The sequence below is a fragment of the Pyrgilauda ruficollis genome, unplaced genomic scaffold (assembly GCF_017590135.1).
Source record: "Pyrgilauda ruficollis isolate IOZ18807 unplaced genomic scaffold, ASM1759013v1 scaffold35, whole genome shotgun sequence".
Taxonomy (NCBI): domain Eukaryota; kingdom Metazoa; phylum Chordata; class Aves; order Passeriformes; family Passeridae; genus Pyrgilauda; species Pyrgilauda ruficollis.
Window position 1 is genome coordinate 4,665,790 of NW_024524934.1, and position 68,678 is coordinate 4,734,467.

Genomic DNA, 68,678 nt, shown 5'->3' on the forward strand with positions numbered 1-68,678 from the left:
GACCAGCTGGAATGCCTGCCCCCCAGGAAAGTCTGGCCAAGCCTGAGCTGCAAGCAGGAAAGCCTGATGCCCCCATGCCTTTCTCTCTGGATTTGGGATCATTGAGGTGCCACAATCAGCTGCAGGATCATCATGCTGCCAAAGCCTGTGAGATGTCAGTGAGGAGAGAAATGAACTACACCCTTTCCTTGACTCGCTGCAAGGAGGGGGAAATGGAAATGCATGCATTGAAGATGGCCTGTGGTAGCAGCAATTGTATTTCTTGCTCTGCAGAGAATGAATTAATTTAGACAGTGAAGTTATTAAACTTGTCTTGGAGAGCAGAAAGCAGCTGTAAGCACCTTTCCTTCTCAGAGGTTGTGCCCCATGCCTGTGAGAAGGCTGGAGTCTTGCATGTGGCCTGGGAAATTCCAGCCCTTCCCCTGCCTCTTAGGGACTGGCAGCTTCCACCTTAGTCAAATGTGGGAATGAAGCCATAGCTGGGCAAAGGGAAAAAAAAAAAAAAGGCAGAAAGAAAACTGTACAGGCCACAAGCCCTCAGGAAAAGGGCTGCATTTCAAGATAAACCCATTTAGCTCTAAACACAAACAGCGTGTTTGTAAAACGGCACAGAATCTCAGCTGCTGGAAAGAAAACAGCAATGAGGGGCAACACTGAAGTCTGTCTTGAAGGGTTTGTCTTTTTTTTTTTTTAAATATGCTTTTGTCCCTTCAGTCTCCTGCCTTTTCACAATGTCCTGAAAATATCTTCTTCTGCCTTATCCTCCCTGACATAATTTTGCCACAAATGAATTTCATGTTCTTTCCTATAAGTATTTTCTTCAATTCCAGCTTGCAAATGATTGATTTGTTAAACTTCAGTTCCCTGCTGCCCGAACCAGATTCTCACCCAGAGGCTGCTTTATACTGCTCCAGCAGTGTCAAACTGCTGAACTGCCAGTGTGGTATAAAAGAGACCTGGACTTTGAAAGGAATGTTCTTTCATGTCTCTAGAATATTTTCTATATTCTGTAGAAGTACCAAATGTTTTTGTAAAATAATAATACTTAAAAAAGCAAATTCACCCATTTAATGTTCCTACCCACCAAGTATACCATATGGTATTTTAAATGTCATCTTTCAAGGGCCTTCTATTTGAAAAGCTGAGAAGATTTATGGCATAAATATTTTCCCTGTGAGGTTTGGAAACCAATGTGTTGGACACTATATTTTTTTAACAGTTATGGTATATTAGATCATGGTCTTTGGTGGTTAGGTATGACATCAGGCCACCACAAAGCCATACCAGGGAATCACATGGAGCAAAACATGTCCATTTAATGGCTTTCAACCTTCAAGGGAATTCCAAAAAGCCAGGCTCGTGTATGTGGAATGATCGGTTGTTATTCTGACAAAGCTAACCTGGGGTGACTTGCAAGCATGCATACTTGCAAGAAGTTTTGAGGACTAGATAAGGAGAAAAGAATTGCTATGTGTATATTCCAATTTCAGAGAAACATCAGCAAGGCTGCCAGGACAGCCAGTGCCCCCCCTTTCTCTCCTGTAAATACCAGATTATTCACCTATGATCTGCAGTTCTTGGTACCAGCTGTCCTAAATGAGAAATGCATTCCAAATTACTAACAGACCCACCTTGGAATCTTGGTGTATCTGACCTACTGCTTTCATAATGTTCCTATTCATCCCTTCATTTATCTCTTGGTTTATTTGGTTGGATTTTTTTTTTTTTTTCCATAATGCAGCTCCTGCATTCCTCGGACCTTTCAGCCAACACCATGAGGAAGCACACAAGAAAAATAACTTTTCTTGGAAGACAGATCTGTGAGAGCAAGGGCCAAAATGCTGATGGGCAGCTGGAACACAGTGATGCCTCAGGCTGGCTGCAGGTGATTTAGGTGGGGAGGGGAGACCCAGACCTGGGTGAATATCTTCTACCTTGTGGGCTGGCTGGTGGAGCAGCCCTGACTTGCCATGGGTGCAGAGGGATTAGCTCGTGTCCTGTGCTGCCTCCATCCTCCTATGGCTTGTGCCATTACTCTTCTCTCACCCAGAGCAGCTGGGAAGCCTGGTTTTGCCCTACCTCTGCAGCAGTCAGTGATTGCCAGGGAGGAATGGCCCCTCCAGGATAGGAAACATAGCTTGGGGAAAAGCAGATCTCAACCCTTGTGACAGACAAGCAACCATCTACAGGGATTTGTATTGTCTGCTGAGGAGGCCATTGCCTCCATGGAGCTCAGATCCTGGGGGTGGAGAGGGGGAGGATTTTTGGTTGTTTTGGTGTTGGTTTTTTTTTTGGTTTTTTTTTTGGTTTGTTGTTGTTGTTCTTTTTTGTTTGTTTGTTTGTTCATTTTTGTTTTGGGGGGTTTTTTTAATTTTTTTTTCCCCAGAGCAAATGCCTTCAGCTTTATTGGGAATTTGCTGATTCTGTTTCTGACCTGTAAAAGCACTTGTCTGCCTAGAAGGTTTTCTCCTTTTCCTAAGTATCCTAATTGTACTAATGAGAAATATTGCTTCTACTGGTAGGCTTTTTTCTTGGTTAGGATGTGCTCCATCCTGTCCCCAGTAGATAGCAAAGTGTGATTCCTACTGCAGGCCTTGTACTTTGAAGGACAGAGAGAGCATGTGACAGATTCTGTATCCCTGCTAGGTCTGGGAGAGCTATAGCTACAAGCAGTTTCATACTGAGGTGTGTGCATGCCTGCATATGTGAGAGGAGATATCTCAGATTGCAAAGGCAATCCTCCTATTGCCATTTCTTAACTTTAAAGTCCTCCATTTTGTAAGCCAAATGACGTTCTATTAGCAAAGACTTGCATTTAGGCATGCACTAAAATGCCTCCAAATGTGCAGATTTATTGACACAATGAGTGCAATTTTTCCCCCCTGAAATGGAAAGGGTAAGAGGAACTGCAGATTCGAATGCATTTCGTAGACCTGTGTTACTCTGTTCTCTGACTATTTTCTTCTTTTCCATCCTTGTAATTTTTGTATAGCTGTTATGACCTTCTATTCTTAATGGGGCTTTCCTTTGCAACATGCAGCTGAGATGTATAAATGTTTTTTTCAGAAATGATTCCATGTGATCCATCAGGCTATTCAGACTTAGCCTGTCTGCCTTGTACTTCCAATACTGACATCAATGCGATTGCAAACTATGTACAGCTTGAAGACTCCTGTCAGAAATGTTTAGGGAACATAAATAAGGAACACATGAATAAGGAACACTGTCAGATTTATTGTTCTTTTCAGCCTCTTACAATCTCCAGATTCAGTGAGAGAATGCGTTTGTGGATTCCATTACATGAAACTGTAGCAACTTTTAAGTTGAACCTAAACAAAATAGGAGGAAGTCAAAATCCAATTTGTCATTGTCCTTGCTAAAAGATATGTACAAAAGCAGTGATAGCAAAAGTCACCACAGTGTTTCTTATCAGCCCTTGCACAGGGAGATGAAGAGAAGACATTTATGATAATATTAAAAGTTATTCCTTTTTTAGATCCAACATGTTCAAAATGTAATAGAATAGTATATCAGTTCTGACTGCACATGGGAAAAACCCTAAGAGCTAATCCATTGTTTTGCTCACAGGGAAATGCTGCTCTCCCCTTTGGATTTCATAACAGCTTGACACTAACTTACATATTGCCCTTTAACATTGGCATTAGTGTGCTCAGGGATTATTTTGTTGTTGTTACTTCTAGCTGGTTACGCTTTGCTGGGGGATTTGGAGGATTTCTGTGATATCAAAAGCTCTGACATAGGTCTCAGTACCTGCACTGCTCCCCATCCCCACAGCCTGGGGGAGAGCAGCTGAACCTGCCCTGCCCTCCTGCTGCTTTCCTGAGTGAGTAGTCATGGGGGACAACTGAGGCTGTAGGAGGTGTGAGGCTTGGAAAAACAGAGGGATCCCATTTTCTTTGCAGTATGACAAAGAAATACAGCAGGCCAAGCTCCTAGGTATGTCCTGTGTGCTGCACCAAACACTGACCTCCTGTAGCTTGAATCCAGATTTTCAAAGCACTGTTCCTCAGAACAGTGACTCAGGGTGGGAAGGGGCAGGAGGTGGATTTCAGAAACACCTCAAAGCTGTGCTGTGTGTTTATCTCCTCCAAGATAAGCCCCCAGCTTGTGGAGAGGAGAGGGGAGCCCTGTGAGAAACAAGTATCTTTAAACCCTCCAACAAGAGCCAGATATTCCATGTTTGCTTAGTGTGTCAGTGGGCTGGGCATGCCTGTACTTCCAAACCCTGGAGGACAGGAAAATGCTACTTCCCTGCCCTGGATTGTTGCAGAACACACTTTTTAGTGGTTGTCAGATATTTATCAGAGAGCAATAAGGAAATTTCTGACTTCCAGGGAAACATTTAGTGCACCTTTTCTTAAACTGCCAGATAATAAGGATGACCATAATTTTCAAAGGAAACCCTTTGCTAGGCACTGAAAAAAGAGGTGGTTTCCAGAGGCTGGCAGCATTGCACAGCTGCCCACGAAGTTGCAGGGAACTTGTGCAGGGGGCAGCAATGCCAAGCAGCCCAGCAGGAAGACAGCTTTGTGTTCTGTCTGCAGGTGTTGTTGAGAGCCCCATTGTCCTGGGAGCCACAACAGAACCTTTGGAAATTAATGGAGTGGTAAGGCTCCTTGTCAGTCCAGATAGCAATCCTCCATCGCCTGTGTTCTGTGACAGAGAATAAATACTCTGGGCTGAATATGATACAAAATAAGCTCTTAAAAGTTCTACAGTTCCTAGTTTCAGGCCCTTAGCAAGGGCTTGCTTCAAGCTGTAAAAAAGGAGTTTAAACATTCCCTAGTTAACCTATTTTCTTTGAGCCTTCTCATGTCTCCAGCTGCTGTATTCATGCGCTTCCCCAGCTGGAAGGGAGCCAGGCACAGGGTGAGGGAGTCTGTAAGTTTAGGGATTATTTCTTACAGCATTTGGAGTGCAGAGTGAAAGCACCAGGGAAAAGCAGTAGTGGCCCTTCCCTGGATTGTTTTGCCCCCTTTTTGAATGGTTTTACCCCAAAAGCTGATGATTACTAGCATATGGGCTGCCATGCTGGTGTTTTTCCATTCCTGGAGGAGGGCTGTGGCCTAGTTCACCACAACCATCTATAAAAGCAACGGATGGATGTGGAGTCCTTGAACTCTGCATTATCTAAGGTGTGACTCTTGTATCTAGTTTTATTGGTGTGCTACAATATATGTTATATATTGCATATAATCATAAACAGAGTTTATGATTATAAACGGAGTTAGATAAATACAGCTGAGGCAACTGATAATGGCCAGGTGTATGAACCCCCACAATTGTTCATTGCAATTTGAAGGAGGAAGTGTTGTCTTTTTTCTAATGTTAACAATTTTCTCTGGAAAAACAACCAGCTTTTCTAAGAGCATAAATGTGACTTTCACTGTACAAAATCTGTGTCTCTCCTACTTTGTGTATTAAACTGTGTGTAAAAGACCACTCATTTCTATACTGCACAAATATGTTTAGCCTCATTGAAGCTGGTTGAAGGAAGGACTTCACTAGTTATTTTTCAGGCACAAAAAATAGCTAGTGGGTTCACAAAATATACAGAGTACACAAGACCCTTCCTCCGCTCCCTCCCTTGCTTGTGAGCAAGCTGGGCTTGATGTTGCAGAAAAACATGTTTTCACCCTGTAAGCAACTGTGGTGCTGTTCGCATGGGCATGGTTTAGAGAAGCAAGGATCTATCAGATGGCTTTTTTTTTCAGAGACTCCCTCTAAATGGACTTCAGTTTTCAATTAAAAAGAAATATTCCTCTTAATCTTTGTAATGGAAGGGATCACATAATGTAGCTAATGGTGGACTAGTTAATGGTGGACAGAGTGAAAGTATTCATAAGGCTGAAGGGCAAATCAAAAGCTCTCCTAGAGGCAGCACAGTGAGATTTTTCTATCACATTATCAGGGCTTGATGGGAAATTTGTCTAATGTAAGATCCAGACTGGAAGAGGTGGAAACAATAAACTAAATTAGGAAACTTTGGGAATCACATGAGGTAACTCCTGTTGGAGTAGCAGTGAAGCTCCTGAGAAAGACTTGTTTCAAAGGCACGTGGAGATAGTGGAGCACCTTGCTTGTGCATGGCAATCTCCCACCATCACCACCAATGGATTCTGTAACAAGGACTCAGAGAAACAAAGCAGTCACATTTAAACATTTTACTGGCAGATCACATGGTGTTTAATTATTCTGTGTTCCTGCTTTCAGCAGCTGGGGAGGACAAATACAATAGACCCATCCTTCACCTTTCAAGCATCTTGCTCAATAGCATTTTTCTCTGTTTTCCTCAGTGCCAGTGGTCTTGGAGGAGTCTGCCCCAGAGAATAGGTCTGGGTGGGAGAAGAAGTGTTAACTGTGTGGCAGGCTGTAGGATATTTTCTGAAGCCAAGGCTGTGATCATTTGCCCCATCACAGCTCCTGCCTTCTCCCTCTTGGCTCTGCTGTACATTGTTATGCTTCCATTAACCTGTAAGCTCACAAGCCAGCCTTTCTCTGGAGAATGTGAACAGATGGATTCTTCCAGTGTCTCCTCTGGCTTCTGCAAACCCCTGTGTTCAATGCTGTTGTGTCAGCAATATGAATCACATGAATTTTATTCAGAATTTTGGTAACAGGGAGGATGAGGCAATTTAAATAGCAAATGTTGGCTCCCTGCCTCATGGACCTAAGAATTAATTACAGTGGGACTGGTTTTGGTCTAAACAGATCCTCTTACAAAGTTGTTGGTTTTTTAGTATATATTTGATACAGGGAAAAATTAAAATCTGAGAAATTAGATTAAATAAATTTAAAGCACAATTAATTCAAAGCACAAGTCAGAAGTTGAAACAACCTCCTTCCCTTCCCACCCCAACAAGAGAATATCTGGATTTTTAGACTGGAAGGTTACTGGTGAGTGACAAAGGAGACTTTTGTTCTGCCCTTGGCCAGCTTCTTGCTTGCAGGCTGCCCCTCCTCAGGCCAGCCTCTGTCACCTTCCTTAAAAAGGGAGTGTACTGATATCAACCTACTTGGCAAAGTGCTTTGGGATCTATCTGTGAAAGATCCAGGGCTGAGTTGCCTTTGCAGTCTTTGAGTGTTTCACGTTGGTACACTCCTTCAGCTTAGGAAAGCACTGCGTGCTAAATTTGGACAGGTTTTAGTGTTTATTGTTTGTGATTCATTCCCAGGGAATTCCAGACTTCTTTAAAGAAGAAGTCTTCCAGACTTCTTCCCTTTTAAGAAGGGACTTCTTCCCTTGCTATGAGGGAATTCCAGACTTCCCTCATTTGTAGGTATTTGCTGACTGGGTCACTACACAGGCTGTTCTGGGGCTGTTTGCTGTGCTTGACACCACTTCGGCGTTCACAGCACCGAGTCACGCACCACGGAGCCTCTCACCATTAAGATATGGCAAACAGAGCTAAACACCCAGCCGGCAGCTCGGAGTGGTGGGGCCATGCTCTGTCGCTGTGTGAGTCAGGGCAGGCAGCGGTGGGACTTCTGGCTTGATAACAGAGCGGGACAGAGCCTCTCTGTTATCTGCTGTGCACGCACAGGTGCTCCTGGTGCAGACAGGGAACCCGGCACGTAAGCTCATGAGCTAAGCGCTGCATGTGAAAGGTAACTGTAATAAAAATATACTGAGAGCATCTGGTTTATGGTCTCTTCCTTGGTCCAATAATCTGCAAACTTGTGGCAGCTCTTTCCTTAGTAATTTGCCTTTCTCCAATAGATCCTATTTTAATAGTATTTGTAATCTATAATCTGAAAAAACCACAGAATTTTCAGAATATGCCTCATTATTTTGAAGCCTCCTGCAGGGAGCAGAAATGCAGTTGCAACCTGCTCATGCTTTCTCATAAACTGATTTCAAGCCTTGCGCATGAACACACTGTGATTTCTCCTGGTACCCAGAGTGACATCTTCCATGAAACCTCACAGCTGTCCCTTAATGGGAGATTAGTGCTTTAACAAGATGTCTTTTTATTACTGTTGTTGTTTGCTCACTAATGAAACATGCTTGTGCTGTGTGCTATCAATTACATCGCAAATCATGTAATGTAATGACTCAGTACTTTTCTTTTTTTTTTTTTAAAGAAAACATAGCTGCAAGTTTTATTCAGTCTGGTTATTTCATGGCTTCAGAATTTGTTGTCCAAGTTCCTCATTACTGCAGCTGTAGATAAAAACTTGAAAGTCTGAACCTCTTAAGGCTCAGGAATATGACAGAAAAGAGCCCCCAAAAGCTCACACGCAGTTTGGTTCTGTGGGAGAGGAGAAGGTGAGGAAGAGGAGGAGCAGATACAAAAGCTGGCGCAGGACATTTGCAACTAATGCTGCTGTCTCAGTGGGGGTGCTGGCAACATGTGGCTCTTGGGGCTCCTTGGAAAGTTTTTGCTGTTTAGCCTCAGAATCTGGATTCTTCCAGCCTTGTTTAGTCTTTCTGGGCTGTTTTAAAGGTCAGCTGAGGGAAAACATGAATTAGCTCTTCCAGACGGAGCTGCTGCTCCTCTCTCTGTTTGGCGATACAGGGGAAGTGTCTAAAGCATGGTGTTGTGAGAGAAATTAGCTGCTTCTGCTTTCTCCCCTTACCCTGTAGTGAATTTTGTTCCCTGAATGAACGAGACAGATTTAGTACTGATTTTACCCCTACAGTCACCAATAGGCAACCTAAAAATACCTCCAACCCCACACACATCCCCATGTAGTCCACAGCTTTTTCTGGAGCTGAGGCAAAACAGAGCTGATGTCATGGGCTATTTTTATACAGCAACATCTAAAATACTTTATTTTTGTAATTGTGAAAGAGAACACTAGACTTTTTGGTAAATAATTTCAATGTTATTCTTTCCATTTATGTAAATTGATGAATAGCTGAACTTATATGCAGCAAGTGGGGGATTTTTTTCTTGTTTTGGGGGGAGCTGGGCTGGTTTTAATTTTTTTTTTTAATTCTTTTCAACTTCTTAAGCACTAATTCCACCCCTATCTTCTTTCCCTGAATCTCCTCCAACAGCAAACACCAAGGTAACACCTGCCAGGGGTGGGTCAAAACAGTGGCCTTTGGTCTCCAAATAAGAGCAGGTGAGTAACTGCACTCTTACTGCCCAGGTGTGGCCAGGGAGTGCTGCAGCAGGGCTGGCACCTTCACTCACAGCTCCTGTAGAAAGATCCTGTGGTCCTGTCATCCTCCTGCTGTCCTGGCAGCTGTGGAAAGCCACCAAAACTTCCCAGGAGGAGTTCCTGAGATGGTGGCAAAGAGCAAGAACCCAGATGTCCAGATGAAACACGATGAATAGCTGTCATGAGCCATGTCAGATACAGGCTGGGTGTTTTTCCAGCTTCTGGTTTTCTTCTCCTTCGATGCTGCTGAAGGGTTTGGGCAGACAGTGTGTTCCCTGTCAACTCCCACTGTCGCTTTTTGCCTTAAGCGTAATATCAAAAGTGCTTGTACTTTTTCTTTTGTTTTTTTTTTTTTTTAAATATTAAGAGTATCCCAGTCTCTCCTGCTGTGTTTACACTTCTGCCAGCAAATCACTGCTTCTGTCATGTACCTGGCACCCACTTGCTGCTCACTAGCAAGCCAGGTGGGCACAGCACAGCCTTTGTCTCAGATTCATCCTTTGGAATAAAAAGCTTTTTTTGGCAATCCAAGTGATTGCTTGTCTGCAAAATTGGAAAATAGAAATTTGCTAAATGGAGCACAGGATGCTGATGAATGCAGAGCTGCTTCAAAAAAGAAATTAAAGCAGTGCAGGTTCTCTCCAATTTTTGTTTTCTAAAAGTCAAATCTAGGAAATTAGCATGTTTTGGGTTTTATTCAGGCCCTGCTTCAGTAGCATCTGTCTTACCTGGGGGAAACAGGTGTGACTGAAGCGGCAGGCAAAGGGCTTTTTTCCAAAAGGATTCAGGCGCCTAACATCAGTTTGAGATGTTTCTGTCCAAAAACATCCCCAAAACCTCTGTGCTGCCCTAGGGGACCTGAAAACCTGACTCCAAGACTCTAGCAATTATCGCAGAGCTCTGCATGAAATGGTGGTGGCAGCTTGTTAGCCACCCATTTCTGAAAAGGGAGACAAAACCATTGGTATTGCTTTACTGCTCAAGGACATTTGAATTGGTGGCTTTCACTTCCCGGGGAAACATCCTAAGCAGCCAACTAGAGCGTATCCTGACCTGGTCCTCTCTTTGTTACAACTCTTCCTGGTTCAGAGTAATTACATGTGTAATTATCAGGGTAGAGACAACCATGGGAGACTGACTCTGCCTGGGTGGTGGCTAAACACTCGCTGCAGACCACAGGTCTTACTCCAAGGATTGTGAGGTTTATTCATCTAACTCTAGCATTCAGTGAATTGTTCTGTTTAGAAAGGAACAAAGCTTACTGGATCTTCATAAAACCTTGTATTAATTCAGATTCAATGTTTGAGTCCTTTCTACGTACAGAGCGCACAGACTCTGAAGGTCCCTGAGATTTGGCTGAGCAATGTTTTGAGACAGCAGTGTTGTGCTGCAGACCAGCACTGGCAGTAAGCACCAGCCTCATGACAGAAAGGAAATACCCTTGTTGCCTGTCCATACTCAGGTGTGGGGTCAGACTGAGGTGTTTTCATAAACACAGTGTCATACTTTGTTACATCTGCATCATTTTAAGGAAAATAAAAGGCTGATCTTCTCGTTGCCATCTTCTCTGCTTCCAGCTTTCTGAATTACTTTCACTGATTTCATGGCAGGAAATGCTGATCCTGTGTTGCAAGATGTAACCCAACCTGGAATAGTAATTTAATTTTGAAACCACAAGGTAAAAAACATGTCATTAATGTCTTGCTACCTAAGGGGTCATGCTAATCAACTTCTAGCAGTTTCTTCTTCAAGTCTTAAGTAGTTATTAATTAATGTATGCTTTTCCACTGTTTTTTTTTTTAAGATATAATTTTTTCTGAACACTATTATTAAACCATCTGCCTCTGGAGTACAAATAATTTCTCCAAACCTGCACCATTCTTGCATATCTCTGGAAAGCAGTCACTGACAACAGCGGCTGAAAGCCTTGGTGGTCACCAGGACCAGCGTGCTGTACTTCCTTCAGACATCACTGGAGAGTCTGCCTACATTCCCCAGCTGCTCTGAGACAGGGAAGGGGAATCTGGGCTGGGAGAACTGGAAACAACCTGAAAGGGTTTAAATGCTTCTGTCCAGTGAGGCTGAAGGAAGAAAGAGATGAAGCAGTGACTGGCAAAGAGCAGAGCCATCTGCATCATGAGGAGCAAGAGGGGTCTGCGGACCCAAGGTCCATGTGATTTACTCAGTGTGTCACGTGTACGTGGCAAAACACTGTTTAGAAGATCTTGACCACATCTTGGCCACTAGAAAGGTGGCTTTAGCATTTTTAGTTCGACCTGCTAAGAAAATACAGTCTCTCAAGCAGGGCATTGTAACTAACCTGCAGAGCCAGGGCAAGCATAGGGCAAACTGTGCAATTTCACTCTGGATTTTCTGAGACAGTTACTCCTCTTTCGAGAGTTCGTCCTTTCAAATGGCCTCAAAATCTCCATCTTTCACGGGTACTTGCGACTGTGACCTGCCTCCTCTGTATCTGCTGGTTTGATGGAAATGAGCATAAACCTGCGTGGTGGGGCTGCCCTTATTTCTCTCTCACTTTGAGATTCAGCAGCAGTATTTTATGAAGAACCAACCTTTCTTTTTTCCAAGCCTAGATCTTCTGCTTTGGAGAAATTCCCTCTCCTCAGAGTGTTTATGTCCTCTCCCCAGGAAAAGATTACAAATTATGTTGGGAATGCATTTTTTAAAACACACAGCCTCTTATTATTCAGTGTTTTAAGTAAAATAGCACGTGAGCTTGTAAACTCCATCTGCCACTCTTCTCATGGAGGAGATGTTTTTTAAACAAGCTTTAATATCCTTTACTAAATAAAAGTTGTTTTCAACAGGAATACTCTGAGCATAATTGTGATATACATATGTGCCCTTTTTTTAAATTAGAAAAGAAAGAAAGAAAAACCCCAATAATTGCCATCTGCCACTTTCTTAGTAAACATTGCGATATGTCATGAACTCAATTACACAGATCACTGGGGTGTGGACAACTGGTTGCTGCGTTTTAAAAACAAGTGTTGAAATAAAACTTTGCTTTAGGTGCAGCAAATCCATTACTGAATGTCCATCAAAGAGAAGGGGCTCCTTTCAGCCAGCTCTGTGTGTTCTCTTACGTCAGTGGAAACTGCCCAGGTACAACCAGCTCATTTCTTATTGACTCCTGTAATTGCAGGCAGGGTTAACAAATGTCACCACTTACTGCAAAGGCTGCCCCAAATTCTGCATTCTGTGTTTGGTTGAGTTGAGGAACAATTTCACCAGATCTGCTTTTTGGCCAAATGTTCTCTGTGGCAGGGGAGGCCACATTCCTGCTGAGGAGATGCCGTGGTCTTGGTTTGCATTTATTTAGAAAATGTCCAGACTGAAAGGCTGAGGCACTGCTAGTACAGGGGAAAAAGAGGAGTCAAAAGAAAATGTGAGGAGAAAATTCTGTGATCCCCTTGAAATCTGAATTTGGAAGCTGCTGGGAGGGATGAGAAATGCAACTCAGAATTGGTGGAAAGGTGTTTAAATTAAGTGAGCAAAGGCACTAGACAGAGGTAGAGCCATGAAAACAAAAGGCACAAAAGTAGTAAAAATCATTTCATGAATGGGGTGATGGAGGTCCCTTATTCCTTCTCCCCAGCTCCTAAGAAATCATAGTTAATTTATTACAGAAATAGTGAAAGCTTGAAAGCTAAGAACTCCAAGGTTAAGATTTGCTTGTTTTAATTTGAGTCTTTTTAGACATAAACAGCTAGAGATAAATCTTAATTGCACAAGAGATGAGACCGTGTAGTGACCTACATCTGCTAATTGAACAAGAAGGACATCTTTTTAGGATGGGAAACAAGTTACAAGTCCAGAGGCAACCTATATTGCAAATATAAGAGGTGAGTCATGGTTATGTTTCCTAATTTATGGTTCACAGGGCATTGAATCGTCTTCTATGGAAAACCTACAGAAATCTGCCATCTTACACCAGATTCTGAAGAAATTGTATCCTTTTTCAAATTACTACTGGCATCAGTTTCAGCTGACACTTCAGGTGTCTTTAAATATCTATGTCATTGTCTTATTTTGTGTTCATAGAACATATGGGTCAGACTCCTGTCATCCTGCTTCAGTATTCATTGTAAATTGATACTAGGTCGGTGAAACAACTCCTGGGATGATTTAACACTTTCTTTCTTTCAATTTGGCATGTCTTCTTTCACCTTTCTACACAAACCAACCTGCTTTCTCTTAACGATACTTTGAACAACTGATGTTGGGGGAAGGAAGACTGTTTGTGAGAACTTTGATACGTAAAGCAAAACTCCTACTGACTTTATTGGAAGAAGGATCAGTCCAGAACCTGTCTTTTCTTTTTGTTGTTGTTTCTAAATTTTTTTTTGCGGGGGGGTGATGGGGAGGGGGGGGGGGGTGGTGGTGGTGGTTTATTGGTTTTTAGTTATTTTATTTCATTTTGTGATTATTTTTGGCCAAAATGCACCAACATGCTCTGAATATGTGTATCTTGCATTCAGTAAGGCACAAAAAGAGAGTTTTTAAGGTTCCCATGACCTGTTTATCGCTCAGGAGCTGCCTGTGTTTGATGTGGTGGGCACACTGTGCCCAGTTTGTCACACCTATTTGCTTCTCAGTGAAACCCACTGGTGCAAAGCTGCAGCCCATTGTGCTAAGCACACTGGCCTCTTGTGAGTAAATTACATGTACTCCCCTGGCTGAGTGAGACCTTGATGGACTTGTATCAAAGGGTTTTCTGAACTCACTTTTAGGAGCGTGATGTGAATTATATGGAGCAGGTGTGAGTGCCAGGGGAAGGTGGAGGTCAGTGTCACACTTCACAGCAGAAAGCCACCCACCATCAAGGCTGCTTTTCATGTGCTCAGCCAGTGTGAACCCTACTGAAAACAGAGGGCCCTTTGAGGCTACGTGCAAGCCTGAAGGAACAGAGCAGGCTTTCGAGGGAGGAAAATCAAAGACATTGGAAAAGTTCCTGCTTCAAATCAAGGCAATTTTTAATGACTCGTAAGTCAAGACTGGACTGAAGAAAGAAAAACATCATGATTTAGAAAAATCCTCTCCCTTGACTTCAAAGTAAGGAGGACACTTTCCAGATCAAATCACCTGCCTCAGTCACCTTGGCAGAACAGAAGAGGACTCTGCAAAGGGAGCTGGTTACAATTCCTGCACCGTGGTGCTGCCTTCTGTGAGGAGGGGCCGTGTGTTGTCCTGTCCTGAGAGATCATCCTTGAGGGTGACAAACAATTGCCTTGACTGGGAAACAGAGCCGTGCTGTGTGCTTTTCTCCCAAAGGGAACAGTACTGCTTGGATTTGACCTTTTTGTGCTGTTGGTGTTGTGTTAGAGCTGCCCAACCCCTGGAGTCTTTCCTTTGGAGGTAAAATGTCTGATGATGCCCTAAGGCTACCGTGCCTTTGGTAAACTGCCTTACAAGGGAAAGCCTCTGGCTTTACTTCCAACAAAATTCATGAGCTACTACAGCTGACAGAAGTTTTTGAAATATGGGGCAAAAGTGTGTAAGGGTTGATGAAACTTTATTTTAGCAAAGCAATTTTGGATGGCTCCCAGTGGTTTGAGAATGCTTATATTGTACCCATTCAATAATGTCTGCTGGGAAGTTATTCTTGTCACCATGTTCCGCAGGACACTGATAACTTAATTGCTGTTGTTCTCATAATGCTCCTGTGTATTCAGCGTTTGATGCTGCAGAAGCCACCTCAGCTTGTGGGAGAAATTCCTGTGCATTTCATGGAGACTTCATCTCTGGGATAAACCTGAATTATGAAGTAACTTTGGGTTACTTCAGAAGTATGAAGAGCTTTGGGTATCTACACTCTGTGACCTGCTCTGGGAAAGTATTTGGATTTTGCATCTTTTTTTTTTTTTTTTTTAACTGAATTGGCTCTTTCTTCCTTTGAGGAAAGGAAGCCCCAGGAAAATCCTGCCATAAAAGGTTCCTTTGCAGCAGTCCCACTAGATTAAAATGGAAATCCATCACCATGAAAATGTTGTGCCTCTGGGAGAAGTTTCACCTGTTAAATCTGAGTTTTTTCAGCATCTTTTGGTGTGCAAGGTCTTTGCATTCTGCCTTGAAGGGAATTAGGAAAGGGGAATGCCTACAGTGGTTACAACATAAGTTTTTGATTTCAGCAACTGGAATTGGGGGTGGCAGAAACAAACAGAAAAGTAGAAGTGTTAGGAAAAGAGTGACAAAAGGAGTCTGAAAGACTGCCATACAAAGCAGACTTCTATCTAAAGCCACATAATTTCTTCACTATGTTGGCATACATCTGAAAAGTTTTGTAGGTTTTCTTATATATTTCTGATTACTTAAAAAAATTGAGAGAGCTGGATCACCCGGATTAGTGTTACCCAATATCAGCCTGCATAATGTAACTCTAAGGCATAATTTGATCAAGACAGTTTGATCAAGGTTTCTTTAGAAGATGTTAAATGGTACAATGTGTAATAACAGTTGCTGCCTATGAAGGGGGAAGAACATTTTCTGCCAGTTCTGAAATCAAGGGTTACATAATTTGCAGAAGTGGCTTTGGTTGAGGCTTTGCACTCCAAAGCTGTAATCTTCTGAAGTCTCTCCTAGTAGAGCTGGGTTCTGTTGGTGCAAATTGTCACGCCTCATATGCAACAGGTAATGTTTGAACAAAGCCTTCTGGCTGGACTGAAACCTCTCATAATTAGCAGGTAATTAAAAAAAAAAAAATCCAGTTTCTCAAAGCCAGCATAAACCGCCACCAACCTTATTGCTTAAATAATGCAACAGAAGATCTCAAGTAATGCACTGACATCTGCAAATCAGAGTTAATTATTCTTTGCAATACACTTTCCAGAAATAATCTCCTTTATCACTTCTTGGTGAGAGCCATCAGCTGCCAGTAGAAAGAGCAGGGATAGACCACAATCAAGAATGACACACAGAGCAGAAGAATGGGGCAAGAAGTAGAGTTGGGTTAGCCAAAACTAAACATTTCACCTGTCTGTAGCCTTCATTTGGCACCTTGCTTTAACCTTCAACAAGAGTCAGTTGTGCCGTGCATCATCCTCTTACACTTTGCAGTATGGAAATACGCTGAAGAATATGCTTACTTCTCAGATAAAATCCTTCTAGCAGGGCTCATTTGAAAGAACACAATGTCACAATAGAGTCCAGATAAAGAAGTAGCAAAGAAAAAGGTAATAGAATAGCGAATTTATAACCATGAAGTAGGGGATACTTGACATCAGTAACAGTCTCAGGATACTAAGAATGATGATTCTAATTCTCCTGATGTTTTATTCAGGATAGGGCAGCAGAAAGGACTCTAGGCTGCTATAAGAAAGGTGAGAGCTGATGCTTTTCCAGGCTAGCATTTGCCAGCCAACACAACCTGCACATTTAAGAACAGAGGTGAGTACAAAGGATACTGAAAATAAGTGCCTGAGGGGGGGTTAGGCTCCTCATTTTTCCTCTCTCCTGGGAAGAAAATGTGTGATGTGCACCACCTTCATCACCAAATGTGTTTTGTATTTGTTTGCATTGTTTTCTATTAGCCCCATCTCTTTCACCAATCTCTTCTATGTGAATGCTTTTGGATGCACATTTATACTTCGATGGCAAGAGTACCAACAGGTGCAAGGACAGAGAAGCCTCTTCTTGGCCAACCTGCTGCATTCTGGAGTTCTTCAAACTTCGTGGTGGCCTGGTTACATCCCTAGTTTCTTTTCCCTGTAAGTGTTGAGTGACACAGTCCATGATGGAAGTCACAGATGTAGGCTGCTTTAACACTCTCTCCCTCTCAGCTCCACTCGTGGTTTATGGTCAGCTTAGTTAGGTTCCTTTGCCTCTTTTAATATAAAAAGTGGCAGGTGCTGGTGGCCTAGACTAAGGAAGTGTGATGTAGATTTAAATATGATTTACGTCTTCTAGCTATTCCTTGTGCTAGCAAAGGGTATTCCTTCTTGCATCAACATAAAAAATAGTTGAAAACTACAGCTATCCATCAGAAGCAAAGACTAGTAAAACTAAAACCAGTCATTCGGTGCTCTTTTGCTTTATCCTCCATACAGCTTATTTTTTTGAGTGGATATTTTACAGGTACTTCCTTAGATTCCTCCTCTGGACCAGACATCATGAGCTGCACACAGGTTAAATCCAGTTTCCAAAGTAGCTCCAGTGCAGTCCAGGCACGGACAAGAGGCACAGAGCATGGCAGTGCTTGGAACAAATATATATAGGACAGGAGCAAGGCCTTCTCTACCTGGTGTAAATGTGTCAACATGCACCTTGCTCATATTTTACCAGTGACTTAGTCAAAAGAAAGGGGTGGTGGTGGTGAACTCAAGCCAGTAAACTTAAAGCCTTCTTCTCAAGAATATGTAATGGAGTCCTCTTCACTCTTTCAGCCTTGTTTGAATTCAGCTGGGTTAAAGCAGTGAACAAACAATTCATAATTGTTTGCCAGGATTATGAGATCCATAACAACCACAGTGTAAAAGAAACAAGCTGAAATGCACAGTAACCTCCTCAACACTCAGCAATTATGCTGGTACATCATAGAGCATAACTGAAGTGCTGGTTAACAAAACAGTTAATGAAGTAATTCTAAAATATTTTTTCTACTTTTCTGCTGAGCAGCGTGTGAGAGGTTCCTAACCATCAGTGGCATAGAGGGGCCTTTACAGGAACGAGGATGAAAGAAGGGAAAATCTAGAGCAAAGAGTCCAGATATCTGAGCATAGAGTTTTCCCTTGAATGTAGACAGAGGTTTTATTTTTTCATTTTCTTTCCTAGAAATGAGAAAGTTTTAGGATGCAGTTACCTGAGGCATTTTCTGTGTCAGCAAATCTCATTTAAGTAGACTACTGAACTCTTGCTCCTGTGTCTGTGCTGACATGTCCCAGCTTCTCTCTCCATCAGTGCAGCCATCTGTGGTGCTGCATGCCGGATAACATCCCCTGGCAGAGCACGAGGAAGGCCCCTGACCTCCTTTGTGTGCAGCAGCAGATGCTGTATTGAAGAAGCTGACTGGTTTTCCTGGATACAGACACACAAAACCAATAGCTGATAGTGCAGTAACAGACCAGTCAAAGAAACAGAAAGTAGTTCTAGGAACTTGGAGTGGAAACCCTTAGTAGGGCAGGAACCTTTGATTTCTGCTTACAGATGCGTTATTAATTTTTGAAAGATCATTTTGCTTTCCAGAACACTATTCTTATCCTTTTTGCCACATTTATAGAAGTGAAAAATATCACACTGGGATATCTAAAACCTCTGCTTTCTGCCTTCCTGATAAGATCTCTGTGAACCACGTTGGTCCCTTCTCTTTTCCCTTTTTCAGGAGACAGAAATTGCAGACATGAATGAAAGCTTAGACATGTAAACATTCAGCAAAATTTCATTGCCCTTCAGGAAGAAAACCTGCCTTACTGTCCTCAGTTCCTAGTTTCTGTGCACAGACTAGCCTTTTACAACTTCAGTGCCTTGTCACGATACTGCGTCGATTAATCAAACCTGTTCATTAATAAATATTCTAATTGTTCTGAGGTATAAATTGGGACCGGGGGAGGACTGTAGATCATATCTTACATAATTGCCAAAGAATATGCAAAGCCTTTGGTGGCCTCCTGAATAAATGTAAGGTATATGTGCATTTTCCTTAGAATGACCTCCTCCTGAGCGAGGCAGAAAGCAATTTGTGCCCTGAGGAAAGGTACGTGACAGAGGTCTGTGTTCTTCGAAGGCAGCAGTAAGCAGTGCCAGCAATATCCGGCAGATCAAATGTTTCTAGGCTCTCGTGTTTCTTGTCTGTGAAATCAGATTCAACTGATGGCTCCCAGGGAACTTACAAACTAGCATTCCCAGCTAAAATACTGCTTTGAAAATTAAACAGCACTAAATGCATATTAGGTCTCCTTCATCACTACTGCTGGGCATCACAGAGGCAGTTGTTAATTACAGCTGCATTTATTAGTGGGCTCTTGGGCAATGAAACATTAATTCTCCAATGTCATTTGCTATGCTGGCCACAAAGTCAATGCTGAATTACTCACATGTCTGTCAATGTTTGGTTACTGTACCCGAAGAGATTCTCATGAGCTCAATCCCCTTGTTGTGAGTAAATAAAAAAGTAAAATAAAATTGTCTTTCAGCCAAAGCCTATAGTGGCATATGGAGGATCTCTTCCTTATGACTAGGAATAAAGGATGCACAAAGACAAGTATGTGTGTCTCCAGACTTGCTATACACCTCCAGCTAAAAAAAAAAGTGTCTATACATATATATATATATATATATGTGTGTGTGTGTGAGAGAGAGAGAGAGAGAGATCTATATATATATCATGCCTTGATATTTGAATTTTGTTTCCTCTTCAGCCTATGGCTGAATCAGCAGAGGAGTCAAAATGAGTTGCAGATGAATGTTATGGAGGTTAGAAGCAAAGGGAGCAAATGGCTCTGCCCAGTGATGCAGTGTAAGAACCAGAAAGAAAGTCAGAGTAGATTCAGGGCACTGGCATTAAAACACTGAAAACAGCAGGTTATAGTCACTTACAGGCTTTTGCTAGGCTTCTGGTATTATTATGTGAGTAACATGAAGACATGTTTTGACTACAGTTAATGTGTTGGTGATATTAATTGTGGTGTTAATTATGCAAAGAGCTCAACCTTCACATGTGATACACATCTGGTGTTATCTCAAAGGCAAATTTTTAATTTGTCACTGAAACCTCCATGATCCTGAGCATATTGAAAGAAGCTTGATTGATTGTGAAACCCAGAAGGCCCTGCGACAGAAAGCAGTATGATAAATTGAGTGATCTGAGAAATGTGCTTTTTTGGTTGTTGTTTCTGTTTTCATCAAGAGTGACATTTCAGCCTTAAATGGATAGCCTGACTAAAGCCCAGGCAATACTTATGCACTATCTAAGCTTTGACTTATTTGGAACACTGTCAGGGCAGTGTGTTTTTGGACTACTCACTCTGGTGTGGAATTTCAATCTTTAGGTTTATATTATCATGCCTTATTGCAAAAACCTGGTAAAAACTGAGCCTGAATATGTCTACACTCTCCAAATATGCCTCCCTGAACCTGACCTCTTTGCATGCCTTACCTGGCTGCATTTAAAGCTGCTGACACTTTTATGTAAAATTTAGTGTCATCTACCTGAAATAGAAGACCAAATCCAGCTGTGTTCTGCAGTAAATAAGAACAGCTACTGTAACTTATTTGTTCTGGTAGTTGTACAATACCCCCTGACCTTTTGACAAGTTTTCTTGTTGTTGGGCTTTTCCAATTAGCATCCTAGAATGGAAAATTTGTATCGAAACAAATGTTTAAGCACTAAGGATCAGTATCTCCTCTTTTATGCCTTGGCAGGGGAAGCTCTGTTGGACAATTTTGTTTTTCACCAATGGCATCACTATCAACACTGAAGCCTGTCAACAGAGTCAAATAAGTGGGATGTCAGAACCTGGCCTTGCACCACACATTCTTTTGGAACCTTTTGTATTTTCATTATATTAATGGTTCACTCCATGAAAATCAGAGAAAGCTTGTAATGCTGACATTGCAAACCACTGGATCAAACATCAGGATAACTTCCTGCTTAGCAAAAAGACTCCCATGGAGGGTAGAATCAAAAGGATTATCTGCTCTGCTAAATCCCATCCCTGCAATCACCTGACCAAACCAAGTTCATCTCATGCACCAGAGGCTACAAAACTTCTTCCAGCATCTAGTAGCAGCCGTGAGGTCTGTGGTGAAAGACAAAACAACATACACCAGCCCATTTACCTTTGCCTGCCTCTCTTTTCTAGGTCTTTTAAGATCCACCTAACATTTTGTTCGTACAAAATAAGTCGGAATGTGATCAGCTCTTGCCACATTGTGGCATATTACAAAAGGGCATTAGGTGCAATTCACCACTGTGAGGCATCTGGTCTTGCCTGTACACCATTTGCCAATGAGATCCCAGCTCAGTCTGGAAATGTGAGTGATGTTCTAATTTTGCACTTATGTCTTCATTAGCAGTGATTTTTTCTTAGAAATCCTTCCAAAACTACACCATCAAAATTTAATATAATCAGCAAGCCCCTGGCACAAAAACCAGATTGCATTTGCATTGGTCAAAATAAGAGTAATACAGACAAAAAGAGTCAAAGCACCTTCCACTATAAAGCTCTAGGAATAGGCGAGGAATTTTTCAGCTCAAAGATGCTTTAGGTTTTCTTTAAAGCAAGGGTTGTTACTTTAGGCTCTAGGATCCTCTGCCTGCTTATAGATGCTGCTGAACAGAGTGGGTTGCCTCTGAACGTGTAGAAGCAAAAGAGCTGAAGGTGAGAGAGGAGTTGCAGGGAGGATTCCAATCAGCAAGGAAGGCAAACAGCAACCTTAAAATACACCTTCAGTGAGCACCTTTCCCTGAGCAGGCCTTGCAGGTATCACATTTCCCCTACAGTGCCCTGCAGGCTGGAAAGGAGGGTGGGTGAAGGGAAGGCAGCTGTGGGTCTTGGGCAGCCCTCCAGGGGGGCTCTGGCAGAAGGGCACTGCCGGTGGGCAGTGCTGAACCATTGCAACCTGGCAGCACAGCTCTCCTCAGCCAGCACCACCCGCTGTGTGTGAAGCTCTGGTCTCCTCTGGTCTCCTCTGGCTGCAAGGAGGTTGCAGCCACTCTCTCCAACTTCCTCCCCAGACAGACAGACTGTCTGGGAGGCTACGTGCCAGGGTTCATGCTGTCCCAGGGGTTCAGCCCCTAGTTAGGAGGATTTGGTTACTAACACATTTGTAATTCTGATGCTGTTAGTACTTGCAGCTCTGTCGTGCGTTTTACAGAAGCTGCATTTGTTTGCTCCTACATGAACGAGTAGGAACAGAAGGGCTAAATTTTCTTTTGTAGTGAGAAGTGGAAACCAAGGCTTAAAACCTTTTCCCTGATGTCCTCACCCACTGTGCCGCTTCACCACAGAGGCTGACAGAAACAGAGAACTTGGGCCAACATGCATTTCTCCTCGTTTTGCAAACTGACCAAGTTCCCCTTTCAGATGCAAGGTAGTACGTGTGTGTGCACACTGTGAGACCAAACAGTTAGCTAATCCTCTGCTCTGGAATCTGTCTGACAAAGTGGTAGAGCGCTGGGACATTTTTCTTTTCAAAGTTGTTTAAGTAAACAAAATTAAATCTCTTCTTGGCCAGTTTTAAAAATCAAGTCATAAAAGCCTGGAATAGTTCTGTTGTATACATTTCCCTTGGAAAGTATCTGCTTCAGCTTTTCTCTTTGTTAATCAGGTCTGAGACCTCCATTAGAGAATAGTTTATTCCCAGCTTTAGTTAATATTTTTCAAGTATGCTGTATTTGTGTACATTACTTCCTGCCCTCTCAGCTCTCAGAGATTATCTAAGGACAAGACAGCTAATGGCTATCTGAAACCAGTCAACTTTTTTTTTCCTGATGTCAGAGTAAGGACAGGTAAAATAGCAGTAGAAAACAACTCCTTAAATTAGCTGTGGCCCTTTTCCCTATTGTAAGATTCTTTCTGATTTTTTGTGTTGTTTTCCTTGAGTTGTAAATTGTTTAAAAGTGGTTGCATTATTCAGTGCATATGACAAGAAAACCTATTTAAATTCTGATGTCATTGGGAAGTTTGTTCACATTATGCATTTATCTTGTGTTATCATTTTGGTGGTAACTGCTACCTGAATGCACAAATTCTGCTGTACTCATTCTGATACTTACCAAGCAAGCATAAGGTAAGGAAAATGTTTTTGAGATGATCTTTATCATCTTACCAGGACTTTAATTATTAGAGCAGGGTCATAGCAGCTGGTGTAGTCAAAAGCTAACATTGTGTAAGCTGGAAATATTACCATTGCATTTGTTGCTGCTTTGGGTCAGATGCCACCTTTCCTAGCAGTAGTAAGTTTGTTTTACTTCTTTCTCTTACACTACTGCCACAGGAAGCGAGGAATTAGGACATACTCATGTACAGCTCCATCTGCAAGCATTTTCAGAGTGCTCCCACTTTTAACTGCTTGTTTGTTTTCTTTCCTACAGGTGTATTTGTTTTCAGACCACTCCATTTGTTATTCTAGTCTCAGAATAATCTCTGCAGGGCTTTGTCAGCGCTGTTTTGGGGAGGACCTGAGGGAAGAGTGGGAGGATGGTCATTTTCAGGGTCAGTGCATCTTTGGGCATCCTTACACTGATTGTGATCTACACCTCTAATTAGGGCTTTGGACAAGGAGCCTGGCCTGCATTGAGTACACTTGTTTGCAAAACCCCCTGACCTAAGGCACTCCCATGCAGGCAGGTGCATGTTACTTTCATGCAGTTCAGCCTGAATTAATCCTTGAGCTGTCAGTGCAGGAGAATGAAATGCAGAAGGCAGAGCTCCTCCTGTTGGGCACAGCCCCGTGCAAATGTGGCCAGGCTGTTTCCAGACCCAGGGGGGCAAGAGGATGTTGCACTGTGTGCTCCCCTCAGTTCAAGTCTCTATCAGCTATGTGTGCTCTGCACAACTAAAGTGGAAATGTTTTCCGTTCTGTAAGAAGGAGACTTCTTAGATTGGGTCCAAGAGGGCATTGTAGCCCAGACATAGTGACCAAGTTCATCCTTTGAGTGAGAGAACACACTTCCCATCTTCATATGACTCTTTCACCCTGTTCTTAAGACTACTGAGTATCATGACAGCCCATTTTAGAGGGAACTGGAAGAGTGCATCTGGACAAATATTGACAATAAAGTACTTCACCTTTTTTTTTTCCCTTCTCCACTTAAGTTTTTTAATCATCTAGAGCTTACAACTCTATAAAATCAAATATTTCTCCTCCTGGTGGTATTAAATTGCATGCAAAGCTCTGTGGGCAGGTAGCCAGAACAATAACAAAGCCACCTTGAAAATATTTATCTCTGGAAATACCTTATACTTCTGTCTGTCTGAATTTTTCAGTGCATTTTAAACTGTCCATTAATTAAACCCCACAAATAAGGTTGCCTCATTTTTCCAGCTGTAGAAATCAAACACCAAATGGGTTACAAATAAAATTAGGAGACTTCTTTGTGTTTTGAGCACTACCCAAGGTCACTGGCGACAAGAGGGCTGTTCACAGAGGGTGATACTGCCTGAAGTGAATCTGGCCCTGTGACTCATCTCTCAGCATGAGGTTGGTCTAGAAAGAGATGCTGTGTCTTCTGATTCTTGGTTGTGCACCTCAGTGATGCTGCTGACTCTTTCCTTTCTTTAGAAAAAATGTTACTGAAGAGTTGGGCAGTGTTTCAACAAACAAGAAGAAAATCTTTGGTGTCCTGTTGGATCACACCTGCAGAATTTTATGAAGTATCAAGACCTGATCCAGCTCTGTTACAGTTACCCATAGTTCCACATGATTTTGGTTTTCTTTTCCAGCAATGGGATTCCCTTCCTGTAGGAATGTGCTGATTTTTTTTTTTTCTCTTTATGTCTACCTTGAGTTTTGCTCAGCACTGCCGAGGGAGGTATTTTTGAAAGATAGTTCTGTGACATATTTATATGATCAGCTTGAACTATGAGCTAGGAGAGCAAAACCTAAAGGGGATGACAGGAAGTCAAAGACTTGTTAATATAGTTTGAAAATTCCAGGAATTCAAATGGGAATCTCACAATGGTCGGAACTCATCTATGCTTGTGGTGGTGCCAAAAAATTCAAATTAGCCCATAAATCAACATCAAGAGCCAGATTTTGAATTTAATGGGATTGTGGTAGGGCTGAAGGAACCAGCAGACTTAAAAAAATGTTAACAACAAAGGTGTTGTTGAGGTGCCCTCAAAGACATTCTCTGAAGTAGATTGTACTGATAAAATGGACAGTTAGGGTAAGTAAACCAGTGCTGCAAAGGTACTGGGATAATCAAGTAAGTGGGTAAGGCTTGTTAGAACTGGCCTATACTAAAGAGGAACAAAAATACGTGGCCCTTACTGGCAGAACAGAATTGTTTCTGCCCTGAGGCAGCTGAATCTCTAGAAACACCTGTAACAGTTCTGCTAAACATAATTATAGCTGTCAGATGAAAAGAAGACAGGATAAGATCAGATAATTCCCCCATTCAGAACTGGAGTCCACTGAAATCAATTAGGCATTTCCAGGTTACTTCAGAGGATGCTGTGTCAGCGGGAGAAGGACCTCCTTAGGAACTGAAATATTTGTGGTTTTGCAGGTTTGTGGTATCGAAAAGCACTGCTACAGAGCGAGGAAATTATAAGTTTTGAGGAAATGTCCTGCTCTGTGATGCTGATGTGCCCTCTCCTGCCTGCTCAAGAATGCATCGAGAGGCAAACAAGGGGAGGGGAGGAGCTCAGTGTGAGGGTATGAGCAGATATGGCTTTAACTGTGAAGCTTGAAGTTACAGGTATTTCAACAAAACTCAGATATTTTGAACCTGAGTTTTCTTCAGTTCTAAATCAGAGAAAAAAAAATGCAAATGTATTGCAAATCAGATGAACCAGAGCTTAGGGTTGTATGTACAAGATAAACTTAAATGCCTATGTACTATCTGGACTGTGGCATGCATATGTGAGGGTTAAACAAGAATTAGTTTAATGAAGGAACAGGTTTCTCTATCAAACTTCCAGCAACTCCAAAACAATCTAAAAATAGGATATTTCAAAAAATAATAGCTTGACAATGTTCTTGCTAGGTAATGGCCTAAGCATATGAGAAACCTGATGTGGCTACCACGCATCACATTGTTGACATGGACTGTGAGAGTCTGGCATGTTATTTAAAAAATAATCGGAGGAGGGAGGGCTATTCTGAAAGAAATAAGTCTTGCTGGAAGCAAGTTTTCTGCATTTTAGCCAAACAACCTTTTTGAACATGTCAGTGAAGAGAACAAGGAGCAAAAGTTATTCCTCACTTTTACTTTATCTTCAGAGGAACAGTGAAACTGGTTTCATCCATGTCTTTAAAGATTATTGTCCCTGCCAGACTGTTCCAAATGTCTCCTACTGACAGTTTTAACAGATAATTACCTGCTTTGAGTCAACTTATAAAGAAAAACACAAACAATGATTTAGATTTCACAAGAACCCTGATAACATTCTTAGTCACAAGAAAGGATTCCTGGGAAGGAGTTCATAAAAAGCAATAAAATTCTTTTCTAAGTAACAGCATAGTTGATATTAACAGTAGTCCTTACTCTAAACTGCTACATGAGTGTGAATGCACATGTGTGTGTGTGCACGTGTCTGTGGGTGTGTGCAGAGAGAGAGTAGGAGAAAGTTTATATTTCTGAATGACAGTATTGTTTAAAACAAATAGGTGAGTTGATCTTTTAAGCAGTGCAGATTTAAATATTTTTTTTAAAATTAGATACAAGTCTAGGTAATTTTACTTACGACAAATCTTTTTAGAGTAGTCAGTGGGACTTTTCTATTTCATGGTGGGTTCAATCCTTCAGGCATTTTAATACATGCAAACTATTGGTTCAAAAATCAATGTATTTTACAGAGGGATATTCTCTAAATAGACTAAGCAGACTCTTTTAATTTTTCCTCCAAAATTTTAATTAAAAAAAAAAAATCTAACTGCAGTTTCTAAGTATCCACAGGTATCTTCTTGCAGCAGCCCTGCCAGCAAAGCCCGGCAGCGTGCGGCGGGGGCAGAGCGCAGCCGGCTGCCGGAGCAGGCTCGGTACGGCGGCGCTCCATCTGCCGGTGCGTGGGGAAAAGTCTCCCGCGCACCTCTGCCTCCCTCTGCCGCCCTGGGAGCCGGCTCCCGATGGTTCCTGATGCCTTAGATCAACCTGTGATGCTGCTTTCGTGCTGGGGAGTTGCGATATTGAGCCCGTGGTATCACCTTACTTCCTTCCTCTCCTACATGGCTGTCCAGGCATCTTCATCCGTCATCGAGGTTAGCGGCTGAGATCGTGTTTCAGCCTTTTGAGAGCTGAGATTAGGAAGCCAAGGATGTCTGAAAGGCCCACTTCTCCAGCCACAACTAGCTGTGACTGCCAATTCTTCTGATTGAGAAGAAATTGGTGGTCTAGAAAGGGGACAAGTAGGAAGAAATTTATTGCTAACATCAGAGGTATTAATTTATTATCTGCATTTGTAACATCTTGTCAGTGGCTTGGGTCAAAGGCCAAAAAGCCCCTTTGAAATGGGGAAAAGTGTCTGCATATATGACAAGTGCTGGGGTTTTCCATTCAGTTAAAACAGATCTTTAACTGCAGTGCCAGTCAATGTACATGGCCAGATTTGGCTAGAAAATCTCAAGTGAGAATTCCGCTCTTCAAGGGGACCAAAAGGGGTTGCTATTTGGATTTTGATGTTTTACTATGATGAAAAGCTGTATTCACTATGGAAAATTAAATATTTGTTTCAGAGCAATAGAACATATTCAGTCTTGTCTGTTTTTCTAAAGAGATGTGACTTAAGAAATCAGTTCATTTTGAACAGCATTACCTTTCCAAGTGGAAAATTATCCAGCCAAGGACTCCCCAGTGAAATTTATCATTATTTCTTCAGCTTCCGAAAACAATACCAGAAGTTAATAGCAACTTATGTAGATGTATTCTGATCTTTTGCAGGGCAGAGAAACTAAGCTGACCCTACTTTTCCACCTGTGAAACTAATTTCCTGTGGCTGAAGTCAGAGTTTACAGCTGGCTCCTTGCAGCGCTCTGCACACACGCAGCACAGGGAAGTTCCCAAACCTCCCAGCTGCTGTGAGGGAATAGGGGAACAGGGGAAGGAAAATGAGCTCATCTGGGATGAAGATCAGTCCCTGTATAAGCTTTCAGGTGCTCCCCAGGGACCGTTTCACTGGTGGGTTTGGATGTGCAAAGGAGGCCTGGAGTCTCTCAGGCGTTTGTGGTGGCTCAGGGCTGGCTGTCAGGCAGATCTTGTGAGCTGTGTCCCTGCCTCTGGAATACCACACAGGAGTGGAAACCTGGGATTTCTACACAAATTATGAAGGTTTATTTTTCAGCTTCTCTCCCCTCCCCTGCTGCTTTCCCTGCAGTTCCAAGCCTTCTCCTGATCCCTGCTCTGCAGAGGGTTATCAGAGCTGGTCATACCCAGCCTGCCAGCCCTCCCTCTGCCACCCTACTAGCAAGCCCTCTTCTCTGACACAGTCACCTGCCCTGATCCATCCCCACATTCTCTGCTGTGCCTGTCCTCCCCATGTTCAGGGTGCCACAGCAGTGGAAGTGGTCTTACCAGGCCCTTGCAAAAGGAGTACTTCTCTTTTTTTAACCATGAATAATTTATGGAACAGAGCTACATTATCTGATGAAACTCTGAGATTACGTCCTCCTTCTTTCTTCTTTTTCTTTCCTGTTTTACTTATCAGGACAGTGCTGCCCATTGTGGTTTCTCATCCCTGTGGCTTTTTCAGCCCTCACCACCTTTGCCTGACTTGCTCAAGCACGTGTGGTTTATTCTTCCCCTGAGCCACAGCCTAAGTCCTGCTGGGAGCCCCTTGCCATCATTGCTGCTGCTCCATACATTGCTGCCTACAGAGCTCACAATAATCCCTGCAGGGAGCTGATACACTCAGGACTTCTGTGGCAGCACCAGCCGTGTGGGAGGCCTTGCTGAGGACAGAGTTGGCTGCAATTCCCTCAATTCCCTGCTCCTATGAAGCTACAGCTTGGAAGAGTGAATTTTGACTGTTTCTGCTGCTTTATTCAATGGACTCTGTTTCTCCAGAATGACATCCTCCTAGTGTTGTGCTACTGGGAAATGTCACTGCCATGTATGATTATTTTTAAAATTTGCTTTAAAGTCAATACTTCAGCAATATTTTCCTATTTTCCTGAATTACCCACTTAGCCTTGTTTACATATGATGAATTTGTATTTAAATTTGTATCCAGATCACCTGCTGGATGATGGGTTGAGGATTAAGTTGAATAACTTATATGAATTATGGCCATTTTTAAGATGAGTCTCTGTCCCTTTATCACTTGTACACTGTCCAAGTGTGTTGGAGGTGTTTGATAGAAAATGCTCAGTTAATTTAGATGTTGCATGCCTGAGGTTTGACAACAATTTTTAGCCTCTTAGATGGAGTTTCAGTGGAAGCTGGCCTGTGGTTTTGGTGGATGTCTCTTGGAAAGAAAGCTGGTTTGTTCTCCTAGGGCTTAGAGGAGCAGCTCTGTGTTCCTGTTGTTCCTGCACTGCTGCAGAATGATCAGCCCTCCCGGGAGGAGAGAGCATCTGCAAAACCTTGAAGGATGGACCCGAGCAAATATTGCAAGAATCTGCAACTACAGAGATACTCACTCGACCTCTACATGAATGTGTTCCCTGTACTTCTACTGTAAATCCTTGAGGAAGGTGTTCTAGCAGGTTCTGGACACAAGTGTTTCAAAGCCAGTATTCCCCATGCATTCTTCCTCGTGTGGAACATGAAAAATCATCCATGTGCTGGTTGAAAGGTCACTGGGCACCAATGCAGCATTGTTTACAGACACATGCATGTTTCCATGCATGCCTCTGGCCTATCAGATAGTTTTTCTGACATCTGTCAGTAGGTTATCACAGGAGATGGGTGAGATAAAATGGTCACTAAAAGTAGTCTTCCTTTTTACTGTAAGTTTGATTACACCACTTACGGTCCTGCAGACTGTGATTACGGTCCTGCAGACCGTACCTCATTCTTGGGACATTGGTCTACAACAAAAATAAATTTAGGAGTGGGGATTTTATTTAAGGACATTTAAAAATGTTTGTTTTCTCAATGTTTAGCACACAAAAGTTAAAAAGAATAAACCAGAAAAACTGTTCCTAAATAATTCATTGTACGTTTCACATTCAAACTTAAATTATATGCTATTTTCTCACTGAGCCCTACTCCAACTATGGAATAATTCTGCCCTAAAAATGAATCACTACTGTATAATGAAGGGAACTGTTTTCTGTAGGGCCTGAATTACACAGCTGTGAAGTGGTGGGGTTACAAGAAGAGGAAGAGAGAGGACATTCTCTTGATCATGGAACAGGGACCTGACCCAGCAGCTGAGTTCTTTCTCCACTAGTGATCCCATGCTTAACCAGTGAAATCCAGAGCCCCCTAGGGAGCTGTTCCCTGTGTGTTTCTCATTGCCTGGCTTGATACCTACCTGCAGAAATGCCAAGTATTGTCAGCTGCAAAAGGCTTTGGAAGCACTCCCCTGAACCAGACATCCTGCAAAATCTATCTGAAAAAAAACCAACCAAAAACACTGGGTCATTGGCATCAGGCAGGACATGAGTTGATTTATCTGTCATGGCTCTTAATCTATAAATTGCAAATTTTATTATTAATTGCTTTACCACTCCAACCCTTTCCATCAAAGGACGCTGGCATAAAGTGATGTTTACGAGGTACTGTAGCCAGTACTGCTGAAGAAATGCCAGCGAGGAAGTGCGGGCACTAAATGTGGCCTAGGGATGCATATTTAAGAATGCATGCGGGATGATTGCTGGCTTTTACATCGGTAAGTGCCGTGCATCCCGTGCTTCGAAAGAAGCCACATCCAGCTTAAAGGGTCTGTTCCTTTATTACATAAAGAAAGCAAAGGCACAGAATAAAGATTCGCTCAGGATTTCTGACGTCTTCTAACTTTCGGTGGCTTTAATCTGCGGCCACAGTGTCGGCGGAGCTAGGAGGTTCAAAGGCAGGAGCGTCACGCAGCGTTGCCTGGATGTTGCCTCGGGATGACAGCTCGGGATGACAGCTCCTCCGCTGCGACGCGTGCTGTCACCTGCGCGCCGGCAGCTGCGGCACTCCCGAGCGGCACCCGCCCTGTGCGCTGCGCTTCTTTGTCCCTGTCCCTGTCCCGTCCTGCTCCGCCCGGGCTGTGTCCCCAGACCCGCCGAGGCAGCCGCGGAGGCGCCTCCGCCTGCACTCTCTGGAGCTCCGTGCCCTAAGGCTGTGAGCAGCGAGGTGAAAATACTGCTCTCATCAGAATTCAGAGTCTGCATTTTGCTCTTCTCCCTTGTTTACAGGCACTCAGCAGCATCAACTTAAATACCAGATTTAACACCATGGAATGTTATCACTTTATTTTCCCCTTTAAATCTGCCCATAGGTATATGCAGATTTGATCTGAGACGCTTCTTGCTAACGCGAGTTTCTTTGGGGATCCACGACATCCCCAGTCTTTCCCGCCCTCTTTGAGTCAAATCGCGATTCCGAATTTTGGTTCTCCGTTTGGTGGGAGGAGCCCGCGCCCCCCGGCTCCTCCCGCCGCGCCTGCGCGGGGCCGCCCTCCCGCTCCCGCTGCCCCGCTCCCGTTCCCGCCGCTCCCGCTCCCTCCCCCTCCCCTCCGGGAGCCGCTGGCGTCTGGCGCCGGGAGCCTCCCCGTTGCCGCCGCTGCTCCCGCATGGAGCCGCCCGTCTGAGGGACGGTCCGCGGCCGCCCCGCCCTCGCTCCAGGTGATGCCGGCCACCGGGGTGACGATGCCGCCGGCGAGGCGGCGGCGGCCACTGCTGATGGAGGAGGTGGTGATGATGGTGATGATGATGGGCTCCGCCGCCCGGCCCTGCCCCTGAGCGGCAGGGAAGCGCCAGCGGCCGGCTCCCCTCCTCCCCCGAGATCGCCCGGCTCCCCCCGGCCGCCGTCCTCGATGTCTCCACCGCGGCGCGGAGCTCCCTTCGCCGCCTCCCCGCCCTCTCGCTCCTCGCCGCCGCCGTCTCCCTCCCGCCCCGCGGTCCGGCGGCTGCCGGACCCCGCCCGGCGGCGGCACCATGAAGGTGGAAGCGGGGGACAACTCCATGATCAACCTGTCGGTGCAGCAAGTGCTGAGCCTGTGGGCTCACGGCACCGTCCTCCGCAGCCTCACGGGTAACGGGGCAGCGCGGGCCGGGCGGCTGCGGGGCTGCGCTCCGGGGCTGCAGCACAATGGAGGGGCGGCGGTGGCGGTGCTCTCCCTGTGTGCCGTGTGAGGGCTGGTGTTTGTGTGCCCGAGTCTCTCGGGGTGCCTGCATGCGTGTTCTGTGGGCAGGTATATTGGGGGTGTGTGTGTGTGTGTGCGCGCCTGCTGCGGGGTCTGTGTGAGGTGCTGCTGGGGCTGGGGTGTGTGCCCGGTGTCTGGGATGCCTGCCCGTGCAAAGGGCGTGAGCGTGTGGGATCTGCTCTCTCACGTTTTTATGTCCATAATAAATAAAAGAAGGCTAATGGCATAGGGGGTGGTGTGTATGCGAGTGAAGTGATGAGTACCTGTGCATGAGGGAAGGATTGTAGAAAGTGTGTGAGTGTATAAATATGTATGGAAGGCTGGAGTATGTTTGTGGAGGTGGTTGGTTTTTTATTTTATTTTTTCCCCTTGTGGATATATGCTCATTGGCATTTGACAGAGAGCTATAAAAAAACCAACTAGACAACCATAAAGTTGAATGTGGAGAATCAGAGACTTGCCCCACTACCCCTGAGTACACCTGTGGATAATGAGACCTGTGGGAGTGGATGAGGTGACAGCTGTTTTCTGACAAGTAGTTGTAATCTTAAGCATCTGGGATTCTTAAAGACTTAGCTGTTACAAAAAAATTCTGTGAACCAAAGCAGAGTCAGGTCCTTCACCCTCTCTTAGAAGAGGGGAGCTTTGGCTGGCTTTTGGTAAGAACTGGCTTTTTTCTGCTCAGTCTCAGGCTGAAAAATGGGTGTGGACTACTGTGAGATCCAAGGCATACAGTGGAGAGGGGTATCTTCTCTTATTCTGTCCTTGTGTAAAGAAAAGCATAAGCTTCCAGCTTTGACAAACAGGGATTGGGTGTCAATAGCAGAGATGTAACTGAGTTACATCGGTTGTAGGGATGTATTAGGAAGTGAGAGATAAAGGAAAATGTTGAGTAGAGGTAGGTTTTAAAGAGTTATGGAAATATTCTAATATTTATGCAAGAGTATTATGTCACCTTTTTGCACTCTATAGTAATGGTTAGTAGATATATTCTGTTTCTTTTTTAATCTTTTAAAGGTGGAAGAAGTGGGATGAAAATAGAAGTGGGATGAAAATGGAAGTGTAGCTGAAGGTGAAGCTGTAGCAAACAGAAAGTGATTATCTTTATTGTTCTTTTAACTTTCAGGATGCATCTTAGTGTAATAAAAAAGATTAACCTTTTCATATTTATCTGATCCGTGAACTTTGTAGTGTGTGTCTGATAATTAGAGTTTCCAGGTTTTAGTGTGGTGACACCCTAATTACAGCTCACTTCCCAGGTAGTTACTTTAACATACCTACTTTAAAAATTTGTACTCTTAAAGGAAAAAGTTGACAATGGATTTCACTTTGCTTTGTGCCAGACATCCTCTATAAAGTTTTTCTTATTAGATCATTATGTAGCATAGGCGTTTCTATGAAACTCAGTGTCGAGAGTTAAAACCAGCTCGTTTCTCAGTGCTTTTGCAATAAGATAAGGGTTTCCGTAAGGTATTTTTAATGTGGAATGTATTTTCTTTTTAACTTAAAAAATGTGAAAAATATTTTTTTATCCATTGTAGTGTTGTTGGAGGATGTGTCACTGCCAGTTGTAGCTGCAGTTTCTAATTTTGTGCTTAAATGATGGCTTCTCTTACAGCCATAACCTGTTGACCTGAATGTTCTCATGGACTGTCAACAGTCCAAAACTGGCACTGGACTTAAAAATCTTTTCCACATGTTAGAATATGTATTGATATGGTCATTGATATTAATAAAAAGCTGAACTAATTACATGAGCCCTTCTTATTCCTTATCAAAGTAAACTTTGTTCAAGACCAGAAATTCTGTTCTTTTCCTTGCCAATAAAATAGGTTCGTGAATGAGTTATCTTCTTTGACTACTTAATCCATTCCCTTTTGCACCTCTGTTAGGTATAAAAACTTCTCCAGAGTACTGGGAAAAGAAAATCATTAATATGCCATGTTCCATGAATATTCAAGACTGCCTCGTGTCTACATTTGGACTTAATGTTGTGGTCTGGACTGGACTTTCAAGTTGCACAAGTGAAGATTTAGCTCCTTTAGATAAACCATACTGATTATGTTTTCACAAAGATGTTGCAAAATGTTATCAGCTACCTTCTTAAAAATATGTTAATTTTCTGAATTTTTCAACGGGGTCCTGATATGAACTCCAGCTTAAACCAGGAATGCTTCATACCCTAATAGTTTAGTTTTGGTGGGTTCTTTTTCCTGTCAATGAGAAACTGAAAGATTATTTTAATACCTTATATGTGAATCAGGTTCAACATAAAAAAAGGAAATCCTGTCTTTCGTTCATGGCCTCAGATACCCAGGAGACCACAGACAAGTTCATTGCTGCCATGTACACATCACACCTGGTAACAGCTAAAGCTGCCAGCGTTGTTCCTTTGAGCTGAACATTGGCCCATCACCATGGGCTGCTTGCTTCCTGTCTTCCTGACCTCTCTGGGGAGGTGCAAGTAAGGCTTTAGGAGTCATGGGAGACGTGGCGTGGCTTCTACCTCACTCTTTGTTACATCCTCCAGTAAATACAAAGAACATCTCCTTTGTATGAGCTGGTTGTGTTTTAGAGTTAGTGCTAGATCAGGGTTTACTAGAACAAATCAGAGAGCAGCTGAATTTGAACTGAAAAAGGAGAAAAAAATCCCGTTATTAGTACACAGTAAAATAAAAATTGCTGTCACAATAAAGGACTTGGCAATATTTCTACTAATCGAAGCTCCTAAGCTCCATCCTCTGCTAATTTTTCCCAGACTGTCTGGATTTTCTTTGCCCCCTATGCTGTTACTTGGGAGGACTAGTCTGTAATTTGAGATATAAATGGTCCTCAGCAAAGTGCTTTTTTCCCACTTAATGCAGCAAAAATGTTAACATCTCCAAACAACTATTTGACTGTATTGTTGATAACTTTGAAAGTACCAGTTAATACAATGATTAAGGACAGGACCTGGTGCTGAAGAAAAAAATATAGCATGTAAAAAGCTGAGTTACATTTGCAGTTGTCATGTGCTGTCATTTCATCCGAGTGCTTTGAGTTTATAAGCTACAGGAATCTAACATTTCTGATTTTACTGGTTCTAAATATGATGTGTGCTACCTTCTTGACTTAAATCTGTATTTTTGTATTCTTAGTACAGGTGTTTGTTGCTTGACTTACCTCTGTAACTAATAGTAGTAGGCTGGGTACTGGGCTTAGAATGGAGAGGGAAAGAGAGAGACACTTTGTTTTGGAGTAATCACTTTTGATTTATGACATGTTGTAGGCCATCGTTATTCATCTGGCAAAACAAGCTTAGAACTTAGAGGAAAAGTGCTGAAGATGAAGGACTAAGGAGATATTCCATGTTTACTGAAGCGAAGAGGCAGTAGGACAGCATATTGATACATTATATAGATAATATTTTAAAATGTTGTAATTTATCTACTTGTGTAAGATGAAGCTGTTGATGGGATGCAACTTCAAGTCTTGATAAGATGGAAGTGGTATGAATGTTATTCTAAACAATGGCATGCTTTAATAAGTCTTTTCCTAATCTCTAATGTTGTTTACACTAATATATATATAATGTCTATCTGTAGTGCATAAGCATAATGTATGAATGATATCTGTCTGATATGTATAAATATCAAAATTAACAAAGTGCTCTAAAACTGGTGTGATTGGGCATTAATTACAAGGTATTTGAGTTTGCAGCTTTTCTGGTAGGAAAAAAATCGCCAGCTGAGGCAAACCAGAGGAAAGGTACATAAACACTATCTTAAATCTTCTTTTCAGTTTAAGCACTAACATTTTTCATGTTTAAAATTCTATCTCAGTTGTTCCTATTAGAAGAGCTGTGGCATCTTGGCTATATGCTGAATATCACTATGCTTGTAGACTACTGGTCCTTCCCCAGTTCCCGTATTTCTCTAGGAACTGTGGAGTTTTGATAGATGTATGTTGTGTTTTGGTGACTTCAGGTAATTTGGATGCGCTAAAAGTAAACGCTGAAATTTTCTTAGGGTCAGGTAAGGGAAGCTGCAAGCATTTTGTTGGTTGTTTTTTTTTTAATTTTGTACTATTCATATCTCTTTGAGGGCATGACTAATAAACTGAGGCTAAGTGAGTATTTTAATCTCTCTGACAGATATAGGTAAATCATTACCTCCGTAACAGCAGCCCATGTTGTCAAAAGAGCCAACTAATTAAAATAGCTGCACAAAGGCTGAAATTGGACTGTGCTTTTTTTGTCAGGGTAGCAATACATAAATTTATGCTGCTTAAAGGATCAGTCAGTGTATAGGACATAAATAGCTGAGACACTTCAGTCTCACTTCCTCTTCCTTAGAGATGTTGCAAATCAATTCAGCAATCAAACTACTCAGTCATTTTTGAACAAGTGAAGTCTTGGCCATCTGTGTTCAGAGGTCCACATTCTTTTCCTCTATTCTTTAGTAACACCTCTCAGTGTTATTCCCAACCCATTCTTTGTGCCTTTCAGTGTTACTCCAAGATACTGTTTTTGAGAGTCATCTCTTTTCATGGTTCAGTGGTTAGATGATACTGAATTTTACAGAACATGAATAATTCTCTGCCCTCACCATATCAGAGTGTCTGCGTTGTCCTCTAGGTGAGTGGAGCTTAAGGCCTCCTCTGATTTGCTTGAAGGGTTGTCTCTCTCCTTACCTTGTTTATCCCTGTTAAACAACTTACTTGGTTGGCTTCATCACTCACCCTGCAAGCAGAAGTAAATAAATGACTGTGTTGAACTAGCAGGCATAGAAAGAGTAAATAAAGGAGGATAAGAAAGGATAGCTTTTGGCCTTTTCAAGGGAAGGTGCTTGGAAGTGATTTGTCCTGTTTCAGCTCCTACATGATGTTTTAAGACATACATGATATTTTAATGAAGGGAGGTCATAGTTTAACAAAGGTCCAGCTGCTTTTGTGTCAAACAAGGAGTATTTCTGGATGTTCTCTAATTTCCTTTTCAATATGCCTGCTGCTTTTAAGGAGTAGGAGGAGAAAGTGTGTAACAAAGAAATGAAGTTTGTATTTCTTTAGCCAACGGGACATTTTGCTGCTGGCTCTATTCTCAAGCCTCCTGCCCTAAATATAAAGTGAGGGATGATGTTAATTTTCCTTGAACCTTATTTGGAATGTAAATAAGACCAAAGATAGTTGCTCACTGTGGAGCTATTTTGTTGTGTAAGAGTTTGTAAATATTTTTGGTTTCTTAGTTACAGGGGAGTAGTTAGCCTTCCCATAAGTTTTCATTTTCTTCTAAAAATACAGTCATCCTAGTGAGTTTTCCTAAGACTGGAAGCAATTTGTCTTTTCTACCTGATAAAGGTTGACAATGCCTACAAACCCCAATTTCCTAAAAGGTGATGATCCAGTGCCTAACAAATCCATAGAAATTACGGGGTATGAAAGTGTCAGATTCCCACAGACTTCCTTGGTTAATAAATCCTACTGCTGTCCTACTGTAGGTCTGGCAGGGCTGCTGTGTTCTATATTGTTAGATCTTTGGTTGATCCTTTTGTTTATGTGCTGCCACTTGAATAAAACAATGGAAACACCCAGGCTGTGCTAGTAATGGACCAGGCATGTTAGGACAGCAGGAGAGGTTCCCTTCCCACAGATTAGGTCAGCTAGTCTTTCTTAATTTTTGGTAAGGGGGTTTGTGGAGTGACTGCTTGACACTTCTGCCACTGTTCTGTCACAGTAGCTTCTGAGAATGATAAGACATTGATTTAGTGGAACAGTACCGTGGTCGTTATCCTTTTGCCAAGATTTTTGAGACCCATCTTGGGGCCATGGGTGAAGGGATGGAGGATCTGATGAGAGCTGCTCTGAGCCACCCTCAGGATGTGGACACATGTACCCAGGCACTCAAAAGGAAAAGCTGCACCTTGAACTACAATTGAAGCATTCATTGGATGTAGATCTGCCAGCCACTTTCCTTGCTGCTCTTTTAAAAGAGTCTTTTGGCTATCATGATTTAGGGGAGCTGTACATCCTTGGGCAGACATAGTGTTGCCATTTATGCCTGTGTGGAAGGGTTGAGCTACTCCCAAAGTACTGCTAAATAAAAAAAGCTTGAACTCTCTATCTGGGCTATCTATATACATATCCTACTGACAATGGACTCCCACAATAACTGTGGTTATTGTGTAGCAACTTCTTTTTTCTCAGCATCTTTTCAGAGTGTGTTTTGTGCTGCTGAGTATTTTTAAAGTTAGCTAATTGGGTTATATTTTTTCCTCAAATAGTTTATATGAGTCAAGCTACATTAATACAGGCTTGCTTCATAAGCAGTATCTTGCTTTTGTAAGGAAGCTGGGATTTTTTGTTTTGTTCTATTTTTGAGGGAACTGCAGCAAAATCTGAATTAATGACAGTGTTGCGGGATTATGGAATACGTACCCTAATTTGCTGAATTCTGTAATGATACATACCCACTGTAACTCACTTAAAACCAAAGGGATTTTTTCTTTTATTTACTTACTCTTTTGATTTGTAGAATGTTTTTAGAAAGTTGGCACCAAGTGAGAAAGGTTCTTGAGTTACTGTGTAGCTCCACTGATGGTTTCAGGGTTCCAGCTCTTTTCTTTGAAGAAATCATGTCTGCCATTCTTCAAAGAAATGTTTGTGCTCCAAACATTCTCATGATCTGACGCCCTTCTTAGTAATTCAGATAATAGTCACTACCTCTCTCTGGAGTTCTGTATTAAGCAATTAGATGCAAGGAGTTAGATGTGTTAAAATTTCTTGTTAAATTTATAGTGTTTTTATTTGCACCTTTGAAGCTGATTTGATGGAACACTTTATTACAGCTCTTGGGTGTAGATAAGCTAAAGTCTTTAATCTCAGTTTTCCCATCTGATGTTACCTGATGCTGTCTCTTATTTGTGAGGGTGGGGGGTTGGGAAACAACAAAAGATCCACACCTGCCCCAAAATAAAAACTTCAACAAACCCCAAACCAGTTCTTGACTTTTTCCTCCTTCAGTCTTTGTGTCAGAGGATATTTCATTCTACCGAAGCAGTTAAAATGCCTACTATGAAATTACAGTCAACACTATTTAAAGAAGTCATTAAAGGAATTATGGCTACTTGTAAAAATATACCTGAATTAAGATTTTTGCCAGAATCCTTCTTATAATTTTTAACATAATACAGCTAATCCTTTATGACAGACTGCTGAAATGAGGAAAGAGTCTTGAGCATGTGCTGATGATGTCTTTTAAGATGGAAATCAATACTGATTTTCTCTTACTGTTGATTGTTTGCAATGTTTTAAAGTTTCTTACTTATAAAGTTCTTGTCTTTAAAATATTAACCCTTTATTTACTGCTTTCTTTCAGAGATGTGGTACTGGGTTTTCCTCTGGGCTCTCTTCTCCTCTCTCTTTGTCCATGGTGCTGTGGGAGTATTAATGTTTGTGATGCTGCAGAGACATAGGCAGGGGAGGCTGATATCTGTCATTGTGGTCAGCATTGGATTTCTGGGTTCTATAACTGGAGCAATGATAACCAGTAAGTCTGCCTTTTGTTCTTGTTCGGGGGTTTTTTGTGTTGTTGTTGTTTTGGGGATTTTTTTGCTTTCTTATTTTACATCTAACTTCTTAAAAAAAAAAAAAAAAGAAAAAAAAAGAAAAAACAAACACACAAAAAAAAAACAACAAACCACCAGCTTTTTCTAGTTAATTGTTAATTGTTTCTTAAGGATTCTGCAATAGTTATAGAGTGGCTTCCCCCCACCTCCCAAAAAAAGAAAAATTAAGCTTTGCTGATGTTCTAGGTGAAATACTGTTAGGCAAGGACATCTGTTACAGAGTTTCTTATGGAATTAGATGAATGGCTACCACTCAAGATACAGTTTTTCATTTTTTATTTCTTGACATTGTATCTCAGATAGGTGCAACAATTTTTTCTGTTAAAGCCCAAAGGTCCGCAGAGCTGTAGTTAAAATCCACACTCATGTTTAAAACATTGCAGAAAGTAGGAGTGTGTTATATAGTGAAGTGTGGAAGGTTTGCACCTGACTCATATGACATGAGTGTTGTTGCCAACAATGTTTTGAGGAAATGCTGCTCATCTGTTCTCATCTAGGGTTATTGGTGTCAGATGTTGCTTTTCCATCTTTCCCAAGAAATTCCATTATCTACTTCACCACTGAAACATGGGCCATAAAACCTGTAGGACACTTTATTCATTCTTTGGTTTTATCATATCTAGCTCTGTTTATCAAACTTATAGATGGACTACAGTAGCATTCCCAAGCAAGTAGGAGCATGCTGAGTTTTCTCTTGTTGGGGAAAAAATAGTGAATGCTATTTTTTCAGGAAAGAAGCACGTGCTTGTCTGCAACAGTGCTGGTAGGGAATTCTCAGCGTTAAAATCCATGTGTTGAGTGGTGCCTATGTTAACTGAGTCATAGTTTCTGCCCCAAAATCTTCAGTGTTGCAGAAAAGGTTGCCTAACTTGAAAGGTCTCTGAGGCTAAGGAGCCATAAATCTAGCAACTACCATATAGTCTGAAGGCAAAACTTCCCACCTTTCATTTTGGTTTTCCTGTGTTCCAGGTTATCAGAATAGTGGTATCACTATCAGCTTCAGACACATTCATAGAGGATTTGTGTCAGATTATTTCTTATTGCTGCAGAAAGACCTTCCTGACTATTGTTTTTCAAGGCTAAATAAAAATGCAAATGTCATGAGAAGTTTCACTAAGACTTTCCTCGAAATGTTGTTTTAATTGCTACAGATTCTCAGCTTAGGATTTCCACCAGTTAACACAGTATGCTTCAGTATAGCTATTTTTTGTTGGGTTTTTTGGGGGAGGTTGGATTTTTTTTTTTTTTTCCTAAGATAAGTTGGAATTAGTTGAGTGCCTTATATTATATGTTATGCTGATTTTTGTCTTAGGATTAAAATGGCAGTGGCCTGTTACAAGGTCAGCCATGCAGGAGCATTTCTGAAGAACTGAGATAGGAAATGTGGTGTTGAAAGATCCAAGCAGAGACTTTCACGGCTTTGTGTGCTGGGGAGGTTTCAGGATCAGTGTCTCTCAAATGAAAGTACTTTGTGTCTTTTATCTTTGCATAAAAAGAGGAGCAACACAGTTGTATTTTTGGCATCCAGTTTTGCAGGTCAAAACATTTAGCACGTAAGCAGTCGTGTTTGTGTGCATATTCATCTGAGAACTTCTCCAAGCTTAGACTGTCGACTTGTTATGCTGTTCCCAAAGGTTTTGCAGAGAGCATTACAACTAGCTTAGGCAAATACTTTTATCTTGAAGTATTTTTTGTTTCTGGCCAGAACTCAGTTGTTTCGTACTGATAGAAATTCTGTGGGGAGCTTTTGAAGGCAAATTATGGTGATCAAATATTAAAGATGATTTTTAATAGCTATTATGCTGCAAACTAGAGATGGAAGTTAAAATATCTAAAAGCTATTTGAATATGCCTGGTCCAGTGCTTAAGAAATTGAAATAGCAAACTGACTTGAATTTCCACTTTGCATTTCCAGTCTTCTGCCTTGTTTGTGTATGACAATGAAGGCAGCATAGAATATTGCACAATTTTTAATTTAATAAGTTCAATTTTGCTCAGGGAGATCTTTCAAACTTTCTGATGTTCTGGAACCTTTTTAGCAGCATATAGAAAAGCAGGAGACTCCTCTGTTTCTTAGCTTTGAAAAGTCATGGAAATTAAGGATAATTTAAAAAGATATTGAAAATTACTAATCAGAAGGGAATACAGTAAAAAAGAAAAAAACAACAACCAAAATAATAAATAAAATAATAATATAAACAAAATAATAATAATAAAAACAAACAAGCCCACAAAGCAACAGCCCCAAAAAAAAACCCACCAAGCCAAACAAGAATATATAAATACCAGGCAGCTCAAGGCAAGAATTTTAGCTGTATTTGATCCAGAAGGGCCTGTCCTTCCTCCTCTTCCCCAGCACACTCCTTTTTGGTGACAAATTCTCATTTCCCTCGTTGGCAGCCTATTGTACATACTTTTGGCTCTATACCATCTGTGCTGGGTTATGCATTACAGGTTGTACTGCACACTGTTATTTATGTAATGATGCATAATTAGCAAACCATCAAATTTTTATTGTTTTATTCTGAATATTTCCCAGAATATCTCAGTGTTTTTTCAAAGACCAAAATTTCTCTTATTGATCCAGTAGTAACAGTTCTGGTATACTTTTTTGGCCAATTTGAATTCGCCTTGAGAGTTCAATCTGAAAAATAATTTTAATGTCTGTAGTGGGCTCAATCTAAAGGATCTCTTTCAGGTTTTGACAGCAGCTAGCCAAGGAACAAATGGAAAAGCTTATGAAAGGTAGCTGAGCGAAATACCATAAGGCTAGCCTTCTGGTGAGATATTCAGACAAAATATACTTTACAGAATATGTTTAAAAAAAAGTAAAAATAAATTAACCCAAAAGTTGCCTAACAGTATGATTAATAGTGTTTGTAAGTACCATTATGACACAATCACTAGTGAATCCTACTCTTCCTAAAGCTGTTGTGAAACTGAAGTGTTACTTTTTGAAGATGTCAGATGATTCAGATACTGACTGTACTTTCAGAAAATCTGTTGTGACTTAATGTATTTCTGTGTCACTAATGGATTTTGGATCACTATTCACAGCAGACTATTCCTGTTAGTGACGTGCAAAAACCAAAAAAAAAACCCAATTTTTGTAAACTCTTTCTTATTATTTAAAAAATATTTTGATGACTTTTCAGTTCTCTTTGGGCCTGAAAGAGCCTCTGTGCAATCACTGAAGTCATTTAATTATGACTAGATAGCATCTGATACAGTGCATACTGAAGGTCTACACTTAAATTTTGGGTTTGGTTTAGGTTGATCCTGGCCTCTTGATATTATATTTCAAATGTGAATTTGCACACAAATGTACAAGAAAAATGATCTGTTGAGTTTGGAATTTTTTTATGTGCTAAAATCTAATTGTATTGGTTAGAAATTTCCTCTCATGCACATTTATGGTAAACACTGAAATACTTTCATGTTTTGCTAGGTTTGCTAAACAATTGTTAACAATTCAGTGGTTTAAGTCGAAATAAACTCATTTAGTATGACCAGTTTATTCAGATGAAATGTTGAATGAAGCTGGTCAGTGTGTGTTTGCAATTGTTTTGTGGACACTCACAGCTTTATTGTTCTTGCCTTCTCCCTGCCTGTACAAGCAGTATTAAACCACTCTTCAGACCTGGTCAATTTTTAGAGGACTGTCTTGCTACCTTTTCAAACTGGTACAAGACAAAAAATGTTAAAAAAAAAAATTGAAGATGTGTACAGGGAAACAAGAAGATACGATTTTCTTAAACTGATGATGGAAAAGTTGATCTGATTCAGTTGGTAAAATCATTCCTGAAGGATATATATATAACTATAAAAATACAAGCAAGACTGGTAATTGTGTAATACCATGAAGTAATGCAATGTTTGGTAATGTTCTGTAAATAGCTGACACATGGAGTAGATAATTTGTCACATGTTTCAACCTTGGCTTTTTCTGTGATTTGATCATTGTTCTCCTTGTGATCCTTAGGTGCTGCAGTAGCTGGAATTTACAGAGTAGCAGGAAAGAATATGGCTCCCCTAGAAGCTCTTGTCTTTGGCGTTGGACAGACAGTACTGACATTAATTATCTCATTTTCAAGAATTCTCGCGACGCTTTGAAACTCATGTAGAAAGGGGGGAGAAAAACATCTTTAATCTGAAGAGAAGCTTCCTGACAGTGGATTCATCAGCTTATGAACTCCAATTCTAGTGCAAGGGGAAGGAAGCTATGTGGAAAGTGCACTACAAATCTCGGGGCTCAGTCAAATGAGCAGGCTGTCCTCTAGTGTTGGAACTGCTGCACTCCTGCACTGCGCCTTAACGTGCCTCTGTCACGGCAGATCCCTGTGTGCCAAGCAGAGATGGAGCACCTCCAGCAGCTGCCAGGCAGGTCCATGCTTGGTGGTGGGATCACTGTCCTTAACACCTTGGAATGAAACAGAGGGGCCATCCTGAAAGTTGCTCCGTGTGCCAAACTTGGGGTTTAATTCTGAGGGGGTGGCTGGGTAAGCTCTGGAATGTAGAGGAATTCTGTGAATGTGCACAATTCTCCTTGAATTCAGGTGAAATAGCAAGATAACTGACTTTTGTGCATTAGAAGAATCTCTCTGGATGCTGAATATTCCTGTTCAGCATTCAAAAAAACGGTTAGATCTGTTTCAAAATGTAGATTAATTTTGATGGGGTTTAAGAACCACAGCTTTAACAACCCTGGTGTAATGAGCACTATGTGAAGAATGGCTCGTGGCAGTTTTGTTCCTTGGCACATTTCTTTGTGATTTTAGCCTGTCAGAAATCAGGAGTTTAAGGTGACTGTATGAAGGCTATTAAGTACAAGCTGTTGTGTATGCACAAACAAATCTTAAACCGATGTTTTCCTTGAAATTACTTTGTCTTAAGCATACAGATGGCTACCAGCCCTTCTGCAAACCTCAGAAAAAGGGTATGCATTGCAAATAAACTCCCTATATTTAATTAAGCACTGGTAGGACCCTTACCCTACATGTATTCTGTAAGGAAAACACAAATACAACAAACTCTCAGAGAATACATCTATGAGGAAAATAGAAAGGGTTAACAATATGATATCTTCGTTTTCTAATGAACAAAAATATTAAGTGTAATAAAATGGTTACCATACTCCAAAAATTTGTAAGTGGGGCAGCACTAATGTATTTACTACCTTGTTTCTGAATACTTTGTATCTTTGGAAAGATTAAGATACCTGGAACTTTCAAATACTTAGCTTTCAGTGGTTTGTGCTTTTCTAGTTTAAAAGGGACTGAGTGGTGTTGTGCATGTGAAATGTCATAAATGTGAGTGTTTGGAGTAAAGAGAAATTTTAAGTCTAATGACTAATTATTTATGAAATACAAAATTTAAAGGGCAAAAAGTTCTGTGAATAAGGAATCTTTTACATCTTCTCTCAGCTTAAGGCTTTTCATCAGTTGTCTCTTAATGATGACGGGGAGTCAATCACTCAAAGGTTTTGCTGTTATGATGTCAAAAAGACTTTCAGGACTGTCACAAACACTGGCACCTACTGCACACCTAAAAGAATATGTTTAAAATGTAACTTGCAATCCAGTCATTGCTTAGTACTTTAAAATATAATGAATTAACCTGTCTGCCTTTATCTTAATCCACATACCTTTCTTTAAAGTACTAGAAATGCTAATAGTATTTGTTTTCTTTGAAAGCATCAAAGTCCTGTTTGGAAAGCGTACAAAATTGTGGGCTTTGCAGGGAACAAGTTAAAATATAGGTTTATAAATATTTTCAGTGTTATTTTTACTTCTAATTGCTTAAAAAATGTAGCTGAATACATATACTGTCATTGTTTTTGAATGTCTTCAAAAACTTTCCTGTGGTTTGTTTTTTTTTGTCATTTGTCTTTTATTTTTGCTTATCATTTTTGGCACACAACCATTGCACTTTAATAGACAATGAAATTATGACATCTGTAACAAGCAATTGAAACTTCTCCCCATTGTCTTAAATTGTGAGAAAACTGGTTTCAGGTATTTAAGTTAAATTGAATAATAAAGTGATTAAGATATTTCTCCTAATGTGCCTTGTTACATATATGTCTAGGGGAGAGGATTTAAAAAAAATTGTCACATCTTCATTCTTGTTCTATTTTAATTATTTCTAATTAATTTGGTTACTTGATACAGTGTCCTGTTCAACAGAGTTTAAAACATTTTATTTGACAACCTGGAAATGCTTGTCTGGATCAAAACCAACCACATCACAAAGAACTGTTTTCAGTAATTTAGACTGTCTCATGCCTTTATTTCACACTGAAACTAATTCACAGATTCCAAATTTCCTTGAACACCTCAATTCTTAATTTTTATAGGAGGCTATTATGCTGCCACTGGTCAGTGGCTGGCTGTCTTTCTCTAAGTTAAACTACAGCAGACTGCTGCCAACTGATGAGATACATATGCTTGTATTGATGAGCTACATTCTTCATTTTAATTACTGTGCCAGTGAAGTTGTTGCCACTGTAACTCTTCCCCTCGGACAAGGAGGCATCTTTGCAGGTTTTAAGCTCCCTTTCTCCAAATAATTTTTATTGCATAGGTACTTGTATTCACTTTTAAAATGTTAAATGTGCTTAGCTCTCTCTGCATTGTGTGGCATTATTGCCTGGAAACAAGGGACAGGCAGATAATATAATGCTTAAGTGGCCTAACAGGGACAAGGCTTTATTTGACAGAAGTTTGATTTCAGCTCTTTCTTGTGAGGAGTTTATAATGATGAAAAGTTTGTCTGTGAAGTGTTCTTTGATCACAGCATGAACTTACTGCTTAATAACTCCAGCAGTGAAAGAAAGTGAGAGTGGCCTTATGTCTGCAAAACTTGGAACTTTCATTCCATATCCCTGTTAAGCTTTAGTCAGTGTTTATGTGTGTGTGTGTGTGTATATATTTGAATGAATGGTGGCTTTGTGGAGTTTGTTTTATACCTGACACACGCTAACAACTGAAATAGCTTTTCCAATAAAAAATAAAATTACTTTAGATAGCCTCCCCTCCCCCTTCCCCTCTTAATGAAGCTACAAAGACATCTTTGTGTGTGAATGGCGCTGATGGTACCCTGGTTCACCCTTGGACAATGCAGTATTGTCCACACAGGATGTTTTAGCACTATCTTCAATCAGCTCTGCCTGTCTCTGCATTGTATCAAAGTGCACATTCTGCATTGTGCAGAACAAATAATGCATCGACACAATTTAATATTTGGAAGAAGGGGGAGTACTGAATATATTATTTAATGTGGAAAAGGTACTGGTTTTTTAGAAGCTGATGCTATCAAAGATTCAAGCATTCCACACACTTTCAATTTAATAATATGATCATAGAATTGTAAAATACCAGGTTGGAGGGGACCTCAATGATGGTCTGGTCCAACATTTCCTGTCAAGAGTATGATCTAGACAAGGTAGCCCAGCACCCTGACCAGCCAAGTCTTTAAAGTTTCTATTGCCACTCATCTTTTCCATGTGACTGCTTGTAATAAGGAGTCTCTTCTTTGTAGCCACACTTTGAAAATTGGAATATGGTGATAAAGTCTCCCTTAAGCCTTCTTTCTTCATGAATCAACCCAGTTCTTTGCCTTTCTTCATATGTCAGGTTTCCCAGACTGTTGATTATCCCTGTGGCCTTTCTCTGGAGCCTTTCCAGCCTGTCCATGGTTTTGTGTGTTTTTTGCATGTCACAGACCAAAGCTCAACACAGAGAGCCCAGTATTGCAGGTGTGGCCTGTCAAGTGGCTGAGAGAGATAATGGTGATTTTCTCTCTGCTGGTGATGCCTTTGTTGATCCAGTTGGCTTTCTTTGCCATAACAGCACACTGCTCACTCACATGGAGCAGCTTGTTCACCAGGATCCCCAGATCCCTTTCCGCAGAGCTGCTCCTCAGACAGGTCCATCCCAGCCTGTGCTGCACTCCTGGATTGTGTTTTGCCAAGTGCAAGATCTTATCCTTTTGTTTGTTGAACTTTCTGAAGTTCTCTGTACATCCTATCAATGTCCTTTTAGTTCTCAATGTGTATCTTTCTGCTTTTCCATTTCTGGTACACTTCTTTTCTGGATTTGAGCAAATTCAGATGTTCACAGTTAAGCCAAGGAGGTCTCTTGCTCTGCCTCTTTCCTGACCTTAAAGGGGATGAACTGGTTTAGTGTTTCCAGGAGACTGTTGGTGAAAAACTCCCAGCACTTTCTCCTCCCTTCCCATGGGCTATGAACATAGTGAAGTTTGCTCTTCTAAATCTAAAATGTTTGTTCGTTGACCTTCAGCATGCTCAGCAGTATCCCACTACCGTGACCATGGCAGCCGAGGCTGTTGCTGATTGGGGTTTTACAAAGCAGGTTTCCTTGGCTTCTGAGTAGCAAGTTCAGCAGTGCCTCACCCTTGATTGGCACATCTAACAATCTGTATTCCAAATATGTCCTCTACATACCACAGGAATGCGATGGATAACGTGGGATGCTGTACTGTTCTTCCAAAAAGTGTCTAGGCAGCCAAAATCACCCATAGAACCAGGTTCTGTTGACCCAAAGCTTTCTTAAGTGACCCAAATATTGTTTCATTGGTGTTTTTTCCTCAGTTTGGAGGTCAGTAGCAGACGCCTACTTGGAGATTCCCCTTGCAGACGACCTCTCTCACCTTGACTCGGGCATTCAATAGAGTTTCCACAATCTCTGTGCATTGATATGCAGATACTGGAGGTGGCTCTTTTGGGAAGCAGCTAAGGAGCATTTGGCACTGTTCTGGGTGGCTTGACTTATTCCCCAAATCAAAAAATTCTGTTTTGATTCAAAACTTGCAGCTATGTTTCAGGAAAAAAATCTTCCAAAAATTATTGTCTTTAAATTTCTGGGTAATTTTGAGTTTATGAAACTAAGCTGTGTGCTATGGCTAGCCATGATTTGCTGTTGACTTTTTTTTTAAGAAACCAATAATTTAACCAGTTTTGAACTATCAAAATGGATCTGATTTTGTCTAAAAGAACTTTCTATTTTTGAAGTACACTGTTTTGATTTTGATAAAGAAAATAATGTTTCCCTCTCAATATATTGTACATTGATATTTATTTTGCTTACAATTTGTATTTGAGTTCTGTTGTGGGGGGCACAGATATAATGCCATTTGAGCAGAAACTGTAATGGAGTCTGAGCTCTAATAACTATAAGGATTGGGTCTTTTTGTTTTAATTTATGTATTTTATGCACTAGGCATATTTTAATAATGCCTTGCCTGCATTAAATCTAAGTATTTATACCATGAGCATATTAAACTGGATGTTTTTGTACACAGCCACATCACACGTGTGTAATTCCAGATGAATAGACACAATAGTATTGCTTGGTGTAGTGAATTGTGGATTAATCAGTTAGCCTCCCTCCCCAGAAAGTATGTGACTCTAATAAGGCCTAGAAATGCAATTGTGAACCTGAGAATGTTTTTCAGCTGCTCTTCTGTTTCTAGAAATAGTTTTTTATTGTGTGTGTATTTCAGTTAAGGGGAAAGACATGGAGATAGGTCACAGTTGTCATCCTAATAACCAATCTAATTCCAAGCAATTTGAGACAAAATGGAATTCTGAATGTTGTTCATAAATTATGATGGAGTGTTACATACACAAAAATGCTAAAGCATAACTTTTTTTCAGAGTTACCAAAATTTAACATACATAACAACTGCACCAGCATATTGAAGGGGTACCTTTTGAATTATAACTTCTAGTCTTTAGACTGGGAGCAGCCCAAGGTGGAAAGACTGTTCAAATCGTCAGCTGAAGTAATAAATGTTCTTTGAGTAGAGATGAATTTAACAGAGCTGAACATTTGTTTTGAGTCAGTGGGAAAAGTATTCTGTCCTCTGTTACAGCAGTGAAATCTTCATCTGGGTTCATTAATTTGTATACGTAGCTGCACATAATTTTGGGAAAATGAAGTTATCCTAGAAAGTAGAATTCAACCTGAGTACATACATTTGATATCCTAAAATTGTGACAGATTTTGTCCTGAAGCATGCTGTTTCTGCTGTTTCCTACAACTGTGCCTGAAGTTACAGATGAAATTCAAGCTGTGTATTAATTCTAAATGTAATCACAAAGACATCTCAAAGCCTGTGAAGATGTATTACTGCTTGGGGTATTCTCCCAGTGTAGTAGGTATAAAAACAATTGTGCTCTAAAAAAATGATCTAAAGTATTTTCCTTCAGGAATGCACATTTTGTCACTTCTGGTTGCTCGTCTTGTAGTTACTGAAGACTTTAGGAAGCTACTGCATGAATCCTAGCAGGATTTGATAGCTGTTGAAGAGAATGGATATTATGTCCTTTTGTCCTTCTTCTGTGGACCAAAACACGAACTCTAAGGCAAAGTAAAAACTGAAGAGACATTTTCAGTAAAGTAAACAATACTTGATTGATACAAATGACATTCCTTTTGATTTGAGACTTAACTCTCTAGGCTTACTTGAGAAATTTAGTATCAACACTGCAAAACCCACTTTGGATTATCCACCAATATAAGGTATATGGGAGCTAAAAATCTAAAACCTTTCAAAATTACTTGGCTAGAAGTTTTCCTTCTTTGAAATGTGCCTAGATTTTATACAGATAATGGAGTTCTGAAGGTCCTTCATATTTTGGGTGTTTTAGAGGATAATCAGGTATCTATAGAACTAAACTTTTGACTGTGACAATATATAGAATAGCACACAATTCTTCAGAAGTGCTTACAGAAGCCACTAAGAATAAATACCTATTTTACCATTAGAAAAAGTATTTATCATCTGTATTGATTACTTTAACAGTTGTACTATAAGCTTTACAAATACAAGTATTGTAACCATTTGGATTTGGCTGAACAAATAGGAGGAGAAGAAAATGGGAATTTGAAAATCTTTAAAAATGACAAAGGTAAAAAAATATTCATTAGTCCATTGACAGACTGGTGCTCCTTCAGTACAGCTTTTCATCAAGCATGAATTAACCAATAGAACATTGTTGGTGTCTCACTAGAAACTGTCTTGTTGATAGAATGCATTCTTCAAACTTGTATTAGAAATAGATGTTCATATCTTCACTTTATGAAGTTACCTAAGCTAAAGTGTTGTGACTTAGGCAAAGTTACGAAGCTGAAAGATAGCAACAACAGTGCTGGAGAAGAGTGATTTAACATTTAGTTGATTTATGCTTTGTACAGGACTCTGTTATGGTGTGCAAAAGGTACTTGTTTTGAGTGGTGGATGTACTGCATGCTCATGTAATAGTTTAGCTCCAGTTAAAAAAGATGGCATTTAAGTTGTAAATACTGTACACTACTATATTTCATTTTTTTAAGCAACTTTTTTATTTCCCTGTTTGTGTACAGTTCTCTATGTACATATTAAAAAACCTAAAACAAACAAACTGCAACATTTTGAGAAACTTTTGTAGTTATCTTTTGCATTTTAATTGTGTTAACAACCTAAATATGTCCATTCAGCTGTCTGTTTAGTTTGAAGTTTTCATTGCATGCTTTCAGGTTCTTTGAAAAACAGCAATAACAGTTGGACAATTATTTAAAGTAAAACATTCTTCTGCACAATTTCCACTTCCATTCTTTAGAATGCAGACACAGTGGAACAGTTGTCCAATTGTAAGATTTAAAGAATCGTTAAGTAATTATTTATATTTATTTTGTTTTTGGTGGTAGGAAATGTCTCAGCTTATAAACAGAATTTGCAAGTTAAACATGGTTTTTTCTCATGCTCATTTATTTAACTAAAATTTTCTATTAAAATATTTTCATAAACTTTCTGTAGCTTACTGCATGTTCTAACTAATCATGAAGCCATTTGTCAACCTCTATATTAAATACTCGGACAACACAAGTTATACATTTTGTGAATCTGGTTGAAATGTACAGATGTACACATAAAATAAAGCTAAAATTAGCAAATAAATGATGTACCTTCTTGTAGACCACAGTGGTGTGTCCCTGCAATTGTCTGAACTGTGATTTATAGATAGAAAAAACCCCTCCCTGGTACCTGTGTTGGCACCAGACTGAAGTGTGTTGTGGGCAATACCTTCACTTCTCCGTTGTTTCCACACTCAGCTCTATAACCTATGGCCTCTGTTTCTTACAGTTGAACTTTAGCATGTGGGAAAAAAATGTCTGAGCAAATGAATCATCTGTAAATGGCTGGTTACAGCAGAAACTGGGGCAGCTGCTTCTGTGGTTATAATAGGATTTGTTTATGCAACTGGCTGTATGTAGTTTAGAAAACAAATTGGTTGCAGAAATGAGAACCAGATTGATATAGTTCATCAGGTTAAGCCAGCTCACAAGAGAAAGCTCTTTGGGAAAAATATGCTTAGTCAACATGATCTAAATAATTTTTATAGGGTTTTTTGTTGTTGTTGTTGTTGGTTTTGGGGTTTTTGTTTTGGTTTGGTTTTTATTTGGGTTTTTTTTTTGTGGTCCTGCTGAGGTATATAGCTGCTAGTTATTCCTGCTTTTGTCCCATGCACTTAATTTTTAAGGAAGTCTAATTCACCTTGATTAGTCATTATCCCTCAGAGATGTTATTTTGACAGACTGTAGTGTAAGCTTTATATTGTTTATTTTAAAGGAAAAAAGTTTGATTTGCTTTATATTTTCTTAAATCATCTGTATGGGAACATTCACTGGTAAATATGTGTGTCTTTCCACACTGGAGACTGAAAGCATTGCTTTTAGAGATGGCATTGCAGGAGCTGACTTATGAAGTGCTTAAGGGGCTTTAGAGAGTAAAAAACTAGTTTGCTATGTGTCAAAGTAGTGGTGGGTAGTGATTTTTTTTTTTGTTTGTTTTGGTCTTTTGTGCATTTGAGGTTTTGGTTTTGGGTTTTTTTAATTTGTAATTTAAAGTTGCTTTCAAGATGAGCTTTTACTGATGGAGGTACAAAAAGGGAAATCAGTCTAGAGGGAAGGGTTCAAAATACCTGAATCTTCTGAATATAAACTCTGGAGGAAGTTGTGTAAGGCACAAAGCAATGCTTTGTGCAAAAATACCAGCTTTAAGAGTAACTGCCAGAAGCAAGCAGCTACTTTGATTTTGCACACTGCGTGGGGTGGGGTGCCTGCCTCTGCAGAACAGCTGGATCTACCTCTGGACACAGCAGGGATGTTCCACTGCCACCCTGCTCCCTGGCTGCCTGCCTGGGACCCCTGCAGGAACATCTGTGGCATCTGGGCTGTGTCCCCCGCTGGAGCCAGGGGACAGCAGGAGCTGAGGGCACGAGAGCTGCTCCAAGGTAAGTCATCTCTGTGCCCAAACTGGAGCCCTCACCCCAGGAAGAGCAATGTCCAAATGCTATTTCCAGTACCTCACAATGGCTTGTTCACAACTGAATTTTTTTTCTTTTTCCTTCTTAAAAAGTGAGATGTGCTTACTTACAAGACCCATACTCTCCCAAAGAACAGATTTTCTTCTATTCTGAGAAGCTTAGTTTCAGGGAATGCTGTTAAGCATTGCATCCTACATCGCCTCACAGAAAGGTGTTTAAATCAGTTTCACTCTTCCTGACACATGAGAGAAATAATATGTCAACTTTAGAATACCAAAAGTAATTTGCCTGGTGGGTTGGGTGCAACCAGAATAAAACCGTGTTAAAGTGTTCTATGTATTTTAACATATATATGTTTGTAGACATATTATATGTAAATATAGACATGTATATATCTATATCTATGTCTATATATCTCCATATTTACTTGAGCTTCTCTTCCTGGCTATACTTTGTAAATGGTGGTGTGGGTCTGCCTTTTCTTTTAGAAGTATTTGTTATTTTTCAAGTATTCCTAGGAAGCTTGGGTACAGAAGTACAGTGTAGGCGAAGCTTGTTCAACTGTATAATAGGATACGAGTTTAAATTTTTCAGGGAGCATGAGGACACAACTTTTACTTCAAGTATGTTCCTTTTGTCCAAATAAATTATGGCATGTGTCAGCTCAACTCTGTTGATGGATAATAGAACAACACTGATTACTGACATTCCAGGCATGATAGATACTGGCACTATCAGGGGTTTTTTAAATTGTTAAAAGCTGACTGAAAATATTATTGTAGAATAGCAGCTTGAAATGTTATCAGTGGAAGGGGAGCCAGAGTAATCACTAGTCTGAGGCTATAGCTTCCTATTTAACATGGAATTCATCACAGCACAACTGTTTCAGGACCAGACGAGGCTACCCCTTTGCACAGTGCCTATCAGCTGAGCAGCACCTTTGTACTGTGGTTGCATTTTACTTTAGAGCTGCCTAAACTGTCCCTGGTGCTATCTAAAAAATAAATAAAATAAATAACGGTGCCTTAAAAAAGAATGTTTCTAATGCCTGCACTATTTGTTCTCTGTTTAGCATTGGAGCAGTTACAGCTAATGGATGCCTTTCCATTTCCAAACCTTGCCGGGCACAGCTTCTGCTTTTAGCACAATTCCAAGTACCCTCCCTCATGAGAGGTTATTTGTTGTTCCCTAACTACCCTGGTAGAGGTGTGCAGCCCTGCTCCTAGCAGTGGACAGCCTAGAGCCTTGGTCCCTGACTGCAGCCCTCTTGTGCTGGCATGCATGCACAGGACCTGCCCTACAGAGGCTGTAACTAAGTGTGAGACTGCAGAAAATTGTCATCTGCAGGCAGGATGGGGGAAGTTACAGGCCACAGTATTGTTCAGTGTGCTAAAATGATAGGGTTTAGAAAATTGTTTTTTAAAAAACCAAAATTGGGGCTGTTATCACATAGCTAAGTAACTTGAGTGATTAGGGATAAAGCATAACAGTGCTTGGGAAGTCAGTCACTGGCAGCCAGCGACATGAGAGGCTCACTGGATCTGGGTGAAAGTGCCCTGATAGTCCATTAGGTGGTTTCAGTGACTCATACTTTGGAATACCTTGAAATAAAAGCATGGAACTTAGCTAGGGTGGGGAAGACTAGGATGCACTGAATTATGGTGAGGATCTTTGTAGAGTGTGAAAGGGAGCAAGGAAAGCTGTATTTCTCAGAATGGGGGCAAAGGAAGCTGCCACATTGGTTTTCCACAAATACAAGAAAATATTTTTCTTGATAGTTTTCAAAACAAGCAAACAAAAAGAGCCAACAAAGTGCTACATACTTCACTGTACCAGATCGTATGCTGTGAATTTTTTTGTAATCTTAAAGCAATATATAATCCTTCCTTTAGAGGACTGTTGTATAAGGGTTGGATATTTTTTTTCTCCAGCACCAGGAGTTTGATATTTAAGCTAACCTCCTGCAAAGCAGAAGTTCTGTCACTAGGTGGTGATCTTGGCCTGTCCATGATTTCTCTCTCTCTTTTCCTCGTTCCTCCCACACTGCCCTTCTAGATAATGACCAAAGCAACAATCCTGTTTTAATGCTGCTTTTGAATATTATGTCTACAAAGGTAAGTAGTCTTAAGATTTCAAAGCTTAGGACAGACTGAAACTATTCATTCTCACAGCTTTCTTCATAACTTTATCTATGTTTATGATGTCTGGTACTCACGGTATTATTTATTATTTATTCCTGGTGGCATGTTTAATGTTGTGCTATATGACATGAATATTTCTAAAATTCAAAGTAAAAACTACAGGAGCAGATGAGAAAATCCAGATCTTGAACACTTAAATTACTCTTTACCTGAGTCAAAGCAGAAACGGGGTTTTCGTGGTGGTGGTGGTGGGTGTTTTTCCAAACAAAGGAGCAAAGCAGTAGTCTGTTGGCTCGAGAATTCTGGGCACAAGATCTTGCCTGGTGAGACACAGTAAGGAAACAGTAAAAGTGGGAGTGTGCAACAAACTGGGATAGAAGGGAATCTCTTCTTGAGGCTATACTTCTATCTGACTTGCCACAGCAGGTGCTTTCTTTGGAGCACCTCCTTTCTTGCATGCAGTGCAGCTCTGCAGGCTGACAAAGTGGGCCTGTAAAACCGGGAGTTTTCGGGAGCTGAATGTGACAGTTTTGCCATCTGTGTTCGCTCGTGCAAGCTGGGACTCAGAATCCCATAGGCCAGCCTGAGCCTTGCCTCTCTCTGTGCACAGCCACTGCATTAAGTGCTCTCATTTCACTGTGTGCTTTGGAAAGTGAAGTCCTGCTTGGTTTTCTGGTTGGTCAGATTGAGATATGAGATACTTCAGGAAGAAGCACTTCAGTGCCAAGACAGGGTCTGGCATTTGAATCTTTGCAAAGCACTTCCCAAGGGTTTGGCAGTCAGAGTAATTACTTTGCAGACAGAGAGGATCTTGGTCAACTAATGCCTTGACTGGCATGTCTAAGGAAGATCAGCCTGAAAAGAGCCAGATTGTCAAAGTCATATTAAAATCTCAGTCAACTGCAAGAGAAACTTACCAGTTCCCACTGGAAGTAGAGCTATTTCACAGGATTTCATGTCCTGTGGGAAAGATTCTAAACAGCTCTGTAGTGAACTTCAACTCCAACAGCTTTACAGTAGAGAGGGAAAGTGCCTGAAATTCCTCATATAAACATTAAACCCCCTATACTTCCACTTATCTGCCTAAACATTCTCATAATCACAGTGACTGCATATGCCCAGAGCTGAGCCACCCATTTTCATATTGAAGATTTATGACTATTTTTATTTCTTTTATAATAGCTTATTATCCTGGAACCCATCAAGGGGAAAATAAGAACTTCAGCCTATGAGAATCCTCTTGATTTCAAATTAACTCCTTTTGGAATCAGTAAGAGTCAGCTCTTTATATTTAACTTTGTCAGGTTCTGAGTACAGATTTCAAGTAGGTTAATAAGATAAAGAATACTTCAAATCTCCAAATTTAAAAGCTGTGGGGGATTGTTTGTTGGGTTTTTTCCACCCCTTTTTCTTTTTCAAGTAGGTTAAACAGTCTTTGGAGTGATTCTTCTAACTGAAGTCATCCAACTAATTCTTTCAACATGGTGAAATCTGTTAAATCTAAGCTATAAACATCTTTTAGATATCCCGTGGAAACTTCCAGTTGAAAAAATAAATGGTGAGTCCCTGTTGTAAACTTTCAACAATGCCAATAACAGCAGTATTCTGCCTTTTACCATAAGTCTGAAGCGTGAGTTTTCTAGTAACTTTACAATTCAATAGTTGAATGCTCTTGCTTTTGCTGAGGGACCTCTAAGCACAAACAATGTAGTGTGTGGATCATGTGCTTGGAAGGTACTTTAAATAAACTGTAAAGGAGAGATTTATTACTTCAGTAATTAAACAGAAAGAGTAAAGCAAGCAAGTATTTAATGCCAGAGACTGGACGAGGGATCATTGTTCCATGTCAAAACACAAACTTACAAAGTGGTAGAAGAGCCATTGAGTAAGTTCACATAGTTCCAGTTTTGAACCTGAAACTTGTAGAGCTTTGAAGACGTCACATTTAATTTAAAAACAAAACAAGCAAACGAAAGGCTAAATAGTTTGAGCTATTGCAAAACAAGTCCATACTCAAAGGTCAGACAGAGTTTGGGAAGCGCAGGAGGAACGAGCATGGATATCCATGTTCTGAGAGCAGAGTCCAGCCTGCCTCTCTGGACACCCAGTGCTCCTCAGCAGAGCAGTCAGGGGGAACATGTGCTGCTGGGGCTGGTCAAGAGCTTCTTTCCCTGACTTCTCTCTCCAGGTGAGAGAACGGGACAACCTCCTGTAGTGAAGTCTCAGTGTTAACTAAACAATGAACCCTATTCACTTGTAAAAATGTGCATCTGAGGTTTTTAAAAGCATATCTGCTCTTTGATAAAATAGCTACTACAAGTCTTATACCACAGGTCTGCAAGGTACAGCCTAGTCTCAGGCTTCTTAAGTGTTCTCTGCTCTGATCTTCCTTCAAGGGTTTGACATTGGTCTCCCTTGGTTTGTAAAGGTTCAACCTACCAATTTCATCCTATACCTAAATCAGGGAGTTGGGACTGAGCATCTAATAGCCTCATGCCAAAAAGTGCAGAAGCAGATGGTGCTGCACCTGAGTGAAAGTATTAGTGATTGTAACACTGCCTGCCCAATTGCTTCCTATGAATAACAGATGGGCCACAAACAGGTTATATCAATTGATCTTTCCAGCTTCTCTTCTGTATTTGCCAGGAAATTTCCCTTTCCAGGCTCAGTTTCACAAACATGTAATTTAATGGGGGCATGGTTGAATTGCTTGGCTCCTATGGTTATATAAAAATAAATGCTGAAAGCCCAACACCAGAGCATGCACAGTTTGGGGGGACAGGGTGGAGTGTCATAACATTTGCTGTTAGTCTGTAGTGAAAAAGAGCCCTACAAAAACCAAATATGGCATAAATTTTGGGTGTTCCATTCTGTGGCAGTGAATATTCTGTGAAATCTCCCCACTGCCTGCAGTTTCTGCTATTGTGTAAACAGCACAGGGAGTGGTGTGTAGGCAGTGGTCAGTGGTAGCCTGCCATAAGTTCCAGGTGTGAATGTCTTTAAGGCTAGCTTCTTTCTCAATAGTTCCTACTCACTAAAAGCTGCTACTCTCTTGCCTTCTCTTTTACAGGTTCTTGATGTGATTTTTGCAGCAGGACTCTTCTAAAAGGCAGCTGCCTACCTGCACTGGTTCCTGCTCCCTCCTCGTCCCCCTGGCCTCCAGTAACTCACCCCTTACAGTGAGCATGAGATTAAGTAAAATTATGGGATCCATTTTTTTCATTGCCATAGTCAGCTGAGGTGTTTTGATACAAAGCAATAATCCTCTAGATATGCCCTGTCTCACATGTATATATATTTATTAGAGTAGCACAAGCTGGGAGAAAGGAGTAATTCCCAATCTGTATCAAGTCCTGCAACATGTACAATCATATTTATTTGCTCTTAACAGAGCACTTAAAGGGTTTTTCAGTAGTCTTCAGTAGTCTGCCAGGTCTTATTCATGCTGTGGTTTGCTGGCAGCTATGCTGACCATAGGCCTCTTTCTCAGTGAGTATAATTTTCTTTCAAATAACTTCTAATTCTTCCTGGAGTTATCTCTCTGACTTCCCATTTTTTATTTAAGATAACACTTTTTAAAAATGTTTTCATGTATGTTCTGATGTGAAATTACAGCTGCTTTTGCATGCTCCTGCGTTACTCTCCTCTCTGTCCTCAGTTCCAATAAAGCTTGCTGCAAGATATCCAAAATTATTTGTCTTGCACTGCCTGGGATAGTTGATATTACAAATATGACGCTATGCATAAGTACTGTCAGATATTCCTTTTCACCTAGGTTTACTTTTGGCTAGATTCCTTAAATGAGCTGTGGAAAAGAGAACTTTATGTTCATGCAGCTTGAGACAGAAATTATGCAGCCTATAACTACCATTTAAAAATATATTTTAATAATTAATTAAAAGAAAGTAAACCCACCATTATATTATGGGCAAGCAAAATTACTGTTTTCTCCCTACCCGTGGGTATCTTTTTCCTGGTGATTTAAGGACATGCAGTACCTGTCTGACTCTATGCATTTATGACTCATTTTAGTTATATAAGAGAAAAGAAATAATTGATTTATGCCAGACAAAAGGACACCAGTACAGAGAATGTGCCTCTTGGATTTTAGGAGTGAGAGGAAACATATGGGTGTACAACAGTAAAATCTCCTCTCCTTCTTGTTCCATGGTGCTCCAGGAATGGCAATCTGCCAGGGAGCAGTAAGGAATTTCAAGCTGAAGATGAGCAACATCATTGCAAATGTGTCTATCTTACAGGATATTGTTGTTCATTTGCTTTCCTGCCATGAGGACTTAGTGTTGCAACTAGAGTGGAGAAAGGGGGAAAGATGTACTGGTGCAGTCACATCTTTTATTCTGAGACCTGGGATTATTTCAGAAAATGGCAATTCTAGGATAATAGCTTAAGTTAGCAATATTCCTTAGCTAGATGAGAACTACCACAGCTTTAGTTAGCACATGTACAGGGTTTAAAATCTACTTTTATCAATATGCATGCCTTAAAATCTCTGGTATCTTTTTCTTAAGCCAAAAGACACTTAGAATAAAAAGAGAAAAAAAAAAAAAAAACCCTGACAAAACAAACAAACCCCCAAACCCAGACACAGGCATTTCAAAACTTTTCAATTATGCAGGATATATTTAGAAGTATATTGATGATTTTAGGCTTTGCAGATGGCTGTTCATATTGCAAATGCCACCAGAACAAGCTATTAGTACAATCTGAAGGATGGCATGTAATGAACAGGCTTGGCAGTAGAATGATTTTCTTCCTGTAAGTGTTCATCATGTTCCTGGGCCAATGATATCACAAGAAAAAGGGTGAAGGTGTAGGAAAGGAGAATATGAAGAAGTTCTGTTGCTTTTTTCTGTGGCATCTTGATGTATGGGTAGAAAGAGTGTTCCCTTTGTCAGTACCAGATAGTATTTGTCAGCCCCTCAGGAGAATTACTGTTGTTTTAAGCATGCTCTGATTTACTTTCATAGAAAAACTTTTGATAGATGTTTCATGCCACTGACCTTTGTAAGTAGGCATGAACTTCTACTGCTGCTTCAGTGAAACTCCATGTTTCATTGAAGCAGCAGTAAAAGCAAACCATACATTAGGAAATGCATTTCACTCATGATTCTTCATTGCAGCACGCTTCACGGGAGCACTGACCCAATGTCAAAAGAAGGGGTCAATTTAGCTTTAAATCCTTAGCCTTGTGACAGCAGTTCAGGAGCTGAAGAAGGATAAGGTGTACCAGGTGCAATGGCTACAGAAACAAATTGCCTATGGATAGGCACAACCTCAAACACTTCAAAAACCACAGAGGCTTGGAAGGTAAGACATGTAGGGCCTGGTTTCCTATGGATGATTTCCATAATATGAAGTTAAGGTGGAAGAGTAAATAATTCTGAAGGAAGAGGGTCTACAAAAAGTTACATGGGAGTGCTTAGCCTAGATCAGGGGTAGACAAGTGTTGTTAAAACAGGCCTCTAAAACTCATGTGCCATGTGAAAGGCTTAATTGATAGGTCCTATATGGTGCTGACAGACGTATCTAAAGACCCTTATGCTTAAGGGTCCACACTAATGAAGTGACCACACTAATTACCAGCTAAAGCAGCAATGACAAAGCCCTAAAACTTTTTCCTTTTATCTTTATCCTCCACAATATTTGAAGAATCCAGTGAATATGAAGTATTAGTTGCTCAGCATCCTATCCACCTGTGCCTGCAGTGCAGTGGCCTGTTGCACGCCTCTACTCCTCTTCTCCTACATGGAGCAGCAGCCTCTACTCCTGCAGAAGTGACTGCTGTCAACAGCAGGATGCTATGTCATATCTGGAGAGAAAAAAAGCTCAATGTGTCCATTAGGATATATTTTGTTATGGGCAAATGAACAACTGGTGAGAGGAAATGTCCTGTGGAAAAAGTTGTCGAGTGATGTAGGATGGTGAAAGGAAGCAAATGAGCAGCTGGTGATTTAGAGAGAGAGAGCAACAAAGATGTTACAGGTCGGTTCTGGGAGTAGCAAACAAAGTATTTCACACCAATTAGCTGAAAAAATATTGGCAGTTTTAATTTCCTGAACAATTAGGACAAATAGAAACGTCTTTTGCTTGCTCTGAAAAACATCAAAGAACATCAGGTTACAAAAAGAACTAAGGATCTACAATAACAGAAATGGGAAGTGTAATAATCAGCTAATTACACCTGGACAATAGATCCAGACCTCATAAATACGATCACTGCCTGTCTTCTGGTTGGCACTGAATGAAATCCAACCTTTTGCAAAACATGTTTTGAATGAAGGCTAATTCACTTCCACACAGTGTCTGCTTATTTTCTCAGGAAAAAAAGAATATAATAAAACAAAGTACCAGCGAGTTGATCTTGTAAACTGGAAAGAAAAGTGTGAAATTTCAACAGTGAAATTTTATGGAATGCCAGTAATCCTTAGGGGAGCAGGTCTCCAGTTGGTACAAATATTCAGAACTTCATTATTGAGCTTCATTTTGTAGGTGGCTTTGCAGAAGCTGTAGGTTGCCCCTGGGCAGCCCAAATTTTTCCTCAAAGGGTATAAATGGATAAAATCGTCAGCTGTGTGTTCAGGCTACGTGGAGGGAAGCACTGCTTCTCCTCATGACTTAATGGCTTGCCCCCCATTTCATTCTCAAACCCCAGAGCATCCTCCCGGCCAGCTCATTATTACTTTGCCAGGAAGTTAAACCTAAATGTAACTTTTGGCCTCCTTGAGTATGATCAGCTTTCTGTCCTTGCAGAACTGCCCCCTCTGTCACTGTGAAGCAAGTGGGCAGCAGAGCCGTGCACGTGGTGCTCTGTGCCATGCCAGCACTACCAGCCCTGCTCAGAGGCCCCTGCACTGGGCTGTTTCCCTCTTCTTAAATTAATCCTTCTGGGTTAAGCTTTGCCAGAGCGAGTTCCTGGGATAGGTCTTGTTTTTCACCTCTGAACAATAACAGAACTGGCACACTACCAGGAAGGGCAGTGGCTGGGGTGGGTAGGAAGGAAAGAATCATATAGGAAATAATTGTGTAGGAGGTTTTTAAGTATGAGGAAATGCAAAATAAGAGCCAGGACTCATATAGATTTGTGATGACTACATATGCTCAGCTATAAGTGATATCTGCATAGAAAACTGATCTATTTTTAGTTGGCAGGCTTTGAATCATTATTGTAATTTGCTATTCTTGTTTTTTCCAAATGTATTAATCCCTGCAGGTGAATCTAAACTGAAAGATTAAACGTCAGCAATTTATAGCGACGGGGAAAATTCAGGCTGCAAATCCCAACCCGAGATTCATACTCATCTCTGGTATGTGTGAGACTTTGAGGAATAATATCACCTGGAGATTTGAGCTTTGTTGGAAAACTGGATGACTGCCTAGGATAGGGATGGAGGAAAGGAGACCTGTGATTGTTCCACAACTCAGGTACTCACACAGACTGCGTTTTCTCTAGCTGCAGAAAGAACAAAATGTCCTGTCTTCCCAAATGCTCTGGCCAGTTGGTGGATAACTTTTTCTGTCTATCCAGAGTGGGCAGACTACTGCCAGCAGATATTACTTGGGAGGAAGGGGAGGTCTGTGAAAGTGAATGACTGGCATTGAAACTTTCCTTTATTTCTAAGGCTCTGTGTTTCATCAGAAGCACAGATGGGGGCAGAGGAGAAAGGGAAAGCTTTTTCACTGTGTGGAATACCAGTGAAGCAAAGGGCTGACTGTCTTTAATGCACTTCTGAGAAGAGAAAGCAAAATTAATGGCAATCTTTGGATTTTTCTTCTGGGGACAGTTATGAAGGCAAATTGCAGTTGTTAAAGTGCTTATTAGCACTGTTTATGATCCAGCTGACACTCTCTATTCTTAGTTAGAAGCTGCTGGAGTGCTTGAGGATAATTTTTGGTCCTTGCAATATATGAAGGACTGGTAACTTGCTAGCCTTTATTTATTTTTTTAAAATATGGTTGTCTGAACAGCTCCTTGTGAGGGCTGTTTGAGGTTGTCAGGTAATTGCAGTCAGAAATAGAGAACTACATAAACAGTAAGACAGGCAGAAAAATGCCTTAAGAAACAGTGCCAGAAATGGAAGTTATTATACAGGACATCTACTTGGTTTTGAACACTGTTGGTTTCCTGGCTGTATGGTGTTACACTCTTGCACAGCAGATCCTGTTCTAGAGGCTCTCTTTGTAGCTGTTTTCTGATGTGGTTGTGTGTTTCATATTCATCTATGCATAAATTCTGGGTGCCTTTGAGAATAAGGAGTCAGTGCCTATCTTAGCCTGACTTAACAGCTTTTGGGGATCCTTGTGAAAAACACGGCCTTGTTACAGACAGCTCAGCTGTGATCTTGGCAGCCTGTCCAGCCTTCAGTTTTGCTATTTTAAATTTTTTTTCTTCCAGGTTTTCTATTTTTTTTTTTTTTCTTTGCAATTCAGCTAATGATCTCTGGCTCTAGAGCTTGGCACAAAGGCCTTTATCCCGCTGCTGAAGTGGTGTGTTGTGAGGTGCACTGTGATACTCTGCTAGGGAGACGGGATCTTTGATGATATCAAAGAATTTTTACCAAGCAACACCACAAAGATCTGTGTTGTTTGTACTGCTATTGGCAGGAATATCTGGAGCAAAGGAGCATATGAGCTCAGATAACCTTGAGATCTGAAAGAGGAGCAGCAAACCTCAAAGTTGAAAGCAGGGTGAGGCAGTGAGCTTGATCTGATTCACAAAAGAACAGTGTAGCTACTTTCTGAATTCTGGGACACTCTTGATCTTTCCTTCCTTGATTCTCAGGACACCATAAGTTATGCTCCACCTGTGAAATCTTGTGCTTCATACACACATGTCAGGATTTTGTCTGTCACCTTAGCAAGGGTGATTTATTTGGTCTCCCATGCCTTATCCCCCTCTCCTGCAGACCATGGGACTTGGCCAGTCAGCCAACATCATTAATTAATAGTAAATAACATCTCCTCAGTGCAGTTATTTCATGATCTGTTTGCACAGACCGGTCCCTGAACAATGGCAAACAGAAGGAGTACACATCTTGATCTGTTTACTCTCAATTTATGAGCAGCAATGAAGTGACTACTTATTTATGAAAGCAGTGCAATATGCAAATGAGAAAGATAAGAAAGCAATTAAAGAGACGGCTTAGTCTAGCTGGTGGCCAACACTACATTAAAACAGGTACTTATTTGTAAGGTACTGTGGAAATATCTGTTTACCTCCTCCTTATTGTGGCATCTACTTTATTTTCAGTATGTGGCTGCATAGGCATATCAATTTTTTAACCTCTAAAAGGTTAGAGATTCTTACATCTCTTTTCTGCTGTCACTTACATAGAGGCTTCAAGACAGACTGACCCTAAACCGTTCAGTGTTGTCTTCAGAAAATAGCCAGAAGTGACAGAACCTGCCAAATCTTTCCTTTTCCTTGAAAGCACAGTTGTCTTGAGGGAGTGCTGCTTTGCAAGAACTTTTGCAACCTTTGTTTTTGACTCCTCTGGAATGTGACACATTGTTATCGCGCTTGCCCGAGAAGGCTTTGCTTGCAGGTTTATCATATACTCCAGGCTCATGAACTATTTCCCTGGGGACCACGCTGCATTCTTGATTTGCATGGCGTCTAGTGGCCAGCCAGCACCATTCAATTCCTGTCCTCTTGGCATCCTGTCTTAGAAAATGACCTTCTATTCTCCCTCAGTATCTCCAAGTTGCTATTGAAAAAGTGCCTGCTGTTCAGGAAGACCCACAGGCGAGTCTGGCAAGAGAAAACAGCATTTGAGTCTAGGAAGTTTCAGTGATGCATATACACACACACACACACAGACACAGTCATCTCAGGAAAAGCTGAGCTGTTTATGTTCCTGTCTTTGAAATGATGAAGAATACAGAAAAATTCCAAATATGTACAGTATGAAACAGGTGCAGAGCAGCCCAGTGACAAACAAAGGGCAACGCAGAAAACCCTTCCAAAACAGAGGCTGAGTTTGTGCTTTACAAAGTGCTAATTCATAAGTTATTTCCAACATACAGCTGGGCAAATGCCAAATTTTCTTTGATTCTGTCATTTATTTTTTTAAGAACTCAGTTTTTAGAGGAAAACAATACATAATTCCTTTTTAGGAATTCATTGCCAAACCATCTTGCAGCTCTCACATGGTAGTACTGTAGACATTAAGGCATTTGTACAGTTGACAGGATCCCCCTAGAACATAATTTTTAATCCAATATGCACTTAATCAATTATCTTAGTTGAGGACACATATGAAGCTGTCATATTTTTGGAAACGGATACCCACTATCTCCTCTCCACCAAGTAATGACCTTCTAAAAATCACACTTTGCTGACAGGAAAAGCTCTTCTTTCCTTAACTACCTCAGGAAAAATATCAATTGTAATGTATTCATTTTTTAATCAATGAGAATTTTCATAACAACACAGAAAAACATTTATTTCATCTTACATTCCCTAGACTGCCATTCCAAGTTTTAACAGCACATTCCTAATTGAGAAAATGGAACAATATGTGCCTGATTTATATTGTAGCAGTCCTTTGTAGATCTTACCCTTTCCAATTTAGCAAGATGGGTAAATGCATATTCAGCTGCACACAGGTTGTTTTCAACGAGTTGAAGGTGGGGCACACACTCGAGTTCCTTGCTGATGTGCATCTGTCATGTGCAGTCCGTGCAGTTTGGGATTTTTAACAAGCACAGCCCAGCTGCATTCTAGAAGAGCACTGCTCTTATGGAAAGCCAGTCCACAAGAAGGAAAGGAGCAGTTTTTCCCATCTATTGCGGTCCTAGCTGGGCTCCACATGTGAGGTTAATGGCCCTGCTAAGGAGTGACCTTCAAAGAGCAGCCCTTTCTGGCTGCAGCCCTTTCTCCCACCTGGAGGACAAAGGGATTTCTGAGGCACAGCAGCAGGTTCCTCTGGCATGGCTGTGTCCCTCCTGAGTGCCCCAAAGGCGAGCAGCTCCCAGTGCTGGAACAGGGGGTGCCCTGCCTGCCTCCAGCTGCATTCGAGCATCTCCAGGTCTGGCTTAGCCTTATCAAGGAGCATTGTACTGTGTATATTACTAAAAAAAAAAAAAAAAAAAGAAAAAAAAAAAAAAGAAGAAGAAGTTAAAAACAATAAACTTTTTGAAGTGTTTTCTACAATGTTTAAAAACCCAGCTAAGGAACAGTGCCCTAGGAAACCTTGGCTCAGTACCCAAGCATTTTTCACCCATGTTTCAGTTTCAAAAATAGCTCTTGTTTTTAAGGCTAATCTCAAGACAATAACAAAGTAATGATGATGATGATAATAATAATAAAAAGATCTCAACTTCCCTCAGAGATTGGGTAGCAGCTCATGCCTCTTTCAAACCTTATTTTAAATGTAGCCTTTTCCTGTCATAGCCCTTAAGGCAATTTGAATGCTATCAGTGACCAAACAAAGTCACATCACTGTGGAGCAAGAAGCAGGAGATTTTTCCCTTATTGTTTTAACAAAGAAAAATAAAAATATGTAAGATTTTCTCTTCAAATATTTATCTTCAACACTGACAAAACTGATATCAAGAGCCAGAGGCATATGTCCACAGCTATGTGCTTTTCCAGTTGTCTCAGTCTCAGCAAGTTTTAAGCTAGTGCTACATTGGTTGTGGTGGGCAGGTTTTGGGGTGGGAAAGACCCTAAAACTACAACATCTTTCCCTGATTTCAGGCTTAGAGGGCACCCTGTTGCTGCTCCATGTCAAACTGAGGCCTCTCCGACTTTCTCAATAGTTCCACTCTCTATGTTATTCCCAGGTCTTTGCCTCAAAGACTGAAAGCAGAGATGAAGCGTGCCTGGGTCTGACATGGTTATATGCTCCTGTGCTGATTTTTATGTTAATCCCTTGATTTGGTTTAACCATGTAGGTTCAAATTGATTATGCAATAAGCTCTTCTGGGAATGCTGAATCTAAATTGCAGTGAACTATCACCTCTTTAGTCATTAGTAATATTTGTTCTGATAAATTCTCAAGACTTGCTATCAAAACAGACCATTTGTGCTTCTTCTTTTTAAAATGTCAGTAATGTCCTTTTCCCTCTCATGAAATAGATGGATATGATTGAAGTTTGTTGTTGTTTTTTTAAATCTCTTATGACACTTTTATGTACCAGTTGAATACAGAGATGTAAACAAAAAACTTGCATATAATGTTGCTGAAAAATTTTGTAACAATTTAAAAGAAAACCTTTGTTATTTGGAAACAGAAACGAAAACAGAAATTTTTTTCTAAAACCTGGGGGTTTTTTAGCTAAAAACTTTCCAGCATAGAAATATTCATAAGGTTTCCTGAAAAGTTCTTTTTCATTCAAGTAGCATTAACAATAGCAGTACAATCATTTCTAGTTGTTACTACAGATGCTGATTTTTAGAGGGGAGGCATACTCAGTGAAGAGACTATCTGAAACATGTTGCAATTTCTTCCCAAAACGAAATTTTGCTTATCTGATAATGATAAAGTTTTAAAAAAATTATAAAATACTGCTGAATTAAACTGTTCATCTGAAGTTTAAAAATATTTGAAATCTGGGAGATTCTGTGCTAGGTGGGATAGAAAGCCTAGTTGAAATGGATCACACTTGGAAACTGTTGATGATAAAGGAAAAAAAAAGAAATTTCTCAACTGGACTAATACTGGCTCAGTGTACAAAAACTTTTCATTCCTGACTAGTTAGATGATGTTTCTTTGCTGGAGCAATTACACATTCACCTCCCCAGGGGCCCATGTCCGCATAGAAGTGTTAACACACATTCCTCTCTAAAAGATTTTGGGCATGTCCAGCTGAGGTCATGGTAATTAGAGATAGAAAAGACCCTTTGGATCACCATATCTTTCTCCCTGCCAGTGCAATTTTGTTTCTTTAGGAGGTGCATTTACAATTGACTTGACAAAGCTTTGGAAAAGTGACTCAAGATGAGGCTATGGAGAGGGTTACACATCCAAGAGATCATAAGAATACTCTTTTTTTTTTTTAAATATGTTTTCTTGCATTTTCCTTGCTGCTATTATTTTTTCATCTGATATGCACCTGGGAATCCCCAGGAACAATCCAGTTTGGAGCTTGTCTGTCATTAGCAGCTTCCTACTTCGTCACATTGCACATTAGCTCACTTCTTGAGCAGATATTCAGGATTCAGCACATGATGTGGACTTCCTTACCTTTTTATTACTCTGTTGTTGAGGCACTTTCTTTCCTGGAAACCCTTAAGCTGTCCTGGGCCTAAACTCAACATCTGAACAACAGCATCGTGGTCAGACCCGAAAGTAAAATTATTGTTTTGAAAGAGGTTTGGGTGGGGGGAAGCAATATATTTTTTTCTGACTTTTTCTGCTACTTCTTATTCACTATGCTGCCTCAGTTATACTTTAGTTACTTGTCAACATTTCCTCCCCCCAACACCTCCTTTGACTAGATTGAAAAGCCTGATTATGACCTCGCTTAGTCTGGGCTTGCATCACTGTAATTCCATATGGCAAAGCTGTAACTATAAATGTTGAAGGCAATACTG

The 68,678-nt window shown here is 40.8% G+C and overlaps 1 protein-coding gene across 1 annotated transcript; it reads left to right on the plus strand.

Moving 5' to 3' along the window:
- The first annotated feature begins 31,366 nt into the window (after window positions 1–31,366).
- On the plus strand, window positions 31,367–51,605 carry TMEM170B (transmembrane protein 170B). The gene is made up of 3 exons (XM_041475432.1): window positions 31,367–31,936; window positions 39,400–39,570; window positions 43,632–51,605. The coding sequence occupies exons 1-3, from the start codon at window positions 31,840–31,842 to the stop codon at window positions 43,760–43,762; spliced, it is 399 nt and encodes a 132-aa protein (XP_041331366.1). The 5' UTR covers window positions 31,367–31,839; the 3' UTR covers window positions 43,763–51,605.
- Window positions 51,606–68,678: the final 17,073 nt, after the last annotated feature.

Coding starts and splice junctions, on each gene's coding strand:
- TMEM170B (XM_041475432.1), top strand. CDS start 31,840: ATGAAGGTGGAAGCGGGGGACAACTCCATGATCAACCTGTCGGTGCAG. Junction 31,937..39,399: donor CGTCCTCCGCAGCCTCACGG/GTAACGGGGCAG, acceptor GCTTTCTTTCAG/AGATGTGGTACTGGGTTTTC. Junction 39,571..43,631: donor AACTGGAGCAATGATAACCA/GTAAGTCTGCCT, acceptor TGTGATCCTTAG/GTGCTGCAGTAGCTGGAATT.